General features: G+C 41.7%; 2 protein-coding genes across 5 annotated transcripts in view; both read left to right on the forward strand.

Annotated features, from left to right (window-relative positions):
* The first annotated feature begins 21,691 nt into the window (after positions 1-21,691).
* Ssxb9 (synovial sarcoma, X member B9) lies at positions 21,692-30,102 on the forward strand. Of its 3 annotated transcripts, NM_199066.2 has the most exons (8): positions 21,692-21,815; positions 24,256-24,382; positions 24,836-24,950; positions 25,250-25,339; positions 25,815-25,864; positions 26,477-26,552; positions 29,404-29,520; positions 29,925-30,102. In NM_199066.2, the coding sequence occupies exons 2-7, from the start codon at positions 24,269-24,271 to the stop codon at positions 29,514-29,516; spliced, it is 558 nt and encodes a 185-aa protein (NP_951021.2). In that variant the 5' UTR covers positions 21,692-21,815; positions 24,256-24,268; the 3' UTR covers positions 29,517-29,520; positions 29,925-30,102. The 3 variants fall into 3 exon arrangements, with proteins under 3 accessions (NP_951021.2, XP_011245781.1, XP_011245780.1); XM_011247479.1 differs by lacking the exons at positions 21,692-21,815; positions 29,925-30,102 and having other exon boundaries at positions 29,404-29,547; XM_011247478.1 differs by lacking the exons at positions 21,692-21,815; positions 25,815-25,864; positions 26,477-26,552; positions 29,925-30,102 and having other exon boundaries at positions 29,404-29,547.
* Positions 30,103-68,018: 37,916 nt separating this feature from the next.
* Ssxb1 (synovial sarcoma, X member B1) overlaps positions 68,019-72,089 on the forward strand; it is an 8,855-nt gene continuing 4,784 nt past the window's right edge. The window contains exons 1-4 of one of the 2 annotated variants that reach the window (NM_026492.3): positions 68,019-68,141; positions 70,586-70,712; positions 71,168-71,282; positions 71,586-71,675. In NM_026492.3, coding sequence (NP_080768.1) covers positions 70,644-70,712; positions 71,168-71,282; positions 71,586-71,675 — 274 coding nt within the window. In that variant the 5' untranslated portion in view covers positions 68,019-68,141; positions 70,586-70,643. Of the gene's footprint in view, positions 68,142-70,577; positions 70,713-71,167; positions 71,283-71,585; positions 71,676-72,089 lie in introns of those variants that run through there. The other variant, XM_030251492.1, reaches the window with a different exon arrangement.

Here is a 72,089-nt window from a genome sequence, read left to right on the forward strand (position 1 = left end):
ATGGATTACATTGATGAATTTCTGTATATTAAACCATCCCTGCAAACCTGGAATGAAATGTACTTGGTCAGGATAGATGATTGTTTTGATGTGTTTTTGGATTCGGTTAGCAAGAATTTTATTGAGTTTTTTGCATAGATATTCATAAGGGAAATTGGTCTGAAGTTCTCTATCGTTGTTGGGTCTTTCTGTGGTTTAGGTATTGGAGTAATTGTGGCTTCATAGAATTAATTGGGTAGGTTAGCTTCTGCTTCTATTTGTGAAATAGTTTGTGCAGACCTGGAATTAGATCTTCTTTGAAAGTCTGATAGAACTCTGCACTAAACCCATCTGATCCTGGGCTTTTTTGGTTGGGAGACTATTAATGACTGCTTCTATTTCTTTAGGGGATATAGGACTGTTTAGATCATTAACATGATCCTGATTTATCTTTGATACCTGGTATCTGTGTAGAAATTTGTCCATTTCATCCAGGTGCTCCAGTTTTGTTGATTATAGCCTTTTGTAGAAGGATCTGATGGTGTTTTGGATTTCTTCAGGATCTGTTGTTATGTCTCACTTTTCATTTCTGATTTTGTTAATTAGGATGCTTTCCCTGTGCCCTCTAGTGAGTCTGGCTAAGGGCTTATCTATCTTGTTGATTTTCTCAAAGAACCAGATCCTCTTTGGTTGATTCTTTGAATAGTTCTTTTTCTTTCCACTTAGTTGAGTTTACTATTGAGTTTGATTATTTCCTGCCATCTACTCCTCTTTGGTGAATTTGCTTCCTTTTGTTCTAGAGCTTTTAGGTGTTTGGTCAAACTGCTAGTGTCTGCTCTCTCTAGTTTCAATTTGGAGGCACTCAGAGCTATGAGTTTTCCTCTTAGAAATGCTTTCATTTTTCTCTGAGATGAGTTTCCTGTAAGCAGCAAAATGTTGGGTCTTGTTTGTGTAGCCAGTTTGTTAATCTATGTCTTTTTATTGGGGAGTTGAGACCATTGATGTTAAGAGATATTAAGGAAAAATAATTGTTGCTTCCTCTTATTTTTGTTGTGAAAGTTGGCATTCTGTTCTTGTGGCTGTCTTGTTTTAGGTTTGTTGAGGGATTACCTTCTTGTTTTTTCTAGGGCGTTGTTCCCGTTCTTGTATTGGTTTTTTTCTGTTATTATCCTTTGAAGGGCTGGATTCGTGGAGAGATAATGTGTGAATTTGGTTTTGTCGTGGAATACTTTGGCTGTTATCATGTAGAAGATTTCAAATTGATCCAGTTCTATCTCCTTGTACTAAGGTCAAATCTAAGTGAATTAAGGATCTCCACATAAAACCAGAGACACTGAAACTTATAGAGGAGAAAGTAGGGAAAAGCCTCGAAGATATGGGTACAGGGGAAAAATTCCTGAATAGAACAGCAATGGCTTGTGCTGTAAGATCGAGAATCGATAAATGGGACCTCATAAAATTGCAAAGCTTCTGCAAGGCAAAAAACACCGTCAATAAGACAAAAAGACCACCAACAGATTGGGAAAGGATCTTTACCTATCCCAAATGGGACAGGGGACTAATATCCAATATATATAAAGAACTCAAGAAGGTAGACTCCATAAAATCAAATAACCCCATTAAAAAATGGGGCTCAGAACTGAACAAAGATTTCTCACCCGAGGAATACCGAATGGCAGAGAAGCACCTGAAAAAATGTTCAACATCTTTAATCATCAGGGAAATGCAAATCAAAACAACCCTGAGATTCCACCTCACACCAGTCAGAATGGCTAATATGAAAAATTCAGGTGACAGCAGATGCTGGCGTGGATGTGGAGAAAGGGGAACACTCCTCCATTGTTGGTGGGATTGCAAGCTTGTACAACCACTCTGGAAATCAGTCTGGTGGTTCCTCAGAAAATTGGACATAGTACTACCGGAGGATCCCACAATACCTCTCCTGGGCATATATCCAGAAGATGTCCCAACCGGTAAGAAGGACACATGCTCCACTATGTTCATAGCAGCCTTATTTATAATAGCCAGAAGCTGGAAAGAACCCAGATGCCCCTCAACAGAGGAATGGATACAGAAAATGTGGCACATTTACACAGTGGAGTACTACTCAGCTATTAAAAAGAATGAATTTATGAAATTCCTAGCCAAATGGATGGACCTGGAGGTCATCATCCTGAGTGAGGTAACCCAATCACAAAGGAACTCTCACAATATGTACTCACTGATAAGTGGATATTAGCCCAGAAACTTAGGATACCCAAGATATAAGATATAATTTGCTAAAAACATTAAACTCAAGAGAACGAAGACCAAAGTGTGGACACTTTGCCCCTTCTTAGAATAGGAAACAAAACACCCATGGAAGGAGTTACAGAGACAAAATCTGGAAGTGTGACGAAAGGATGGACCATCTAGTGATTGCCATATCCAGAGATCCATCCCATGATCAGCTTCCAAACGCTGACACCATTGTATACACTAGCAAGATATTGCTGAAAGGACCCAGATATAGCTGTCTCTTGCGAGACTATGCCAGGGCCTAGCAAACACAGAAGTGGATGCTCACAGTCATCTATTGAATGGACCACAGAGCCCCCAATGGAGGAACTAGAGAAAGCACCCAAGGAACTAAAGGGAACTGCAACCCTATAGGTGGAACAACAATATGAACTAAGCAGTACCCCGGAGCTCTTATCTCTAGCTGCATATGTATCAAAAGATGGCCTAGTCGGCCATCACTGCAAAGAGAGGCCCATTGGACTTGCAAACTTTATATGCCCTAGTACAGGGGAATGCCAGGGCCAAAAAGGGGGAGTGGGTGGGCAGGGGAGTAGGGGGGGTATGGGAGACTTTTGGTATAGCATTGGAAATGTAAATGAGCTAAATACCTAATAAAAAATGGAAAAAAAAGAAAAAAAAAGAAATGCTTTCATTGTGTCCCATAAGTTTGTGTATGTTTTGGCTTCATTTTCCTTTCTTTCTTTATTTCTCCCTTGACCAAGGTATCATTGAGAAGAGTGTTGGTCAGTTTCCACATGAATGTTTGCTATTATTTATGCTGTTATTGAAGATCAGCCTTAGTCCATGGTGATCTGATAGGATGCATGGGACAATTTCAATATTTTTGTATCTGTTGAGGCCTGTTTTGTGTCCAATTATATGGTCAATTTTGGAGAAGGTACCATCAGATGCTGAGAAGAAGGTATATTCTTTTGTTTTAGGATAAAATGTTCTGTAGATATCTGTTAAATCCATTTGTTTCATAACTTCTGCTAGTTTCACTGTGTCCCTGTTTAGTTTCTGTTTCCACGATCTGTCCATTGATGAAAGTGGGGTGTTGAAGTTTCCCAGTATCATTGTGTGAGGTACAATGTGTGCTTTGAGCTTTACTAACGTTTCTTTAATGAATGTGGCTGCCCTTGCATTTGGAGCATAGATATTCAGAATTGAGAGTTCCTCTTGGAAGATTTTACCTTTGATGAGTGTGAAATGCCTCTCCTTGTCTTTTTTGATAACTTTGGTTTGGAAGTCGATTTTATTCGATATTAAAATGGCTACTCCAGCTTGTTTCTTCAGACCATTTGCTTGCAAAATTATTTTTCAGCCTTTCACTCTGAGGTAGTGTCTGTTTTTTTCCCTGAGATGGGTTTCCTGTAAGCAGCAAAATGTTGGGTCCTGTGTGTGTAGCCAGTCTGTTAGTCTATGTCTTTTTATTTGGAGTTGAGTCCATTGATATTAAGAGATATTAAGGAACACTAATTGTTGCTTCCTATTATTTTTGTTGTTAGAGTGGGCATTCTGTTCCTGTGGCTGTCTTCTTTTAGGTTTGTTGAAGGATTACTGTCTTGCTTTTTCAAGGACGTGCTTTCTGTCCTTGTATTGGTTTTTTTTTTCTTTTTGTATCCTTTGAAGGGCACTATTCATGGAAAGATAATGTGTCAATTTGATTTTGTCGTGTCATACTTTGATTTCTCCATCTATGGTAATTTGAAAGTTTTGGGTATAGTACCCTGGGCTGGCATTTGTGTTCTCTTAGTGTCTGTATAACATCTGTCCAGGCTCTTCTGGCTTTCATAGTCTCTGGTGTAAAGTCTGGTGTAAATCTGATATGCCTGCTTTTATATGTTACTTTACCTTTTTCCCTTACTGCTTTTAATAATCTATCTTTATTTAGTGTATTTCTTGTTCTGATTTTTATGTGTCAGGAGGAATTTCTTTTCTGGTCCAGTCTATTTGGAGTTCTGAGGGCTTCTTGTACGTTCAAGGGCATGTCTTTCTTTAGATTTGGGAAGTTTTCTTCTATAATTTTGTTGAACATATTTGCTGGCCGTTTAAGTTGAAAATCTTCATTCTCATCTACTCCTGTTATCCATAGGATCCATTGTGTCCTGGATTTCCTGGATGTTTTGAGTTAGGATCGTTTTGCATTTTCTTTGATTGTTGTGCCAATGTTCTCTATGGAATCTTCTGCACCTGAGATTCTCTCTTCCATCTCTTGAATTCTGTTGCTGATGCTTGTGGGGAGCCGCCCTCACATTCGCCGTTACAAGATGGCGCTGACATCCTGTGTTCTAAGTGGTAAACAAATAATCTGTGCATGTGCCAAGGGTAGTTCTCCACCCCATGTGCTCTGCCTTCCCCGTGACGACAACTCGGCCGATGGGCTGCAGCCAATCAGGGAGTGACACGTCCTAGGCGGAGGATAATTCTCCTTAAAAGGGATGGGGTTTCGCCATTCTCTCTCTTGCTTGCTCTCTTGCTCTAGCTCTTGCTCTCTTGCTCTCTGGCTCCTAAAGATGTAAGCAATAGAGCTCTTGCTCTCTTGCTCTCTGGCTACTGAAGATGTAAGCAATAAAGCTTTTGCCGCAGAAGATTCCGGTTTGTTGCGTTCTTCCTGGCCGGTCGAGAACGCGTGTAAGAGATGCTCTCATCTATGGTTGTAGATTTCTTTCCTAGGTTTTCTATCTCCAGCATTGCCTCAGTTTGGGATTTCTTTATTGTGTCTACTTCTCTTGTTTTGTCTAGTATGGTTTTGTTCATTTCCTTCACCTGTTTGGATGTGTTTTCCTGTTTTTCTTTAGGGACTTCTACATATTTGGTTGTGTTTTCCTGTTTTTCTTTAAGGACTTGTAACTCTTTAGCTGTGTTCTCCTGTATTTCTTTAAATGAGTTATTAAAGTCCTTCTTAATGTCCTCTACCATCATCATGAGATATGCTTTTAAATCCGGGTCTAGATTTTCGGGTGTGTTGGGGTACCCAGGACTGGCTGAGGTGGTAGTGCTGGTTTCTGATGATGGTGAGTGGTCTTGTTTTCTGTTAGTAAGATTCTTATGATGGCTTTTGCCATCTGGTAATCTCTGGAGTTAGTTGTTATAGTTGTCTCTGGTTAGAGCGTGTTCCTCTCGAGATTCTGTTAGCCTCTATCAGCAGGCCTGGGAGACTAGCTCTCTCCTGAGTTTCAGTGGTTAGAGCACTCTCTGCAGGCAAGCTCTCCTCTTGTAGGAAGGGTGCACAGATATCTGCCATTTTGACCTTCCTCCCAGCAGAAGATGAAGGCCTGAAACAGGGCCTGTCCCAGAAGCTGTTAGCTTCTGTAGTCCACACTCTCACCTCTGCAGACTAGTCTCAGAGGTATCCGGGAACCAAGATGGCTCCCCCTGGTGCTCCAGCAAGCCCTCCCGGAAGGGGCAAACGCCTCTCCTCTGGCAGGGAAGGTGCCCGGATGTCTGGAGCCGGAAACAAGGTCTGCCTCAGAAACTCTATGGCTTCAGTCTGTCCTAGAATCTGTGAGCTTCTGTAGTCCTCACTCTCACTTGTGCAAATTAGTCTCAGCAGGATCCGGTAACCAATACCATGCTGTTTTAATTACTCTACCTCTATAGTACACATTGAAGTTGGGAATAATGAGACCACTGACAGTTCTTTTATTCTTCAGGACTGTTTTAAGTATCCTGTGGGTTTTGTGTTTCCATATGAACCTGAACATTGTCCATTTAATGTCTCTAAAGAATTGTGTTACAGTTTTGATGGGTATTGCATTGAATCTGTAGATTGCTTTCAATAGGAAGGTCATTTTTACCAGTTAATGACCATGGGATCGCTTTCCATGTTCTGATAAAGAAGACTTTAATTTCTTTCCTCAATGACTTGATGTTTTATTGTCCAAGTCTTTCCCTTGCTTGGTTAGTGTTACCCAACAATATATTATTTGATGTTATTGCAAATGGCTTTGTTTCTCTGATATCTTGCTTAGTCCATTTGTCATTTGTATATAGGAGGGCTACTGATTTTTTGGGGGTCGTTTTTGGATTTAGATACTTTGCTGAAAAGGTTTATGTGCTATAGAAGTTTCCTGGTAGAATTTTTAGGGTCACTTATATATACTATTATATATCTGCAAATGCAGATACTTTGACATTTTCCTTTCCAATTTTTTCCCATTGATCTCTTTCACTTGTCTTTTTATTGATGTAGCTAAGTCTTTAAGCTATTGAACAAGTATGGAGAGAGTGGACAACCTTGTCTTATTCCTTATTTTAGTGGAATTCCTCTGAGTTTAAACTGCTTTTTTATGTTGAGGTATGCACCTTGTATCCCTAATCTCTCCAGAACTTTTATGAAGTGGTGTTGGATTTTGTCAGAGGTCTTTTCTGCATCTAATGTAGCTTTTACTCTTTTAGGTTGCTCATATGGTGTATTAAATTTATCTATTCATGTATGTTTAACCATGCTTACATCTCTGGAATGAAGCCTGCCTGATCATGGTGCTTGATCTTTGTGATGTGTTCTTGGATTTGGTTTGCAAATATCTTAATGAATATTTTTGCCTATATGTTTTTATAATGTGAAATTAGTCTGAAATCCTCTTTTGTTTTTAGTTTTTATGTGGTTTGGGTATCAGAGTAATTGTGGCCTCATAAAATGAATTGGGCAGTGTTCCTTTTGTTTCTGTTTTGTGGAATACTCTGAAGAGTACTGGCATGAACACTTCTTTAAAAGTCTGGAGAAGGGCTGGAGAGATGGCTCAGCAGTTAAGAGCACTTACTGCTCTTCCAAAGGTCCTCAGTTCAATTCCCAGCAACCACATGGTGGCTCACAACAAACTGCAATGGGATGCCCTCTTCTGGTGTGTCTGAAAAAAGCTACAGTGTACTTTCATATAAAAAGTAATAAATCTAAAAAAAAAAGGCTGGAGAAATGGCTCAGTAGTTACTGCTTTTTCAGAGGACCAGGCTCAATTCCCAACATCCAATTTCTTTTGGATTTTCCAATTTGGTGAAGTACAGATTTTAAACTATGTCTTTATGATTCTGTGGATTTCCATGGTTCTGTTGTCATATCTCTCTTTCACTTCTAATTTTTTTCATTTGAACATTCTTTCCTCACGTTTGAATTAATTTTGTATAAGGGCTTTTCCGTCTATAACCTTCCAAAGAACTTTGTTTCATGGATTCTTGTCTTGCTTTGTTTTGTTTTTTATTATCTATTTCTGCCCTTAATTCAATTATTTCTTGCCATCTATGTCATTGCATGTGATCTTCTCTTTTTGTTCTAGAGTTTTCAGTTGTGTGTTTTTTATATAAGCACTTAATGCTACGAATATCCCTTTTAGAACTACCTTCATTGTATTTCATAAGTGTGTGAATGTTGTTTATGAGTTTTCAATCAGTTCTGCAAAGTATTTAATTTTTTGATTTCTCTTCTGACTCAAGTAGTGGTTTGAATGACAATACCTCTGCCCCACAGACCCTTAGATTTGAATACAGATCACCAGGGAGTGGCACTATATGAGATCGATTAGGAGATGTGACCTTACTGAAGAAAGTTTGCCACTGGAGCTAGGCTTTGAGAGTTCAAATGTCCACACCAGACCCAGTGTCTTGCTCTGTCTATCTCTATCTGTCTCCCTCCCCCCCACTCTCTTTCTGCTGCTGCCCGTGGGTCAGGATGTAACACTCTCAGCCAATTCTCTACCAATGTGCCTGTAGGCTTCGCACTGTGACGGTAATGGACTGACCCTCTGAATTAGCCCCTAATTAAATGTTGACTTTTATAAGTGTCGTCTTGGTCATGGTGTTTGTCATAGTAATAGAAAAACAACTAAGACAAAGACACGGAAATTTTTGTGTTTGAGTAAAGTTGAATTAATTATGAAAAAATCTTTAAAAAATAAGAAAAAGCTTGAATTTTGTGCTGGATACTCCAATTTGGATAGTCTGGAGTCTAGCTCTCCTTCCCAGCCAACATTGTTCCTGGAGAACATCCAAGTACACTGTGCCCCAAGCAGGACACATTCTTATCTAGAGTCTCCTCACAAACAGCACAGAAAGACTAGGACAATACAGAGAGCAAGTTAGGGGACTCATGTCTGCCCTCTAGAGGTTGAAAGAAACAGGCTGACCCTCCAGAGAAGCCCCTGAGACAAACTGCACCCAGCTATTTGGAACCACTTGGCACCTGCTCTTTAGCCTCCAGAGACACCATCACACATACATCTCAGTTGTCAGAATCATCACCATCTTCTGAAACAGTGAAACTGTTCCTGGAGGATAGAGAGTCCAAGGATCACCCACAACAGCCTTGCTGAGAGCCCTGAATCTCCTGTGCTCTCTGCCTGCTGTGGCTCCCATAGCTGCATCTGCTGCCAAGATAAATTAGCAAACTGTTTACTAAGGTGATCAGACTGGAGAATCTGGGAGGGGAGGCTGGACAGAGGAAATGAGAAGAGGAGGAGGAGAGAAGAGTGGAGTGATCCAACTTGATTTACTCAAAAACCAGAGGGAAAATCAGAAGAATATCTGAGGTAGCTCCAGGAAAAGGTGAGCCAAGCCAGACACTATATTGTTAGGAGTCAGTGGAAAGATAACTGTGCTAACAGAGTGAGAAGATAGTTTGTGACAAGTGAGCCAGCAGAAGCTGAACTTAGCAGATAGACTATAACCCTGGTAGGCGTTTGGAGCTGCTAGTTTTGGGGAAAGTGGGAGAAGGGGCTGTTTGAGCTCACTGTTGGGGAACTGTGGGAGGAGCAGTGAAGACACACTTTGGAAGGGACTGGCCTGGAAACTGAGAGGAGGGCTGATGTTTGCAAGAAAAGGGGACAGAAGAACCTACAAATTAGCAAGAGAGAAAAGCTACAAACAAGGATGGGGAATAATTGTTTCTTCTTCTGCAAAAGCTCCAGTCTACTTCTCTTCTTACTTCACATCTCTGAGGCTCATGGCAGTACATGGGTTCTCTACCAATTGCCTTAAGGAAGGTTGCCTTGCAGTTTGGCTAGAATCATGCAACTGCTCCCATGTGACCAAGTTGCCTTCCTTAGCTTACTCTGGGCTGTTTGCTTAGCCACCATGCTGGTTTGGATGGGAATGGTCCCTCTAGGCTCATAGATTTGGATGCTCAGTGACTACTTGAGAGGGATTGAGTGGTTTGACCTTGTTAGAGTTGATGTGTCACTGGGGGCTTAGGGCTTCAAAGGTTCAAGGCAGTTCAGTGTCCAGCAGTCTCTCTCTCTCTCTCCCTCTCCCTCCCTCCCTCTCTCTCTCTCTCTCTCTCTCTCTCTCTCTCTCTCTCTCTCTCTCTCTCTCTCTCTTTCTCTCTTTCTCTCTTTCTCCCCTCTACTTCTCCCTCTTCCTCCCAACCTCCCTCTCCCTCTCCTTCTACCACTCTGCCTATGGATCAAGATGTAGAAGTTCCAGATCCTCCTCTAGTTGTTATATCTCCCTGTGTCCTACCATGTTTCCTGCTGTGATGACAATGAACTAAAGTTCTGAAACTGTAAGCCAGCCCTGATTCAGTTTTTGCCTTTACAAGAGTTGCCTTGGTCATGATGTCTCTTCACAATGACAGAAACTAATACAGTCACCAAAAGATACTTTTGTTTTTGAGCTTTGTACACGTAAATGCATCTGACCTAAAAAGAGTTTTGTTTCATCTCAGACATATATTCAATTTTAAGAAGATGTGACATTATGTCTTTGTGTAGTGGGTTGGTCTGCTGCTGCTTGTATGCAAATGCTAAATTCTGTACCCCAAGATCTGGCTTCTGCAAGACAAGGAAATCCTTATGTACACCAGCTTTTGTTATATAAACATTACCCCACCAATTATCCCTGTTTGCTTAATAAAGATGCCTGAGGCCTGGGCTGGACAGGTGAGAGGAGGAGGAGCAGAGTTCCTGAACTTGAAGTCTCAGTTGGAGACCGTTAGCAGAGAAGCAAGAAGAACATGGGGGAGGGGGTGTGAGCCACCATAGAGAAAGTATATCATGAGTGTATGGACATGAGGTTGGCCACTAGGAATAGGAGAGGCCCATGTCAAACATGGCTAATGTCTTAGGGTTTTCCGGCTGTGAACAGACACCATGACCAAGGCAACTCTTATAATGGGCAACATTTAATTGGGGCTGTCTTACACGTTTAGAGGTTCAGTCCATTATCATCAAGGTGGGTACAGGGCAGCATCCAGGCAGGCATAGTGCAGGAACAGCTGAGGATTCTACATCTCCATCTGGAAGCTGCTAGTGGAAGACTCACCTCCAAGCAGCTAGGATGAGGGTCTTATCTTTCTCATCACCTGCTTCTCTGCTTAAGTGCGGCTATTCTAGAGATTGATCTTGAGTTCAGAGATCTGAATTCCTGTGTCCAGGGATTGAATGTGTGTACAACCATGCCTGGATCTAATATAGCTGGGTAGGATCTTGTCACCAAGTCCCACTCCTTAATCTGGTCTCTTCCAGAACACAGGATTCAGCTCTATTCTAATCCCTGGTGCCCTTTAATTGGACTCTTGAACCACATGTTTTGTTTCTTTCCTTTCTCAACTTGTTCCTTTTCACTAAAATGCTCTTCATAAGAGAGAACTTTAGTAATCACACAACAGAATTTACACCAGGCTATTTTGAGACTTCCTGTGTCAAAGCAATTAATCTAAATTTCTTCACCTTGGTGTCAGGAAAGACTCTTTGGACAAGGGCAAAAAGCAGCCACATTCTTCGTCAAAATACCACAGAAACAGTGTCTGAGACACATACTGAAATTTCTTCTCCACTGAAACCTCTTGGGGCCCGTCCTCACAGTTCAAACCACTCACAGCAGCAAAGTCTTCCATATTCCTTCTAGGATAGCCCATTAAGCCTCACTTAAAGCATTCCATTGCTCTCCAAATCCAAAGTCCCAGAATCTACATTCTTCCAAACAAGCACATGGTCAGGCTTATCACAGCAATACCCAACGCCCAGAACCAACCAATGTCTTAGTTAGGGTTTTACTACTGTAAACAGACATCATGACCAAGGCAGATCTCCCATGCTCATGGATTGGCAGGATCAATATAGTAAAACTGGCTATTTTGCCAAAAGCAATCTACAGATTCAATGCAATCCCCATCAAAATTCCAACTCAATTCCTCAACAATATAAAAAGGGCAATCAGCAGATTCATCTGGAATAACAAACAACCTAGGATAGCAAAAACTCTTCTAAAGGATAAAAGAACCTCTGGTGGAATAACCATGCCTGACCTAAAGCTGTACTATAGAGCAATTGTGATAAAAACTGCAAGGTACTAGTATAGTGACAGACAAGTAGACCAATGGAATAGAATTGAGGACCCGGAGATGAACCCACACACCTATGGTCACTTGATCTTTGACAAGGGAGCTAAAACCATCCAGTGGAAAAAAGACAGTATTTTCAACAAATTGTGCTGGCACAACTGGCGGTTATCATGTAGAAGAATTCGAATTGATCCATTCCTATCTCCTTGTACTAAGGTCAAATCTAAGTGGATTAAGGATCTCCACATAAAACCAGAGACACTGAAACTTATAAAGGAGAAAGTAGGGGAAAAGCCTTGAAGATATGGTTACAGGGGAAAAATTCCTGAATAGAACAGCAATGGCTTGTGCTGTAAAATCGAGAATCAACAAATGGGACCTCATAAATTTGCAAAGCTTCTGCAAGGCAAAAGACACTGTCAATAAGACAAAAAGACCACCAACAGATTGGGAAAGGATCTTTACATATACTAAATCAGATAGCAGACTAATATCCTATATATATAAAGAACTCGAGAAGGTGGACTCAAGAAAGTCAAATAGCCCTATTAAAAATGGGGCTCAAACTAAAATGAATTTTCACCTGAGGAATACCGAATGGCTGAGAAGCACCTGAAAAAATGTTCAGCATCCGTAATGATCAGGGAAATGCAAATCAAAAGAACCCTGTGATTCCACCTCACACCAGTCAGAATGGCTAAGATCAAAAATTCAGGTGACAACAGATGCTGGCGAGGATGTGGAGAAAGAGGAACACTCCTTTATTGTTGATGAGATTGCAAGCTTGTAAAACCACTCTGGAAATCAGTACGTCGGTTCCTCAGAAAATTGGACATAGTACTACTGGAGGATTCCACAATATATCTCCTGACCATATTCCAGAAGATGTTCCAACCAGTAAGAAGGACACATGCTCCACTATATTCATAGCAGCCTTATTTATAATAGCCAGAAGCTGGAAAGAACACAGATGCCCCACAACAGAAGAGTGGATACAGAAAATGTGGTACATTTACACAATGGAATACTACTCAGGTATTAAAAAGAATGAATTTATGAAATTCCTAGGCAAATGGATGGACCTGGGGGGCATCATCCTGAGTGAGGTAACTCAATCACAAAAGAACTCTAATGATATGTACTCACTGATAAGTGGATATTAGCCCTGAAACTTAGAATACCCAAGATACAAGATACAATTTGCAAAATACATGAAACTCAAGAAGAATGAAGACCAAAGTGTGGACACTTTGCTCCTTCTTTGAATTGGGAACAAAACACTCATGGAAGGAGATACACTGACAAAGATTGGAGCTGAGAAGAAAGGATGGACCATCTAGAGACTGCCATACTGGGGATCCATCCCATAATCAGCCTCCAAACGCTAACACCATTGTACACACTAGCAAGATTTTGCTGAAAGGACCCTGATATAGCTGTCTCTTGCAAGGCTATTCTTGGGTCTAGCAAACACAGAAGTGGATGCTCACAGTCAGCTATTGGATGGGACACAGGGCCGCAATGGAGGAGCTAGAGAAAGTATCCAAGGAGCTAAAGAGGTCTCCACCCCTATAGGTGGAACAAAAATATGAACTAACCAGTACCCCCCTGAGCTTGTGTCTCTAGCTGCATATGTATCTGAAGATGACCTAGTTTGCCATCAGTGGAAAGAGAGACCCATTGGCCTTGCAAACTTTATATGCCTCTGTACAGGGGAATGCCAGGGCCAAAAAGTCGGAGTGGGTGGGTAGAGGAGTGGGAGGAGGTGGGAATCGGGGACATTTGTGATGGCATTGGAAATGTAAATGAAGAAAATACGTAATATACAAACAAACAAACAAATAAAAACCCCGTTAAAAAAAACCCCTGCATGGTATTGGTATAAAAACAGGCAGGTTGATTAATGAAATCTAATTGAAGACCTAGACATAAAGCCACACACTCATGGACACCTGTTCTTTTATAAAGAGTCCAAAATTAAACACTGGAAAGATGACAGCATCTTCGATGAATGGTGCTGTCAACCTGCAAACTGGACGTCTGCATACAGAACAATCTACATATACCACACCTATCCCTCTGCACAAAACTCATCCCCAAATGTTCCAAGACCTTAACAGAAAGTCTGATACACTGATAGAAGAGAGTGAGGGAGAGAGTGGGGACCCTTGAACTTTTTGTCACAGGAGACGATTTTCTGAACAGAACACTCCAGGCTCTAAGATCAACAGTCAGTGGGACCTAATAAACTGAGAGGCTTCTGTAAGGCAAAGGACAGTCATTCAGAAAACGTGGCAGCCCACAGAATGGGAAAAGATATTCTCCAACGCTGAATATACAGAGGGCCAATATCCAAAATATATAAAGTGCTCAAGAAATTCAAATTCAGAAAACCAAATAATCCAATTAAAAAGTAGGTACAGATCTAAACAGAATTCTCAGTAGAAAAAACACAAACAGCAGAGAGACACTTAAAGAAATGTTCAGAATCCTTATCCATTAGGAAAATGCAAATCAAAACCATGAGGTTCCATCTTATACTTGTCAGAATGGCTAAGATCAACAAAATAAATGACAGTTCATGGAATAAAAAGAGGAAAACCTATCCATTGCTGGTGGGAGTGCAAACATGTACAGTCACTATAAAATCAGGGTGACAGTTCCTCAGGAAGGTGGGTGTTGACCTAGTTCAAAGTCCAGCTATACTACTCTTGAGTATTTATCTAAAGGATGCTTCATCCTGTCATAAGGACCTTTACTCAACCATGTTAATTGCTGCTGTATTCATAATAGCAAGAACTTGGAAACAAACCAGATGTTGTTCAACAGAAGAATGGATAAAGGAAATATGGTACATTTACACAATGGGGAATTACTCAGCTCTTAAAAATGACATCATAAAATTTGCAGTCAAATGGACAGAACTTAGGAATACATGAGTGAGGCATTGCAGATCCAGAAAGACAAATGTAGTATATATTCACTTGTATGTGTATATTAGCTGTGAAGTTAATGATACCTAAGGAACACAGACTATAGTAGTATTAACAGTATTATAGTAGGTGTACTATAAGTGCTAGAGGAGACAAATGCTTCTCATTAGAAAAGGGAGACAGAATAAATAATTACTGATAGATATGTAGAGCTAGAATGGAAGAATCAAGAGGGAAGGAGAGGGGATAGGAGAGAGTGTGAGGAAATACGGGGAAAGGCACCTAACATTAGGGGGCATTTGAGTGGTAGTCGTATATGTATGTATGTATGTATGTATGTATGTATGTATGTATGTATGTATGCAAATGTAAGCGAAATTGTCATATAATAGGAAAGAGTCCCAACTGGCATCTCTTGCCACCAAATGGACCTTTTGGTACCAGAACTGGGTTACATCTAATTGTGTTGTTGGCCATGGGAATCCCCAAACAACCCGGTTGGTTGCTAAGACTACAGACTGCATTCCAAAATGAGAGCAAGGCTCACTGTTGAAGACACCTGCACGACTCTCCCTCCCTCTCCCCACTGTTATTTCTGTAAAACATGGAAAAGTAAGTGTCTGCATGTGTGTACATAGGATGGCATGTGACTGCATTAGGACGGCATACAGGACAGTGCACATTCAAACTGAATGTGGTATATGTTGGCCATCCACTCATTATCTATAATAATATGCATTCTTTATTCTTGTTGTAGAATTTTATGTGATATGCCTTCTAGATACTCCTCCGAATGAAATCCTGCCCACCTGGCCATGGCGTCAAGAAGGAGAAAGGAGCTGATTGTAACCTTCTCAGGCATCTTGACTGAAAAACATATCCTTTTTAGTGACGAGGGTTCAGATGTTTGTTGGATACAGCAGGCACAGGAAGGCAGAAATCACAATGTTCGAATCCATATGTGGAAAGTGAAAACTTTCCTTCTATAGAAGACAAGCATCTTATCTTCCCTCATCCAATACCTGATCAGGTTCCCCTCTGCCCCCCCCACTCCCCTCTTCCATCAACTTTTCCTCCCAGGTCCCTCCCCCCCAATTGTAATTGCTTTCTGACAGCCAGCAGAAAGAATGGAAATAGGGAGATAGGAGGTTGGGGGGCCCCTCCAGAATGCACCAGAGATCTTGGAGGTGAGAGACTCTCAGGATCCAAAGCAAGGGACCTTAGATGCTGTGCCCAACAGTAGGGAGAGGGAACTTATAGAGCCCACCTCCAGCAGGAAGACAGGGCATCAAGTGTGGGATGGGGTTGCCATCCAACAGTGATACCTCTGTCCCATAGTTGTTTCTGTCTGAAATAATTACAGGGATGGAAATGGAGAGGAGCCTGAGGAAAAGAAGGTCCATTGATAGGCCTAAAGTGGGATCCAGCTCAAGGGGAGACCCCAAGGCCTGACACTATTACTGAGGCTATGGAGTGCTTACAAAAATGGATCTAGCATGACTGCTCTCTGAAAGACCCAATAAGCAGCTGAAAAAAATCAGAGACAGATATTTGCACAAAACAAATGAATAGAAGCAGCTAACCACTTTTGTTGAATTAGGGAAAGCTTGGAGAAGCTGAGGAGAAGGGTGATCCTGTAGGAGGATCAGCAGTCTCAATTAATCTGGACCCCTGGGATCTCTCAAACAATGGATAATCAAACAGACAGGATACACCAGCTGATATGAGGCCCCCAACACAATACAGTAGAGGAATCCTGGGACTCTGTTCAATCAGAGATGATGCACTTAATCCTCAAGAGACTGGAGGTCCCAGGGAATTTAGAGGTCAGGTGTGGTGGTGGAGTGGGGACATCCACGTGGAGACAGGGGGATGAGGAGGTGGTGTAGGATTGGCAGCAGTGAGGGAATATTATATGGAGTGTAAAATATTAATTAATTAAAAAAGAAAAAATAATAATCTTATGTAGTGGCATTAGTCACTAGACACTTACCATAACTGCTTCTAAATTGCAGACACTCAAATTGTACTTCAGAATATTTTTGCTTTGGGACAGAGAGAGAGGGCTCAGCCAAAAGACTCTTACAGAGCAAGCCTGACCATCTGAGTTGGGTCCTTTTAACCCATATAAAAATGGAAGGAGAGAGTCCATCAGAAGTAGGTAGGATGATGATAAGTACCAAATACCGTTGTAGAAGGGGCTGAAGTTCTAGTGGGTCTTAAAGTCATTTACATTTATTACATACTACTACCTCTACATGCATTTCTGATGTGCTTATGTGTGTGTACATGCCACTATGCGCATGCTAAACAATACATTTGTCTAGCTGGTTATCTCCTAATAAGTGGATATTAGCCCAAATGTACAGAACCCCTAGGATAAAACACATAGACTATAAGAAGTTTAACAAGAAAGAAGGCCCAAGTAATGATGCTTCAATCCCACTTAGAAGGGGGAAGAAAATAATCACTGGAGGCAGAGGGAGAGAGGGATCTGAGTGAAAGAGGGTCAGGGGAGAAGAAAAATGGGGGGCAGTGCCCCAGACCCTCTGGGCCCCTTTGTCTGTGTGGATCGGGTTTCTAGTCGCAGGTGTGCAAAGCATTGGATGGAATGACAGACAGATGCACACAGGAGACGTTGTGTAGAGTCTGTATGTAATTTGTCAAATTGAGCATCAAACTTTTTATACAGAAGAAAATAGGGAAGTTAGGTGACATATTAGCAAGGTACAAATGAGGTTACCGGATGCTTAATGACTCTTACACAAAACAGAGGAATGTAAACACAAAGACTTTCAAGAACTGGGCAACAAAATAACTCAGACAAAGTCAGCCCTATCTAAGGTCAGCTATAGTCTTAGAAGCCAGGTGTGAGGTCTTTACACTCCTAGGGCAAGGGCTTTCACACCTAACACATGCTTCTAATTAGGGAGTTCCGTTCTAGCTAACCATCTCATGAATAATGCAATACTCTAAAACCACAGGCCGATCTACTTCATAAAACATTGTAAATTCCTGTATATGGGAGCAAATTGGCTTTTATTCTAAATGATAGTCTAATACCAGTGGCAATTCTGAATATCACTGAATAGGCAACATTCTTACTTAATTCTAAGCCCATGGTCAGCTCAAGGACTTTCTAGGACGTTGGAACATTGGTGAAGGCTTAGCTATGTCAGAATTCAATCTTAAAAGGAACTTATAATAAGATAATACTAAAAGAGAGCACATGGATCCATACACCAGACTAACTCAGGAAGAAGGTATGAGTATATGGGTTAATGAAAATGCCAGAACACCAGGAGGTGAGCTTCCGTGAAACTCTTTGCCTCGTGAGTGCTTCCAGGCCTATTGGCTTGCCAAGAAGATTTCATGGGAGTGTGCGTGGCAGGGCAGGATCAGGTATTGGGGAGACAGGAGACAGGTCCAGAAAGCCAGGAGAATGGAAATATGCTACTGCTGGGGTGGAAATGGAGGGGGGAACCTCTAGAATGTCCAAGAGCCACGGGATGTGAGTCTCCCAGGACTCAATACTGATGACTTTAGCTGAAATGCCCAACACTAGGGAGATAGAACCTAAAGTGACCACCTCCATTAGATAGATATTGTCTGCCTTGGAGAGGTAGGGTGCCCAAACCACTTTTAAAAGTTTTGATCCAGAATTGGTCCCATCTAAAAGAAATGCAGGAACAAAAGTGGAGCAGGAACTGAAGGAAAGGTTGTTCAGTTACCAGCCCAATTGGGGTCCATCCCATGGTGGGCACCCACCCCTGACATTATTGCTGATGCCATGTTATGCTTGTAGACAGGAGCCTGGCATGGCTGTCCTGTGAGAGGCTCTACCAGCAGCTGACTGAGACAGTTGCAGATACTTACAGCCAAGTATTGGACTGAGCTTGCGGACCCCAATGGAAGAGTTAGGGAAAGGAATGAAGATAATGAAGGGGATGGGAACCCCATAGAAATACTAACAGTGTCAACTAACCTGAATCCCTCAGAGCTCCCAGAGACCAAGCTACCAACCAAAGAGCATACACAGGTTGGTCCAAGGCCCCTGGAATATATGTAGCATAGGACTGCCTTGTCTGGTCTCAGTGAGAAAGGCCATACCTAATCCTGTAGAGAATTGATGCCCCAGGGAGGGGGGAATGCCTAGGGGGAGTGGGGAGGGAAGGGTACTGTGAGGCAGGCAACATTTGGGATGCAATTATATAATTAAAAATATCACCCTGATGGGGGCATCTCTAGGACCTTCCATATACGCAGGATGGTGGAGGCTCCCAGGAGTCTCTACGGGGGCAATATTAGTTGAGACTCCTAGCAGTGGGACTATGGAACCTGAAGTGGTCACCTCCTGTAGCCAGACAGGATCCTTGGTGGTGGAATAAGGACACTGGTCCACCTACAAAACTTTCAACCCCAAATTTGTCCTGTCTATAAGAAATGCAGGGACAAAAGATGGAGCAGAGACTGAAGGAATGGCCAAGCAATAAAAAGGCCAACTTGATACACATCCAGTGGACAAACACCAATCCTTGAAACTATAATGATACTCTGTTATGCTTGCAGACAGGAGCATAGCATTACTGTCCTCTGAGAGACTCTATCCAGCAGCTGACTGAAACAGATGCAGAAACCTATGGCCAAACACTGAATGGTGGTCGGGATCTCTTACAGAAGAGGTAGGGAAGGATTGAAGGTCCTGAAGGGGATAGGAACTTCGCAGGAAGAGCAATAGAGTCAACTAATCTTTGGCAGTTCCCGGAAAATCAACTACCAACCAAAGAACACACATGACTGGACCTAGGCCTCTGTGATCATATGTAGCAGATATGCAGCTTCATGCTGGTCCACCAACAACTGGAGGAGGGCCTTTCCATAATCTATTGCCTGTCTGTGAAATCTGTTCCACAACAGGCCTGCCTTGTCTGGCCTCAGAGAGACAGCATGCACCTAGCTATGCAGAGACCTGATGTATAAGGACTTGGGGCTACTGAGGGGGGCTCCACCCTCTCAAATGAGCACGGGAGGGGATTGGGATGAAGAACTGTGTGAGGGAGAGGCCTGGGAGGACACAGGGCAGAATCTGGATGTAAACTGAATATATAAACTACCAAAAATATAATTAGGTTTTATGCTGACTTAATAAAGTTTTCGTATAGGTTCTTCTCAGATCCATGACCTCACTAGGCCTGGATAGTTGGCTTCCTTTGTCACCTGATTTGTTAAAATAAATTACATATTTTATGTTCATTAGTGCTCTGTTTTCAGACACACCAGAAGAGTGCATCAGATCCCATTATAGATGGTTGTGAGTCACCATGTGAGTGGTGGGACTTGAACACAGGACCTCTGGATGATCAGACAGTGCTCTTCACCACTGAACCATCTGTCCAACACTTTTACCTGATTTTTACTAGTAGACTATTTCTTACTATCTACTGAGTTTGACTTTGGTTTGTTTTTACAAATTCCTGTGTTGCATAATAAGTCATTTGTTTGCACTCTTTTCTTTGTTAAATATTGACTATATGTAACTGTAGGCTATAAAGTTTCCCCTTAAAAGTGCTTTTACTGTTTCTTAAAGGGTTTGCCGTGTTGTGATTCTGGTTTTCTCAGTTCTAAGAATACTTAAATTTCTTGTTTGACCCACTTATCATTCAGTAATGAACTGTTAATCTCCATGAGTGTATATACTTAGTAGAGTTTTGTTTACTGTTGATCTTAAGGATATTGCACAATGGCTGGGCAGGATATGTGGAATGGCAGGATATGTGGAATTATTTCAAGTTTTCTGCATTTATTAAGGTTTGTGTTGCATTAGGTGCTCCACTGTGGAGAAGGTCCATTGTGCTGCGTTGTAGCATGCATATTTGTGTATTCTTGGTGTTTGAGTTGAATACTATGTAGATATCTCTTAGGTCCATTTGATAAAGAGGGCATTGAAGTCTGTTTTTTTTTTTTTGTTTTTTGTTTTGTTTTTTGGTTTTTCGAGACAGGGTTTCTCTGTATAGCCCTGGCTGTCCTGGAACTAACTTGGTAGACCAGGCTGGCCTCGAACTCAGAAATCTGCCTGCCTCTGCCACCCGAGTGCTGGGATTAAAGGCATGCGCCACCACGCCAGCTTGGGCATTGAATTCTGAAGTATCTGTTTGTATATTTTTGGTCCAGATGTCCCGTCTATAGGAGAAACTGGAGTGCTGAAATTGCCTCCTATTATACAGTTTGTGTTTATCTGGAGTTTTTATTCCATTAATATGCTTTTATGAAATTGGGTGCACCAGAGTTTTGTGCATATTTGCTTAGTACTATAGTATTTTATTAATTGATTGATCCCTTGATTAAAATGAAGTAACTTTGTCTACAGTTACTGCTTCAGGCACTATATGGAAAAGGAGTGGGCACAGTGGACAGCCCTGACTTGTTTATGTTTTTAGAGGGACTGCTTCACAGTGTTCTCCATTTGGGATAATGCTGACTGTGGGCTGTGGGGAAAGCCATTCCTTTGTAATATGACTTAAAATTAATTTTTATAAATGATTAAGAAGAAAACATAAGGAGAATATGCAGTGAAAATCTTAATTCTGGTCCCAAGGTCCATTGAACATTGCCTTGCCCCAAGAAATGTGTCAGTCATTGTGAGCAGGGCATTATTGACAGAGCAGTCCTCAGAATGCAAAGTCTACATAGCATTAAGGGGCCAGTGGAGGCATAAAATATTTGAGTAGAGAAGCCTTCCTAAAAGAAGCACTTGGGATCCATTTAAAGAGCACCATAAACTCTAATCACATGCAGACTGTTTTGCTATTATTCATAAGAATATTGGTGGAAAACAAGCTCTTGGGTCTTTGGAGAAAGAGCACATATAGGAAGAGTTTCAACTCTAATGCTTTCCTTTAATAAATAATTGAAATGTTATGGGTTTATTGTAAAGAGATCCCAGGTTAGAATGACTAAGGAAGACAGAGGAGAAAATTTTGAAGTGGTTTGCCATATTTTTTTTGTAGAGAAACAACTGCCTAGTAGAGGTGTGTCTAGATATAATTGAAAGCCCAGGTATCCAGAGAAATGCACGTTTCAAGAGTCAAACATATCCAGGAGTAAGCAATGCCAGGGGGTGGGGATCATCATACTTTAGTGGGGATATTTAGTACATCCCTTTGGTGATGTACTTCCTGCCTTGAACACTGGGCTCCAACATTCTGTTCTTACCTCACTTCCCCCTCAGTTTCCTGAGGAATTCAAAGGGTTTGGCTGCCCTGGTTGCTGAGTCTCTAGCAACAGCTGAATCAAGGTGCATATTTGGGTCTCTTCTTGGATAAACACTTCTTTGTCCCTTCCTGTCTGAGGTAGGTTCTTCCTTAGGGATGTCCCAGAAAACTAAACCTTAAATGATAGAAAAGTTAGCCTGTATAGACCAACCTGTGCCTTTCTTGTGTCTCCAGCATTCCTCAGAATTCCTCCTTGGAAGTGTTCTTTGAGCTAAACCGTCACTGGGCAATTACTTATGAAACCAAGAAATTATAACCCTTTTATGTCTGACAGACTGTATGTCACTCTTTGTGAGGGAAGTAGTATACCTCTTAGCTTCACAAACTTTGAAACTTCCTATTTGCCTTGAGATTTCCTCCATCCTCAGTGACACCAAATGATCTCTGTCCGAGGGGCTACTTTAAAACTTCCTCTTGGATGAAGACACAGTCTTCAAGGTCCCAGAGACACCTTAATGTCTACTCACTAAAAGGTTTCTGAAGGATTTAGCTTGAGGATCCTGGTTAGTGTATCTTGAGATGTGCCAAGGTCTTTGACCTTCTGTGACAGTAGGTCCTGTAGATGTGGAGATTCTAGGTCTTTTATCTAAACTACCCTAGAAATAGCCCAGCAGGTCATACTCTACTTAACATGTACACCCCCTTTCAGCACAGCATAGCCATATAGCCATTTCCTAGGTCCCTGGAAACCATCAGTTGGGACAGGGGGACTATTAAATCTGTGGCAATCCTCTCACCAAGTATATATTGGACACACCACATCAAAATCTACACATGATGCAGTGCACTGTACTACAAAATGGTGATCTAAATTCCTTAAAAGGCAGGTACAGGAGAAGTGTTTGGGTTCATGGTTTCTCTGTTAACCTTAGCAACCTAGCTATATTCTGTCTTCAGGGGAAAAACGTAAGAGTAGGTAATGAAGTAGACACATGTATTTAAGTTTCAGCAGTTGCCCAGAACTGTCTTTTATTAAAAAGTTTATAGTGTCTATTACGTTTTACATCTATTTATTTACTCGTTTACTTACTCTAAGAATCCCTCCAATTGCAGTCTCCCTCTGTTCTCTTCCAAGTCCTCCCCCCACCTCCCTTCTTCCCCCATCCACTCCTCCTCTGTTTCTCTTCAGAAAAGGGCAGCCCTCCCATGGATATCAACCAGTCTTACCATATCAAGTTGCAGTAAGACTAGGCATATCCTCTGTTAAGGCTAGAGGTAACTCAGGAGGAAAGAGTCCCAAAGGCAGGTAACAGAATCACAGACAGCCCCTGCTCCTGCTGTTAGGAGTCCTACATGAAGTTCAAGCTCAACTGTTATATTTGCACAGGGCTTGACTCAATTCCAAGCACAGTCCCTGGATGGTGGTTCAGTCTCCATGAACCCCTATGGACCAAAGTTATTTGATTCTTAAGGTTTCTTCTAGTGTCCTTGAACCTTCTGGCTCCTACAGCCCTTCCTCCCCCTCTTTTCAGGATTCCCTAAGCTATGCCTAATGTTTGGCTGTGGGTCTGTGCATCTGTTTCCATTAGTGCTGGGTGAAGCCTCTCTGTGCCTATTATTTTTGTAATAAAATAAAAAGTCAAAGCATTTATTTACTAGGGAAGGTTAAATTCTGGAAATGTTAAGCAATCACCCAGAGCTGGAAGAGACTTCAGGAAAGGATCATGGGAGGCAACATATAGTAAAAGTATGATGGTTTAAGTCACACGTGTGTCTGCTTATCAAATATGGTTAATTCATCATATTTCTCTGTTTTCCTATTCATTTCCACATGAGTGAAGCTTTATGACGTCTCTCTTCTACTATTTTCTTTTTTGGCAAAACTAGGGAATTAATGTAAGGGCCACTCACATGTTACATAAGAATCCTACTACTAAGCTACAATTTAAATCCTGATTGAGTCTTTGAGACAGGATTTAATTATATATTACCCAGACTGGCCTAGATCATTCTTTATAGTTACTCAGACAGGCATTGAACATATGACCCTTCTACCTCAGCCTCCCAACTACCCTGTGTTACAGGCATAAGAAGGGAACTCTGGCTTTTCTTCCAAAAACAAATTCACTCTAGGTAACAACAAACTAGTCACTAATGGGTCTTGTAAAACACTAGGAGCTATTCCTAATCTCTGCTTGTATTTGGTGCTTGGTGTACCTTCTTCTTCTGAACTCCTCACCACCCATCTTCTAGGGACAACTGCTGCTTTCATATCTTCTATGAAATCAGTTTTCACTTTCCTTGCCTGAGTGAGAATATGTGCTTGCCCCATTCAATAAGTTTCTATTTCCTTTAATCTCAATGAACACTTCAGGGCAACTAATCAGGACAGACTCTCACTCTCAAAGACTCAGGATACCTTCATACATGTTTATGCATGTTCATAGAATCTAATTGATTCCTAACCACCAACTCTCCCATAGACCTAGTCAAGGATAGATGATCTCAGGGTGAAACGGTGTACAAGAAATATCAGCTACTGACTCTTACTGTGTATGTGCAACCCCTTCGTTCACAGGACATTTGGTTTTATGCTTGAAGAAGATAAGATTGTGTCTTTTCAAAATCACACTGACATGGAAACAGTGAGTTCCTGTGAAAAGGTCCCCATGGAAGTGCTTTATGAACCAAAGAATATCTGCAAGGTGAGGGGGCCATAGTGGGGTGGACAGAAGCAGCTGAGTGACCAAGGGCCACTGTAGAATGACTTACCAGAAGGTGGAAATCAGAGGCACTTGGGACAAGGACTACAGTCTCCACTGGTCCTCCATAAGTCTCAGGATGTCTCTCCATGCACAAATGGTCCATGAGTCCTTCTACAGCCTTCATTAGGACTTCAGATTAGTGACGTAGTACTACATTCATTTGGTGACACTCAGTCCCTTGTAAGTGGGGGAGGAGAACACATGAGCAGCATTGAGAATTTCTAGTGGCTGTGGAAAAGGCTGTCTCTCCCTTAACCCTCTTATTTCCCAGGACTGATTGTGTTGATTCTCTGGTGGATCACAAAGGTCCTCCACCACAGAGGGCATTCTGGGATGAATGGTACACACATCCAGCAGAACAGTTTCCAGAGTTTTCATTCCCTTCTTTTCCAGGCCTTCCAGGATATTTCTACATACTTCTCTGATGAAGAGTGGGGAAAGCTGACTCAATGGCAGAAAAGTGCCTACGTGTACATGAAAAGAAACTACATCAGAATGACTGACCTAGGTAAGATGAAATCTGGGTTCAGACCAGTCTGGTGGTTCCCAGTTTGTTTGCTATGCCACATCTTCTCAAACTGTAGCAGGGCCCTCTCCCATGATACCTTTCTTTCCTGAGAAATGTCAAGGTGCTTGTCGAGCCTGCAGCTGCTCTTTTCCACCCTTTGCAGAGCTGACAGCATAGATCATAGGCAATAGAGTGCTGGCCTCTTATGGGCCTTAAGATCTGGGCTGTAGCCCAGTTTCTAGCACCATTTCCCCTCGTTGTGCTGCCTGTTAAAGAACAAACACTCTGCTTCCTCTTAGGGGTCACCGTGAACCAACCAGTTTTCATGCGTGGCAAGGAGCAGGACAAGCAATCCCTGGTCGAAGGCATTGAAGATCATGACAGTGATGGTGAGTGATCAGGGAGGGGCTATGAAAGTTCACCTTCTCAGTCAGGATGCATGCTAAAGTGATAGGCAGCTCTTTTCTTGTTCAGATCAGGGTTGTGTGGAACAGAGCTCACTCTGAGGATTATGTAGAAGATCCTGTCATGCACAATTCTAAAACATTATTGTGTACATTATACTGGATAATAAGTAAATGGCCAATGTGTAACACCTTCAAAGAGAGTCAGAATATCCTGTGTCCTACCATCTTGTGAGGGGATGAGGCAGTGATGAGGCTTAGCTGACACTTCCTATCCAATCAGAAGGAGACTTCTAAAAGGGCACCTGTCATTGGTCAGATGAAAGAGAGCCAGGCTCCACTAGCTCCTCCTCCAAAAATGGGCCCACTCTCCACTCTAGCCTTCCCTAAATCAGCAAGATTCTGAGCCTTTGGAATATTTACTAACAAACAAAACCTTCTGACTTGTTACTATCTGTAGATGAATGCTTTGAAGGATCTTTTGGTGTGACACCGAGAAAACGAATGAAGGCAAGTATCACCTCTTTCCTTAGGAATGCACCCTGTTTGTCCCTCAGTTCATGTCCACATTGGTTTTTTTTTAAAAGACCTATTTATTATTATATGTAAGCACACTGTAACTGTCTTCAGACAGCCCAGAAGAGGGCATCAGATCTCATTACAGATGGTTGTGAGCCACCATTTGGTTGCTGGGATTTGAACTCAGGACCTCCGGAAGAGCAGCCAGTGCCCTTTACCACTGAGCTATCTCGCCAGCCAACTCTTTTTTTTTCCTTTTTTCCTTTCCACATTGTTGAGGACACAGTTTTCTTCTTGGTGGTGGATAAGTGTATAAATATATGTTTGATACTTAAAGTGTAAATTTTAATGTGTTGCTTCACATGCTGTTTCAAATGCCAATTTTTACTGTATCTTTCATAGAGTTATATATAGTTAATCTATATATTTAGAGTCATTGAATCTTCAGGTCTGGTTAATTTTGACATGTGATGATTTTATTTATTTGCCAGGCCCTGTTCTAAATATTATCCAGGAAATTAGAACACCCTTTATCAAGTAGCAGAAACACTCCCTATAGATTACTATTTGACAAAATGTCTTTACTCTGATTCTCTTTTATAGCTGACATCAGTGACAATAAGTATTCATAATGTAGAAGGAAGCCTTGCCTCTGTAAAGAATGATTCCAACTTGGCAGGTTGGCTGCAATCTATTTCCTATCCTTAACATATTATATTGTTTGTCAATTTGGTATTTATTTAATTCTTTGAGGATTTTATATCATTTATTTTAATCATATTCACACATACCCCACCCTTTCATCCAATGAATATAAAACATCTTTCCCAGCTGTTTTTCACCCAACATCCATACCGTTTTTATTTTAATTTTTTTATAAATAAAAAACTCAAGGCCAATTTGTGCTATCTACATACTGTGGGATGTAGAACCATCTAGTGGAGTATGGTTGCCCTACCAGGGGCCATTCATTTATCATAATCACAGTAACAGGTTTCCCAGGGGTCCTGTATAACTACAGGTTCTTGGTCAGAGTTACAATACAGGACCCGTGTTTCTTCAATTAGAGTATTTTAGTACTTAGAGAACTGATAATGAGGATTGCCTCAACTGTGCTAGATTATTGACCCAAAGAGCAGGTCCACTAGCTTGCTAATCTGTAGCCCAACTCACTGAAGTATAGTCCAGTCTTCCTTAGTTTCTGAAGCCTAGGTGATGCTCCTGTCAGTATTCTCTCACAGAGCTTGCACATTCTTTCATCCTGACACTCACTTTCCACATAGGGATCTCCAGCTGGCCTAGGCTCTGTGAAGGGCCCATACACTCTTCTGGCTACAAATGACAGGGCTTTCATAGTAGACCCCTTCCACTGTGATCAAGTTCAGGACATGTATATACCTGAAAACTTTCTGCCCCACAGTCCCAAGTTAGAGGACCCCAGGAGGCACCTGACTATGGAATGGGGGTTTCGACAGCTGCAGGGTCCAGTGTAGTGTAGAGAGAATTCTGGGAGCTGAGGTTAGTGACCAGTGAGGCCCCAGGAAAGGACTGACTGTGTGAAGGGAGGAATCCTGATAGTGCATATGTAGGTGCTTACTATTATCTGAAACTCTAGTTCCAGATTATCTGACACAGTGTTTCCTCCACAGGTATACCCACATACATCTTCCACATACACAGAGACATACAGAGAAATACAAATGTAAACATACAATAAAAGGCTTTACATTCAGTTTCTGACTTCTTTTGGTTGTACATATACTCCCTCATACATGACTCAGGAAGGTGAATGAAAGGTAGCTGAGGATTAGTGACTAATGGCACATCTTGGCATATCAACAGAAAAGGTGTAGGCACCAGCTTGCCCAGTTCCACCTGAAGTGCTCTCACCAGCATCACATGAGATACTACCTCTGGCACGAGGTTCTTTAATACCTACATCACTGTCTCCTTTCTTTCTATCCTGTCCACTGCTGCATTCACCTGCACACGTCACCACGGGGCATTTACATGCACAAACCACCACAGTGCATTCACCTGGACATGCCAGCATGGTGCGTTCACCTGCACAAGCCACCACGGTGCATTCATTTGCACTCACTACCATTGTGTGTTCATTACCTCATGCCACCATGGTGCGTTCATCTGGACGTGGCACCAAGGTGCATGCAGTGCTATCTCCTTCATTCTGTTCACGCTTTACATACTGTGCACGCAGTATACCACCAGCTTCTGTGTGCAGCCATGTATTTCATATTCCTGCCTCTCCCAGAGCCTGTGGCTTCTTCCAGCGCTTTTCTTCGCCTAATATTTGTTCCTTACTCTTAATTATATCTCTTCTGGTTGTGCAAATGACAGTGTTTTAACAATATAAAGGCAAACATTGTAGCTCTGGAACTAGGTTTACTTAGGACATTTCTTTGCCATTTGAACACATGTGTTCTTTTTTTATTTAGTTACAAAAAGTGAAATACTTTTTCAAGTGTGATTAATGCATTAAGAAAAATTCTTTAAAATCACCTGCAAAAGATCAAGCCAATAACATTCTGCCATGGAAGGAGGGGCTCACCAGCTTCTGCCCCTCTCAGAGGATATGATGGCAGTTGCCAGGTGCTAGGAAAAAGGCCAATGAGGCCCAATGCACATATAAGTAAGCCGAACTCAACTCACTGGGTCTCACTGATACCAACCAAGAGGCAATAAAAGGGAATCTAGAGGTAGGGAGGAAGGGTGTCAGTGTGACTCAAGCGAGGAATTAGGCACACACATGATTAAAATACATTATATATGCATATAAAATATAATAATGAAGTGGAACAACATATATAACTAATATATGTTAATAGAACCTTTAGAAAAATACAAGAAAAGACACTTAACCTCTAATACAATACAAACATACTACTGACTACCTGAATAAGTGCTTCAGTGTTTAAAAAACGCTGAAGAAGGTAGCACGGGAGGAATAACCCAACATGTGTTCCAGGAACAGCAGGCTCAGAGACACCAGCACAACAAAGAGAAATCCCATGCTTTGGGGACAGACAACAGGGTGGCGTTGGATGAGAAAAAAGCACAGGGGAAACAATACTCTGGTTTCCCTAGATTGTTCGAGGTGTTTGGTCTTTCTGGGTGAGGCACTCCCCCCAGCACCAGTTCAGATGTTACAATGGGCCTCTATAATCATAATTTGACTTGTCCTTCTGAAAGCCGTGTGACACTGGACAAGTTTTCTACATGCTCTGAAGCTAACCCTGAAATCTATACAATATAAGTGAATGGTCACTGGACCCTCCTCCTAATGGAGGATAAAATAGGAATTCTATATCGGGGGTTGGGATCCTGATGGGGACAAGAGAGTACACTGGACGGTATAACCCAAACTAGCCTTTGGTCTGTATTGCTGTAGGGCTGACATCTCAGTCTCATGAGCCAGCAGTAAAGGCCCAGAGGCTCATGGGAGGGCCAAGCCCTGTTCTTTTCTGATGAGAAAAGCCTTGCACTCATGCACTAACCTCTCCACATTTTAGAAACTAGTGGCATTCGGGTCAATGTTTGGAGCCACCGGCTGCGAGAGAGGAAGTATCGAGTGATATATGAAGAGATTAGTGATCCTGAAGAGGAAGAAGATGATGATTACTGAACTGGTAAGTGGTCCTCTGACACATCTCACAACACCCAGAACACACACGTTTCCCATACGGTATTAGACCCTACCCAATCATCCACTTCTAGTCCTTTGGGGTGCAAGACTGAACCAGATGTCATAAGTCATGCTTCCTTTACTGCAGTGCTGGGTAGTTTCGAGACCTTCCCTAGCCAGGATGCTATGGGCTTTTAAATCCCAGGTTATCACTCAAAGTGTAGGCCATTTCTTTCTCTGGTGAGGGAGGCCCATGCTCTAGAAGAGGGTGTGCTTGTGGGGTAGAGCTCTGAAGCTGGGCAGAAGGAGAGCATGCAGGCTCTGAAGGACAGGTGGAAACAGAGCGCTGAGTAGGTGGTGGCAACTCCCTCGCATTTCTCTTCCTTCTCTTTCTTGTCTCATCCACAGACAGTTGAAATAAGGCCACGGTGGAAGAAGGATGGAGTGGCAATTCAACATTACAGCTCCAGCTTTGAAAGACTAAATATCAGCAGTATAGATACATACATTTATTTATATATTTATTGATTATATACATTTATACCTATATTTATTTATTTATAAAAGTCTACTAGAATTCTGAGTTAAGCATGTGTCAAGTGTTTGTTCTCTTAGCAATTTTGTAGGATGTGCCAAACATTGTTAGGAGTCTTTGTCCGTCATGCCAAACATTTCCTATTGTTATTGTCACTGTGTTGAGCCCCATAGAACTGCTTTTTCTGTGCCAGGTACTCTTGAAGCATAGATCTCTGTGTACGGCAAGCATCTGGTCAGCACTGTGGGTAGTACATGCTAAGAACTCTGTTAGTATTGACTTACTGTGTGACAGCCACTCTGGCAGAATACCAATGTTTCAAGCAGGCTAAATGGCTCAGTGATAAAGGATCCTGCTGTCAGACTTGAGTTCAATCTTAAAGACCTACATGGTTGACACAGAGAACTGGCTCCCTCACAGTGTCCATTGCTATTCACAACTGAACGCATTTGTGCGTGTACACACATACACAATATCCAAGCATACAAGCACAAAATAACTCAATAAACAATGGGAAATATAATAAGCCTATCAACATTGCACTTAGCAAGGCATATACCTAATGCATATTGCTGGCTGCCTGCCCTTTACTCCTATGAGGAATCGTGTGTCAGCTATCATTGCACTGAAGCACACTGCCCTCTCCTTCCCTAGGACTGCCAAGCAGCCTTCTATTTGTCTATGATAACATGTTTCTCTGTCTTGCACACACACACATATACAAGTCATTACTAGGGACACCTGTTACCTGCCATGCTACACTAGAAATATTTCTAATTACAACTATCTCGTTTCATTGTTTGGCTAGGATACATTTCCTTCCCTGTTTGCACAAAGGTGACAAATCCAAATTCTGTGATGTGGTAAAATCTGGCTTTGCTTGACCACACTTAGGACCTTCATCTACCAAAGAGCCTGAGGCTCAATGTAGACAGATGCTCATGTCTATGGAGATCAAAAGTTATTTTTTTTAACCCTCTAGTTTTAACTTTTGGGGAGTAAGTGTAGTGTCTGATTCTAGGGATTGAACCCAGACCCTCCTGCATTATTGCGAGGGCTCACCACTGAGCTGCACAGGACTAGTTTTTATTGCTTCATTGTTGACAGAATCCTGAAAGAAAGTCAATGCAGAACGATTTCTCTGGGCTTACACTTTCTGTGGGCTCAGTTGATAGACACTTTTTCCATACATGCAGTGTATGAAGGGAGGCTGTTCTTCCCTTCATCTTGGATTAGGGTGGCCAAAAAGGAATATAGGAAAGGCTCAAGGTAGGAAACAGACTCAAGTACATGGTTCTAATGAGATAATTCCTCAATCATCCTTGTCTCCCATGTAACTACCAAGATCATGTAACATCGCCAATAGATTTGTTGGGAATTAGATGAGAGATCCCAAAACATAATTACTTTCAAAAATGTCTTCACACAGAGGAAAAGTGGAACATTTCCTACTATGTCCTAGACTTCTCTGAAACACCAAGACTATCAAAATTAACACACATACTCAGTTGTTTGTGTCATTTTCTGATGAGGTTTCACTAAATCACCCAGGCTGGCATCAAATTTGCTGTTGTCCTCTGTCAACTTCCAAGTCATCAGGATCAGAGCTCCTCTTGGGCTATAATCAATATCTTTCGCTTTATTTTTGTTCACTGATATATGTTCCATTATGCATCCCAGGCTATACTGGAACTCACTTTATAGCCCAATTGTGGTATTTGTGCCCCACCCACCCTCTTGAGTACTGGGCTTACAAGAGTAGACTACTGCACATAGTGTGATTGAATACATTCCAAGTGAGATTAACATTGACCTAGGTAGGTCCCTAGAACAGGATTTAGGAAGCAACAAGGTAAGGAAGACAGTAGGGTCATCATAAGGAAAGTGTTGTAAGCAGTAATCACCAATCTCACAATAACTAATACTCCTTGGGGGCTGGAGAGATGGCTTAGTGGTTAAAGTGCTGACTGCTCTTCCAGAGGTCCTGAGTTCAAATCCCAGCCACCACATGTTGGCTCACAACCATCTGTAATGGGACCTGATGCCCTCTCCTGGTGTGTATGAAGACAACAACAGTGTCTTCATATACATTGAGATAAATAATAATTGTTTAAAAGATACTTCTCTGTAGCCTAGGATATGGTTTCTAGTGAAGACTGACTAACATATACAACAGGCCTAGGGGACAACGTATCACTCTAGAAAAATAAGTTACACCGGCAGAAATTTAGGATTTTATATGAACAGGAATAGATGATAATGTAGATACTTAACAGAGCCTAAGGGAGTTCTCACATATGTGGAACTAGAGCCAAGTCCAAAGTCAGAGCTGAATGGCAGCAAAGGTAGAAGAGCTTACGGAATAGAAGAATTAAGGCTTATATCTGAAGGACATAGATAGTACAAATGAGACCTAGGGTCCTGGACCACTGCAGGCAAGGGACACATAAACTGTGTTGGTATGATAAATGTTTCAGTCAGGTTTAGAATTATTATTAGTGTTCCATTGTCGATGCTATGATGTAATCTATGTCATATGCCCATTTCACATAGCACTCATATGTAGGAGCCATAATGTCCCATGTAACTCTCCTAGGGATGATGGAGGTAATGTATGTTCCTATGCATATGGCTCTGATGAACAGAACTATAGAGAGGGAAGAGACAAGAGGCCTCTGCTTCACCACTATGTGAGGATGCAGAGAGGTTTCAGAGGCGCTGATAAATGGATGTGTTCAACAAAACAAACCAAATGCAGAAAGAGACGGTTCAAGGTTAACTTCAAATGAGTAACCATGGTTAAATTTGTGTCTTGTGTAATTTTGTATTGGGTGGGGCATGAAATTGGAAAGGGTATCATAAATGGGAGGTGGAATCCTTAAAGAGGTAGAAAGAGTCACTTTGTGTACAGAGACCAGGAAAGTAGTAACAGGGACAATCAGGGAGAAAGAAGGAAACTAGCAAGATGGGGATAGGGGTGAGAATGGGTATGGGAATATGTCATCATGAAACTCATTACGTTATATGCTTCCTTAAAAACATCAAAGAAATAGATTCTTTTTTTTTTTCGAGGCAGGGTTTCTCTGTATAGCTATGGCTGTCCTGGAACTCACTTTGTAGACCAGGCTGGCCTCGAACTCAGAAATCCACCTGCCTCTGCCTCCCAAGTGCTGGGATTAAAGGCGTGCGCCACCACGCCCGGATAAGAAATAGATTCTTTTTTTCCCCATTTTTTATTAGGTATTTAGCTCATTTACATTTCCAATGCTATACCAAGAGTCCCCCATACCCACCCACCCCCACTCCCCTACCCACTCACTCAGCCTTTTTGGTCCTGGTGTTCCCCTGTACTGGGACATATAAAGTTTGAGTGTCCAATGGGCCTCTCTTTCCAGTGATGGCCGATTAGGCCATCTTTTGATACATATGCAGCTAGAGTCAAGAGCTCCGGGGTACTGGTTAGTTCATAATGTTGTTCCACTTATAGGGTTGCAGATCCCTTTAGCTCCTTGGGGGGGTTGGGGATTTAGCTCAGTGGTAGAGTGCTTGCCTAGCAAGCACAAGGTCCTGGGTTCGGTCCTCAGCTCTGGAAAAAAAAAAAAAAAAGAATCTTAGTCCTTTAGCTCCTTGGGTACTTTCTCTAGCTCCTCCATTGGGAGCCCTGTGATCCATCCATTAGCTGACTGTGAGCCTCCACTTCTGTGTTTGCTAGGCCCCGGCATAGTCTCACAAGAGACAGCTACATCTGGGTCCTTTCGATAAATCTTGCTAGTGTATGCAATGGTGTCAGCGTTTGGATGCTGATTATGGGGTGGATCCTTGGATATGGCAGTCTCTACATGGTCCATCCTTTCATCTCAGCTCCAAACTTTGTCTCTGTAACTCCTTCCATGGGTGTTTTGTTCCCACTTCTAAGGAGGGGCATAGTGTCCACACTTCAGTCTTCATTTTTCTTGAGTTTAATGTGTTTAGGAAACTGTATCTTACATCTTGGGTATCCTAGGTTTTGGGCTAATATCCACTTATCAGTGAGTACATATTGTGTGAGTTCCTTTGTGAATGTGTTACCTCACTCAGGATGATGCCCTCCAGGTCCATCCATTTGGCTAGGAATTTCATAAATTCATTCTTTTTAATAGCTGAGTAGTACTCCATTGTGTAGATGTACCACATTTTCTGTATCCATTCCTCTGTTGAGGGGCATCTGGGTTCTTTCCAGCTTCTGGCTATTATAAATAAGGCTGCTATGAACATAGTGGAGCATGTGTCCTTCTTACCAGTTGGGGCATCTTCTGGATATATGCCCAGGAGAGGTATTGCTGGATCCTCCGGTAGTACTATGTCCAAATTTCTGAGGAACCGCCAGACTGATTTCCAGAGTGGTTGTACAAGCCTGCATTCCCACCAACAATGGAGGAGTGTTCCTCTTTCTCCACATCCACGCCAGCATCTGCTGTCACCTGAATTTTTGATCTTAGCCATTCTGACTGGTGTGAGGTGGAAACTCAGGGTTGTTTTGATTTGCATTTCCCTGATGATTAAGGATGTTGAACATTTTTTCAGGTGCTTCTCTGCCATTCGGTATTCCTCAGGTGAGAATTCTTTGTTCAGTTCTGAGCCCCATTTTTTAATGGGGTTATTTGATTTTCTGAAGTCCACCTTCTTGAGTTCCTTATATATGTTGGATATTAGTCCCCTATCTGATTTAGGATAGGTAAAGATCCTTTCCCAATCTGTTGGTGGTCTTTTTGTCTTATTGACGGTGTCTTTTGCCTTGCAGAAACTTTGGAGTTTCATTAGGTCCCATTTGTCAATTCTCGATCTTACAGCACAAGCCATTGCTGTTCTTTTTTTTTCCATTTTTTATTAGGTATTTAGCTCATTTACATTTCCAATGCTATACCAAAAGTCCCCCATACCCACCCACCCCCACTCCCCTACCCACCCACTTCCCCTTTTTGACCCTGGCGTTCTCCTGTACTGGGGCATATAAAGTTTGAGTGTCCAATGGGCCTCTCTTTCCAGTGATGGCCGATTAGGCCATCTTTTGATACATATGCAGCTAGAGTCAAGAGCTCCGGGGTACTGGTTAGTTCATAATGTTGTTTCACCTATAGGGTTGCAGATCCCTTTAGCTCCTTGGGTACTTTCTCTAGCTCCTCCATTGGGAGCCCTGTGATCCATCCATTAGCTGACTGTGAGCATCCACTTCTGTGTTTGCTAGGCCCCGGCATAGTCTCACAAGAGACAGCTACATCTGGGTCCTTTCGATAAAATCTTGCTAGTGTATGCAATGGTGTCAGCGTTTGGATGCTGATTATGGGGTGGATCCCTGGATATGGCAGTCTCTACATGGTCCATCCTTTCATCTCAGCTCCAAACTTTGTCTCTGTAACTCCTTCCATGGGTGTTTTGTTCCCACTTCTAAGGAGGGGCATAGTGTCCATACTTCAGTCTTCATTTTTCTTGAGTTTCATGTGTTTAGGAAATTGTATCTTATATCTTGGGTATCCTAGGTTTGGGGCTAATATCCACTTATCAGTGAGTATATATTGTGTGAGTTCCTTTGTGAATGTGTTACCTCATTCAGGATGATGCCCTCCAGGTCCATCCATTTGGCTAGGAATTTCATAAATTCATTCTTTTTAATAGCTGAGTAGTACTCCATTGTGTAGATGTACCACATTTTCTGTATCCATTCCTCTGTTGAGGGGCATTTAGGTTCTTTCCAGCTTCTGGCTATTATAAATAAGGCTGCTATGAACATAGTGGAGCATGTGTCCTTCTTACCAGTTGGGGCATCTTCTGGATATATGCCCAGGAGAGGTATTGCTGGATCCTCCGGTAGTACTATGTCCAATTTTCTGAGGAACTGCCAGAATGATTTCCAGAGTGGTTGTACAAGCCTGCATTCCCACCAACAATGGAGGAGTGTTCCTCTTTCTCCACATCCACGCCAGCATCTGCTGTCACCTGAATTTTTCATCTTAGCCATTCTGACTGGTGTGAGGTGGAAACTCAGGGTTGTTTTGATTTGCATTTCCCTGATGATTAAGGATGTTGAACATTTTTTCAGGTGCTTCTCTGCCATTCGGTATTCCTCAGGTGAGAATTCTTTGTTCAGTTCTGAGCCCCATTTTTTAATGGGGTTATTTGATTTTCTGAAGTCCACCTTCTTGAGTTCTTTATATATGTTGGATATTAGTCCCCTATCTGATTTAGGATAGGTAAAGATCCTTTCCCCATCTGTTGGTGGTCTTTTTGTCTTATTGACGGTGTCTTTTGCCTTGCAGAAACTTTGGAGTTTCATTAGGTCCCATTTGTCAATTCTTGATCTTACAGCACAAGCCATTGCTGTTCTGTTCAGGAATTTTTCCCCTGTGCCCATATCTTCAAGGCTTTTCCCCACTTTCTCCTCTATAAGTTTCAGTGTCTCTGGTTTCATGTGAAATACCTCGGTCCACTTAGATTTGACGTTAGTACAAGGAGATAAGTATGGATCAATCCGCCTTCTTCTACATCATAACAACCAGTTGTGCCAGCACCAATTGTTGAAAATGCTGTCTTTCTTCCACTGGATGGTTTTAGCTCCCTTGTCGAAGATCAAGTGACCATAGGTGTGTGGGTTCATTTCTGGGTCTTCAATTCTGTTCCATTGGTCTACTTGTCTGTCTCTATACCAGTACCATGCAGTTTTTATCACAATTGCTCTGTAGTAAAGCTTTAGATCAGGCATGGTGATTCCACCAGAGGTTCTGTTATCCTTGAGAAGACTTTTTGCTATCCTAGGTTTTTTGTTATTCTAGATGAATTTGCAAATTGCTCCTTCTAATTCGTTGAAGAATTGAGTTGGAATTTTGATGGGGATTGCATTGAATCTGTAGATTGCTTTTGGCAAGATAGCCATTTTTACAATGTTGATCCTGCCAATCCATGAGCATGGGAGATCTTTCCATCTTCTGAGATCTTCTTTAATTTCTTTCTTCAGAGACTTGAAGTTTTTAATCATACAGATCTTTCACCTCCTTAGTTAGAGTCTATTTTATATTATTTGTGACTATTGAGAAGGGTGTTGTTTCCCTAATTTCTCTCTCAGCCTGTTAATTCTTTGTGTAGAGAAAGGCAATTGACTTGTTTGAGTTAATTTTATATCCAGCTACTTCACCGAAGCTGTTTATCAGGTTTAGGAGTTCTCTGGTGGAATTTTTAGGGTCACATATATATACTATCATATCATCTGCAAAAAGTGATATTTTGACTTCCTCTTTTCCAATTTGTATCCCCTTGATCTCCTTTTGTTGTCGAATTGCTCTGGCTAATACTTCAAGTACTATGTTGAAAAGGTAGGGAGGCCCTTCCGCTCGACTCGAGACTCGAGCCCCGGGCTACCTTGCCAGCAGAGTCTTGCCCAACACCCACAAGGGCCCACACGGGACTCCCCACGGGATCCTAAGACCTCTGGTGAGTGGAACACAGCGCCTGCCCCAATCTAATCGCGCTGAACCTGAGACTGTGGTACATAGGGAAGCAGGCTACCCAGGCCTGATCTGGGGCACAAGTCCCTTCCGCTCTACTCGAGCCCCAGGCTACCTTGCCAGCAGAGTCTTGCCCAACAGCCGCAAGGGCCCACATGGGACTCCCCAAGGGATCCTAAGACCTCTGGTGAGTGGAACACAGCGCCTGCCCCAATCCAATCGCGCGGAACCTGAGACTGCAGTACATAGGGAAGCAGGCTACCCGGGCTTGATCTGGGGCACAAACCCCTTCCACTCCACTCGAGCCCCGGGCTACCTTGCCAGCTGAGTCGCCTGACACCCACAAGGGCCCACACAGGATTCCACACGAGATCCTAAGACCTCTAGTGAGTGGAACACAACTTCTGCCAGGAGTCTGGTTCGAACACCAGATATCTGGGTACCTGCCTTGCAAGAAGAGAGCTTGCCTGCAGAGAATACTCTGCCCACTGAAACTAAGGAGAGTGCTACCCTCCAGGTCTGCTTATAGAGGCTAACAGAGTCACCTGAAGAACAAGCTCTTAACAGTGACAACTAAAACAGCTAGCTTCAGAGATTACCAGATGGCGAAAGGCAAACGTAAGAATCCTACTAACAGAAATCAAGACCACTCACCATCATCAGAACGCAGCACTCCCACCCCACCTAGTCCTGGGCACCCCAACACAACCGAAAATCTAGACCCAGGTTTAAAAACATTTCTCATGATGATGATAGAGGACATCAAGAAGGACTTTCATAAGTCACTTAAAGAACTACAGGAGAGCACTGCTAAAGAGTTACAGGCCCTTAAAGAAAAGCAGGAAAACACAGCCAAACAGGTAGAAATCATTAAAGAAAAACAGGAAAACACATCCAAACAGGTGATGGAAATGAACAAAACCATACTAGAACTAAAAGGGGAAGTAGACACAATAAAGAAAACCCAAAGCGAGGCAACGCTGGAGATAGAAACCCTAGGAAAGAGATCTGGAACCATAGATGCGAGCATCAGCAACAGAATACAAGAAATGGAAGAGAGAATCTCAGGTGCAGAAGATTCCATAGAGAACATCGACACAACAGTCAAAGAAAATACAAAATGCAAAAGGATCCTAACTCAAAACATCCAGGTAATCCAGGACACAATGAGAAGACCAAACCTACGGATAATAGGAATTGATGAGAATGAAGATTTTCAACTTAAAGGGCAAGCTAATATCTTCAACAAAATAATAGAAGAAAACTTCCCAAACATAAAAAAAGAGATGCCCATGATCATACAAGAAGCCTACAGAACTCCAAATAGACTGGACCAGAAAAGAAATTCCTCCCAACACATAATAATCAGAACAACAAATGCACTAAATAAAGATAGAATATTAAAAGCAGTAAGGGAGAAAGGTCAAGTAACATATAAAGGAAGGCCTATCAGAATTACACCAGACTTTTCACCGGAGACTATGAAAGCCAGAAGAGCCTGGACAGATGTTATACAGACACTAAGAGAACACAAATGCCAGCCCAGGCTACTATACCCGGCCAAACTCTCAATTACCATAGATGGAGAAACCAAAGTATTCCATGACAAAACCAAATTCACACAATATCTTTCCACGAATCCAGCCCTTCAAAGGATAATAACAGAAAAGAAGCAATACAAGGACGGAAATCACGCCCTAGAACAACCAAGAAAGTAATCATTCAACAAACCAAAAAGAAGACAGCCACAAGAACAGAATGCCAACTCTAACAACAAAAATAAAAGGGAGCAACAATTACTTTTCCTTAATATCTCTTAATATCAATGGACTCAATTCCCCAATAAAAAGACATAGACTAACAGACTGGCTACACAAACAGGACCCAACATTCTGCTGCTTACAGGAAACCCATCTCAGGGAAAAAGACAGACACTATCTCAGAGTGAAAGGCTGGAAAACAATTTTCCAAGCAAATGGACTGAAGAAACAAGCTGGAGTAGCCATTTTAATATCGGATAAAATCGACTTCCAACCCAAAGTTATCAAAAAAGACAAGGAGGGACACTTCATACTCATCAAAGGTAAAATCCTCCAAGAGGAACTCTCAATTCTGAATATCTACGCACCAAATGCAAGGGCAGCCACATTCATTAGAGACACTTTAGTAAAGCTCAAAGCATACATTGCACCTCACACAATAATAGTGGGAGACTTCAACACACCACTTACTTCAAAGGACAGATCGTGGAAACAGAAACTAAACAGGGACACAGTGAAACTAACAGAAGTTATGAAACAAATGGACCTGACAGATATCTACAGAACATTTTATCCTAAAACAAAAGGATATACCTTCTTCTCAGCACCTCACGGGACCTTTTCCAAAATTGACCATATAATTGGTCACAAAGCAGGCCTCAACAGATACAAAAATATTGAAATTGTCCCATGTATCCTATCAGACCACCATGGCCTAAGACTGATCTTCAATAACAACATAAATAATGGAAAGCCAACATTCACGTGGAAACTGAATAACACTCTTCTCAATGATACCTTGGTCAAGGAAGGAATAAAGAAGGAAATTAAAGACTTTTTAGAGTTTAATGAAAATGAAGCCACAACGTACCCAAACCTATGGGACACAATGAAAGCATTTCTAAGAGGGAAACTCATAGCTCTGAGTGCCTCCAAGAAGAAACGGGAGACAGCACATACTAGCAGCTTGACAACACATCTAAAAGCCCTAGAAAAAAAAGGAAGCAAATTCACCCAAGAGGAGTAGACGGCAGGAAATAATCAAACTCAGGGGTGAAATCAACCAAGTGGAAACAAGAAGAACTATTCAAAGAATTAACCAAACGAGGAGCTGGTTCTTTGAGAAAATCAACAAGATAGATAAACCCTTAGCTAGACTCACTAAAGGGCACAGGGACAAAATCCTAATTTACAAAATCAGAAATGAAAAGGGAGACATAACAACAGATCCTGAAGAAATCCAAAACACCATCAGATCCTTCTACAAAAGGCTATACTCAACAAAACTGGAAAACCTGGACGAAATGGACAAATTTCTGGACAGATACCAGGTACCAAAGTTGAATCAGGATCAAGTTGACCATCTAAACAGTCCCATATCACCTAAAGAAATAGAAGCAGTTATTAATAGTCTCCCAACCAAAAAAAGCCCAGGACCAGATGGGTTTAGTGCAGAGTTCTATCAGACCTTCAAAGAAGATCTAATTCCAATTCTGCACAAACTATTTCACAAAATAGAAGTAGAAGGTACTCTACCCAACTCATTTTATGAAGCCACTATTACTCTGATACCTAAACCACAGAAAGATCCAACAAAGATAGAGAACTTCAGACCAATTTCTCTTATGAATATCGATGCAAAAATCCTCAATAAAATTCTCGCTAACCGAATCCAAGAACACATTAAAGCAATCATCCATCCTGACCAAGTAGGTTTTATTCCAGGGATGCAGGGATGGTTTAATATACGAAAATCCATCAATGTAATCCATTATATAAACAAACTCAAAGACAAAAACCACATGATCATCTCGTTAGATGCAGAAAAAGCATTTGACAAGATTCAACACCCATTCATGATAAAAGTGTTGGAAAGATCAGGAATTCAAGGCCCATACCTAAACATGATAAAAGCAATCTACAGCAAACCAGTAGCCAACATCAAAGTAAATGGAGAGAAGCTGGAAGCAATCCCACTAAAATCAGGGACTAGACAAGGCTGCCCACTTGCTCCTTACCTTTTCAACATAGTACTTGAAGTATTAGCCAGAGCAATTCGACAACAAAAGGAGATCAAGGGGATACAAATTGGAAAAGAGGAAGTCAAAATATCACTTTTTGCAGATGATATGATAGTATATATAAGTGACCCTAAAAATTCTACCAGAGAACTCCTAAACCTGATAAACAGCTTCGGTGAAGTAGCTGGATATAAAATTAACTCAAACAAGTCAATGGCCTTTCTCTATACAAAGAATAAACAGGCTGAGAAAGAAATTAGGGAAACAACACCCTTCTCAATAGTCACAAATAATATAAAATATCTTGGCGTGACTCTAACTAAGGAAGTGAAAGATCTGTATGATAAAAACTTCAAATCTCTGAAGAAAGAAATTAAGGAAGATCTCAGAAGATGGAAAGATCTCCCATGCTCATGGATTGGCAGGATCAACATTGTAAAAATGGCTATCTTGCCAAAAGCAATCTACAGATTCAATGCAATCCCCATCAAAATTCCAACTCAATTCTTCAACGAATTGGAAGGAGCAATTTGCAAATTTGTCTGGAATAAGAAAAAACCTAGGATAGCAAAAAGTCTTCTCAAGGATAAAAGAACTTCTGGTGGAATCACCATGCCAGACCTAAAGCTTTACTACAGAGCAATTGTGATAAAAACTGCATGGTACTGGTATAGAGACAGACAAGTAGACCAATGGAATAGAATTGAAGACCCAGAAATGAACCCACACACCTATGGTCACTTGATCTTCAACAAGGGAGCTAAAACCATCCAGTGGAAGAAAGACAGCATTTTCAACAATTGGTGCTGGCACAACTGGTTGTTATCGTGTAGAAGAATGCGAATCGATCCATACTTATCTCCTTGTACTAAGGTCAAATCTAAGTGGATCAAGGAACTTCACATAAAACCAGAGACACTGAAACTTATAGAGGAGAAAGTGGGGAAAAGCCTTGAAGATATGGGCACAGGGGAAAAATTCCTGAACAGAACAGCAATGGCTTGTGCTGTAAGATCGAGAATTGACAAATGGGACCTAATGAAACTCCAAAGTTTCTGCAAGGCAAAAGACACCGTCAATAAGACAAAAAGACCACCAACAGATTGGGAAAGGATCTTTACCTATCCTAAATCAGATAGGGGACTAATATCCAACATATATAAAGAACTCAAGAAGGTGGACTTCAGAAAATCAAATAACCCCATTAAAAAATGGGGCTCAGAACTGAACAAAGAATTCTCACCTGAGGAATACCGAATGGCAGAGAAGCACTTGAAAAAATGTTCAACATCCTTAATCATCAGGGAAATGCAAATCAAAACAACCCTGAGATTCCACCTCACACCAGTCAGAATGGCTAAGATGAAAAATTCAGGTGACAGCAGATGCTGGCGTGGATGTGGAGAAAGAGGAACACTCCTCCATTGTTGGTGGGAGTGCAGGCTTGTACAACCACTCTGGAAATCAGTCTGGCGGTTCCTCAGAAAACTGGACATAGTACTACCAGAGGATCCAGCAATACCTCTCCTGGGCATATATCCAGAAGATGCCCCAACTGGTAAGAAGGACACATGCTCCACTATGTTCATAGCAGCCTTATTTATAATAGCCAGAAGCTGGAAAGAACCTAGATGCCCCTCAACAGAGGAATGGATACAGAAAATGTGGTACATCTACACAATGGAGTACTACTCAGCTATTAAAAAGAATGAATTTATGAAATTCCTAGCCAAATGGATGGACCTGGAGGGCATCATCCTGAGTGAGGTAACACATTCACAAAGAAACTCACACAATATGTACTCACTGATAAGTGGATATTAGCCCCAAACCTAGGATACCCAAGATATAAGATATAATTTGCTAAACACATGAAACTCAAGAAGAATGAAGACTGAAGTGTGGACACTATGCCCCTCCTTAGATTTGGGAACAAAACACCCATGGAAGGAGTCACAGAGACAAAGTTTGGAGCTGAGATGAAAGGATGGACCATGTAGAGACTGCCATATCCAGGGATCCACCCCATAATCAGCATCCAAACGCTGACATCATTGCATACACTAGCAAGATTTTATTGAAAGGACCCAGATGTAGCTGTCTCTTGTGAGACTATGCCGGGGCCTAGCAAACACAGAAGTGGATGCTCACAGTCAGCTAATGGATGGATCATATGGCTCCCAATGGAGGAGCTAGAGAAAGTAGCCAAGGAGCTAAAGGGATCTGCAACCCTATAGGTGGAACAACATTATGAACTAACCAGTACCCCGGAGCTCTTGACTCTAGCTGCATATATATCAAAAGATGGCCTAGTCGGCCATCACTGGAAAGAGAGGCCCATTTGACTTGCAAACTTTATATGCCCCAGTACAGGGGAACACCAGGGCCAAAAAGGGGGAGTGGGTTGGCAGGGGAGTGGGGGTGGGTGGATATGGGGGACTTTTGGTATAGCATTGGAAATGTAAATGAGTTAAATACCTAATAAAAAATGGAAAAAAAAAAAAGAAAAGGTAGGGAGAATGTGGGCAGCCTTGTTTAGTCCCTGATTTTAGTGGGATTGCTTCCAGCTTCTCTCCATTTACTTTGATGTTGGCTACTGGTTTGCTGTAGATTGCTTTTATCATGTTAAGTATGGGTCTTGAATTCCTGATCTTTCCAACACTTTTATCATGAATGGGTGTTGGATCTTGTCAAATGCTTTTTCTGCATCTAACGAGATGATCATGTGGTTTTTGACTTTGAGTTTGTTTATATAATGGATTACATTGATGGATTTTCGTATACTAAACCATCCCTGCATCCCTGGAATAAAACCTACTTGGTCAGGATGGATGATTGCTTTAATGTGTTCTTGGATTCCGTTAGCAAGAATTTTATTGAGGATTTTTGCATCGATATTCATAAGAGAAATTGGTCTGAAGTTCTCTATCTTTGTTGGATCTTTCTGTTGGTAGGTATCAGAGTAATAGTGGCTTCATAAAATGAGTTGGGTAGAGTACCTTCTACTTCTATTTTGTGAAATAGTTTGTGCAGAACTGGAATGAGATCTTTTTTGAAGGTCTGATAGAACTCTGCACTAAACCTGTCTGGTCCTGGGCTTTTTTTGGCTGGGAGACTATTAATAACTGCTTCTATTTCTTTAAGGGATATGGGACTGTTTAGATGGTCAACTTGATCCTGATTCAAATTTGGTACCTGGTATCTGTCCAGAAATTTGTCCATTTCGTCCAGGTTTTCCAGTTTTATTGAGTATAGCCTTTTGTAGAAGGAGCTGATGGTGTTTTGGATTTCTTCAGGATCTGTTGTTATGTCCCCCTTTTCATTTCTGATTTTGTTAATTAGGATTTTGTCCCTGTGCCCTCTAGTGAGTCTAGCTAAGGGTTTATCTATCTTGTTGATTTTCTCAAAGAACCAACTCCTTGTTTGGTTAATTCTTTGAATAGTTCTTCTTGTTTACACTTGGTCGATTTCACCCCTGAGTTTGATTATTTCCTCCCGTCTACTCCTCTTGGGGGTGAATTTGCTTCCTTTTTTTCTAGAGCTTTTAGATGTGTTGTCAAGGTGCTAGTATGTGCTCTCTCCCGTTTCTTCTTGGAGGCACTCAGAGCTATGAGTTTTCCTCTTATAAATGCTTTCATTGTGTCCCATAGGTTTGGGTATGTTGTGGCTTCATTTTCATTAAACTCTAAAAAGTCTTTTATTTCTTTCTTTATTCCTTCCTTGACCAAGGTATCATTGAGAAGAGTGTTGTTCAGTTTCCACGTGAATGTTGGCTTTCCATTATTTATGTTGTTATTGAAGATCAGTCTTAGGCTATGGTAGTCTGATAGGATACATGGGACAATTTCAATATTTTTGTATCTGTTGAGGCCTGTTTTGTGACCAATTATATGGTCAATTTTGGAAAAGGTCCCGTGAGGTGCTGAGAAGAAGGTATATCCTTTTGTTTTAGGATAAAATGTTCTGTAGATATCTGTCAGGTCCATTTGTTTCATAACTTCTGTTAGTTTCACTGTGTCCCTGTTTAGTTTCTGTTTCCACGATCTGTCCATTGATGAAAGTGGTGTGTTGAAGTCTCCCACTATTATTGTGTGAGGTGCAATGTGTGCTTTGAGCTTTCCTAAAGTGTCTATAATGAATGTGGCTGCCCTTTCATTTGGAGCGTAGATATTTAGAATTGAGAGTTCCTCTTGGAGGATTTTACCTTTGATGAGTATGAAGTGTCCCTCCTTGTCTTTTTTGATAACTTTGGGTTGGAAGTTGATTTTATCCGATATTAGAATGGCTACTCCAGCTTGTTTCTTCAGACCATTTGCTTGGAAAATTGTTTTCCAGCCTTTCACTCTGAGGTAGTGTCTGTGTTTTTCCCTGAGATGGGTTTCCTGTAAGCCGCAGAATTTTGGGTCCTGTTTGTGTAGCCAGTCCGTTAGTCTATGCCTTTTTATTGGGGAATTGAGTCCATTGATATTCAATGATATTAAGGAAAAGTAATTGTTCCTTCTTTTTATTTATGTTGTTACGGTTGGCATTCTGTTCTTGTGGCTGTCTTCTTTTTGGTTTGTTGAGGGGTTACTTTCTTCCTTGTTCTAGGGCATGATTTCTGTCCTTGTATTGCTTCTTTTCTGTTATTATCCTTTGAAGGGCTGGATTTGTGGAAAGATATTGTGTGAATTTGGTTTTGTCATGGAATATTTTGGTTTCTCCATCTATGGTAATTGAGAGTTTGGCCGGGTATAGTAGCCTGGGCTGGCATTTGTGTTCTCTTAGTGTCTGTATAACATCTGTCCAGGCTCTTCTGGCTTTCATAGTCTCTGGTGAAAAGTCTGGTGTAATTCTGATAGGCCTTCCTTTATATGTTACTTGACCTTTCTCCCTTACTGCTTTTAATATTCTATCTTTATTTAGTGCATTTGTTGTTCTGATTATTATGTGTTGGGAGGAATTTCTTTTCTGGTCCTGTTTATTTGGAGTTCTGTAAGCTTCTTGTATGATCATGGGCATTTCTTTTTTTATGTTTGGGAAGTTTTCTTCTATTATTTTGTTGAAGATATTAGCTGGCCCTTTAAGTTGAAAATCTTCATTCTCATCAATTCCTATTATCCGTAGGTTTGGTCTTCTCATTGTGTCCTGGATTACCTGGATGTTTTGAGTTAGGATCCTTTTGCATTTTGTATTTTCTTTGACTGTTGTGTCGATGTTCTCTATGGAATCTTCTGCACCTGAGATTCTCTCTTCCATTTCTTGTATTCTGTTGCTGATGCTCGCATCTATGGTTCCAGATCTCTTTCCTAGGGTTTCTATCTCCAGCGTTGCCTAGCTTTGGGTTTTCTTTATTGTGTCTACTTCCCCTTTAGTTCTAGTATGGTTTTTTTCATTTCCATCACCTGTTTGGATGTGTTTTCCTGTTTTTCTTTAAGGACTTCTACCTGTTTGGTTGTGTTTTCCTGCTTTTCTTTAAGGGCCTGTAACTCTTTAGCAGTGCTCTCCTGTAGTTCTTTAAGTGACTTATGAAAGTCCTTCTTGATGTCCTCTATCATCATCATGAGAAATGTTTTTAAATCTGGGTCTAGATTTTCGGTTGTGTTGGGGTGCCAAGGACTAGGTGGGGTGGGAGTGCTGCGTTCTGACGATGGTGAGTGGTCTTGATTTCTATTAGTAGGATTCTTACGTTTGCCTTTCGCCATCTGGTAATCTCTGAAGCTAACTGTTATAGTTGTCACTGTTAAGAGCTTGCTCTTCAGGTGACTCTGTTAGCCTCTATAAGCAGACCTGGGAGGGTAGATCTCTCCTTAGTTTCAGTGGGCAGTGTATTCTCTGCAGGCAAGCTCTCTTCTTGCAGGGAATGTACCCAGATATCTGGTGTTCGAACCAGACTCCTGGCAGAAGTTGTGTTCCACTCACTAGTGGTTTTAGGATCCCGTGTGTCATCCTGTGTTGGCCCTTGAGGGTGTCAGGCGACTCCGCTGGCAAGGTACCCCGGTACTCGAGTGGAGTGGGAGGGACTTGTGCCCCAGGTCAGGCCCGGGTAGTCTGCTTTCCTATTTACCTCAGTCTCAGGTTCCGCGAGATTGGATTGGGGCAGGCGCTGTGTTCCACTCACCAGAGGTCTTAGGATACCGTGGGGAATCCTGTGTGGGCCCTTGCGGGTGTCGGGCGACTCTGCTGGCAAGGTACCCTGGGGCTCGAGTGGAGCAGAAGGGGCTTGTACCCCAGGTCAGGCCCGGGTAGTCTGCTTCCCTATTTCCCGCAGTCTCAGGTTCCGCACGAATGGATTATGGCAGGCGCTGTGTTCCACTCACCAGAGGTCTTAGGATCCCGTGAGGAATCCTGTGTGGGCCCGTGCGGGTGTCGGGCGAGTCCGCTGGCTAGGTCAAGAAATAGATTCTTGAGGACGGAATCGGAAGAGAAAATAGTCTACTTTTGAAGCAGAATCAGTGGTCTCCCATTGGAGGAAGAAAATCTTACATTTAAGGAAAACTGGGAGTCATGAATGGAAGTTGGAAGCTGGCTGCCCTTGTCACTCTCTAGAAGTGTCCTTACCATGTCATCTGTCTCACTAACACTCACTGAATGGCCATCAGAACAATAATGCATGTCTCATACTGAAGATCAAGCCCAAGGCAAATGCTAATACTGGCAGACTAATGCTTTCCAGATGCAGTAGCATGCTCAGAGGAATGTGGGATGGACCTTGTGGTGCAGGGTTCTGAAAATATGCCCTAAACCATTTAAATTTACAGTCATGGTGAATGGAAGGCTACCACCCATAGCTCATTTCATTTATGCATATTTCAGGGTTCTTCATATGTTCCTATAGGAATTAAAATAATTATGATTTGTTATTAACATACTCGGAATCCCAAATTAATACCTATTTGTGAAAATATCAAATACACAATGTATACAACTGATATGGTCCAAGTGCCAACTGAGACATTTGGAAGTTCTGTATGCAAGTTATTCAGATTTCAAGCTGTGTTTGCACCTGAATTTCGCTTCCTAGAGGATACTCAGTAGGTACACATCCACCCAGAAAAGACACTGAATCTGGGTGTGGATGCCAGCCTTAAAGGGTTCTGTGCTTGCTGAACTGGAGGGCATGGGCAGCTCTTGTAAGGTCCAAAGTCACTCAGACTCTTTAACACATTTTAAGGCCCTGGTGCTGAGCTCTCACCTCAGCTTATGGCTCCTTGTACTGTCAGTACAAGAAGATGAAAAGCACAGCTACTGCATGCTGAGTTATTTAAAGTGGTAAATTGGGCTCTTCGTTCCTCTCATCTTCAGATGCTTCACCCAGACGCTCTTCACTTTTCACTCTTAGAGTGTCTGGACCAGCCCCGTTCCACAGAAACTCCTTGAGAGTCTCCTAGCATGGAGAATCTGGTTCTAAGTCACCACTTTTACCCAGCTCAATGAGCAAAATAGCTTTAGGAAGCAGCTGGTAGTCTGACAATGACACAAAGTTTAGTGTCTCTTGGAATGAGAGAGACTGAACATAATGAATAGAGTGCAAATATTTCAAGCAACAAAGGAATTATTAGAGGTATTACAGGGGATGTTAACAGGTGAGATTAATAAGTTCCCTGCTCTGCTACATCATCCTAAATAGTTCAGCTTGTATAAATCCACGTATTATTGGAGTGCATATGTGGATGTACCTACTTTTAAGACAGAATTTCTGAAGCTCTGGGTTATTGCTGGCGTGGCCTTTTATTGAGAAGCTATTTGTGCATTTTAGCATTGTCCCTGAGACTCAGCAGGTTTAGCAGTGTCCATTAGTTATCAGCAAATAGACAGCATCCTAATTGTGGCATGAAGGGCCAAATGTCAAGAGGAGATGGTGGTAGCAGTAAATATTCACTATTGATGATGACAATCAGGAAAAGGTACCACTTTTGTGTATTTTAGCACAGTACAATGACATTTTTTTTCTTTTTTCCATTCTTTATGATATATTTTAAATATTCATTGTAAAACATTAAAACTGATTTAAAAAGTAGCTGTTCCTAGATTCATGCTTTGGGCAAATAATGTTAGGTACTTATGCTTGTATATGAAAGCTGCCTTCAGGGGACAGGTATCTGCCTGGCTCGTGAGGCTTCTGCCTCAGTTTCCGCGGGAGCCACCTTGGTTCCACGACTCCATGGCAGGCAGTCTGCAGGTGAGAGTGTGGACTACAGAGGCTAGCAGCTCCTGGGACAGGCGAGAGCCACAGAGCTCCTGAGGTGGCGCCATTTTTGACTCCAGACAACCGGCCACCTTCAGGGCCAGAGGACAGGTGTCCGCCCAACTCGTGAGGCTTCTGCCTCAGGTTTCACGGGAGCCACCTTGGTTCTGGGACTCTGCAGCGGGCAGTCTGCAGGTGAGAGTGTGGACTACAGAGGCTAGCAACTTCTGGGACAGGCGAGAGCCACAGAGCTCCTGAGGTGGCGCCATTTTCCGCTCCAGACAACCAGCCACCTTCCTGGCCAGAGGACAGGTGTCCACCCAGCCTGGAAGGCCTTTGCCTCAGGATCCGCAGGAGCCATCTTAGTTTCAGGACTCCTCAGAAAGTAGTCTACACACGTGAGAGTGTGGACTACTTAAACAACGGCTTCTGTGACAGGCCAAAGCAACACAGCTTCTCAGAAAGATCCTGTTTTGGGCCTTCATCTTCGGCCAGGAGGAAGTCCAAACGCCAGATATCTGTGCACCTTCCCTGAAAGAGGAGATCTTGCCTCCAGAGACTGCTCTGACCACTGAAACTCAGAGGAGAGAGCTAGTCTCCCAGGTCTGCTGATAGAGGGTAACAAAATCATCAGAGGAACAATCTCAAAACAGAGACAACTATAACAACTAACGCCAGAGATTACCAGATGGCAAAAGTTAAAGGTAAGAATCTTACTAACAGAAACTTGGACCACTCACCATCATCAGAACCCAGCACTCCCACTTTGCCCAGTCCAGGGCAACTCAACACACCCGAAAAGCTAGATCTGGATTTAAAAGCATATCTCATGATGATGGTAGAGTACATCAAGAAGGACTTTAATAACTCACTTAAAGAAATACAGGAGAACACTGCTAAAGAGTTACAAGTCCTTAAAGAAAAACAGGAAAACACAACCAAACAGGTGATGGAAATGAACAAAACCATACTAGAACTAAAAAGGGAAGTAGACACAATAAAGAAAACCCAAAGTGAGGCAACGCTGGAGATAGAAACCCTAGGAAAGAAATCTGGAACCATAGACGCGAGCATCAGCAACAGGATACAAGAGATGGAAGAGAGAATCTCAGGTGCAGAAGATTCCATAAAGAACATCAGCACAACAATCAAAGACAATAGAAAATGCACAAAGATCCTAACTCAAAACATCCAGGAAATCCAGGACACAATGAGAAGACCAAACCTACGAATAATAGGAGTGGATGAGAATGAAGATTTTCAACTCAGAGGACCAGCAAATATCTTCAACAAAATTATAGAAGAAAACTTCCCAAATCTAAAGAAAGAGATGCCCATGAACATACAAGAAGCCTACAGAACCCCAAATAGACTGGATCAGAAAAGAAATTCTTCCCGACACAAAATAATCAGAACAACAAATGCACTAAATAAAGATAGAATACTAAAAGCAGTAAGAGAAAAAGGTCAAGTAACATATACAGGCAAGCCTATCAGAATTACACCAGATTTTCCACCAGAGACTATGAAAGCCAGAAGAGCCTGGACAGATGTTATACAGACACTAAGAGAACACAAATGTCAGCCCAGGCTACTATACCCAGCCAAACTCTCAATTACCATAGATGGAGAAACCAAAGTATTCTATGCCAAAACCAAATTCACACATTATCTTTCCACGAATCCAGCCCTTCAAAGGATAATAACAGAAAAGAAGCAATAGAAGGACAGAAATCATGCCCTAGAACAAGCAAGAAAGTAACCCCTCAACAAACCTAAAAGAAGACAGCCACAAGAACAGAATGCCAACTTTCACAACAAAAATAATAGGAAGCAACAATTACTTTTTCTTAATGTCTCTGAATATCAATGGACTCACCTCCCCAATAAAAAGATATAGACTAACAAACTGGCTACACAAACAAGACCCAACATTTTCCTGCCTACAGGAAACTCATCTCAGGGAAAAAGACAGATACTACCTCAGAGTAAAAGACTGGAAAACAATTTTCCAAGCAAATGGTGTGAAGAAACAAGCTGAAGTAGCCATTTTAATATCTAACAAAATCTACTTCCAACCCAAAGTAATCAAAAAAGACAAGGAGGGGCACTTCATAGTCATCAAAGTTAAAATCCTCCAAGAGGAACTATCAATTCTGAATATCTATGCTCCATATACAAAGGCAGCCACATTCATTAAAGAAACTTTAGTAAAGCTCAAAGCACACATTGCACCTCACACAATAATAGTGGGAGACTTCAACACACCACTTTCTCCAATGGACAGATCATGGAAACAGAAATTAAACAGGGACACAGTGAAAATAACAGAAGTGATGAAACAAATGGACTTAACAGATATCTACAGAACATTTTATCCTAAAACAAAGGAATATACCTTCTTCTCAGCACCTCATGGTACTTTCTCCAAAATTGACCACATAACTGGTCACAAAACAAGCCTCAACATATACAAAAATATTGAAATAGTCCCATGCATCCTATCAGACCACCATGGACTAAGGCCGATCTTCAATAACAAAATAAATAACAGAAAGCCAAAACTTACGTGGAAACTGAACAACACTCTTCTCAATGATACCTTGGTCAAGGAAGGAATAAAGAAAGAAATTAAGGACTTTTTGGAGTTTAATGAAAATGAAGCCACAACATACCCAAAGTTATGGGACACAATGAAAGCATTTCTAAGAGGAAAACTCATAGCTCAGAGTGCCTCCAAAAAGAAACTAGAGAGAGCACACATTAGCAGCTTGACAACACACCTAAAAGCTCTAGAAAAAAGGAAGCAAATTCACCCAAGAGGAGTAGAAGGCAGGAAATAATCAAACTCAGGGGTGAAATCAACCAAGTGGAAACAAGAAGAACTATTCAAAGAATCAACCAATCGAGGAGCTGGTTCTTTGAGAAAATCAACAAGATAGATAAACCCTTAGCCAGACTCACTAGAAGACACAGGGAAAGCATCTTAATTAACAAAATCAGAAATGAAAAGGGAAACATAACAACAGTTCCTTAAGAAATCCAAACCACCATCAGATCCTTCTACAAAAGGCTATACTCAACAACTGGAAAACATGGATGAAATGGACAAGTTTCTAGAGAGATACCAGGGACCAAAGTTAAATCAAGATTAGGTTAATGATCTAAACAGCCCTATATCCCCCAAAGAAATAGAAGCAGTCATTAATAGTCTCCCAACCAAAAAAAGCCCAGGACCAGATGGGTTTAGTGCAGAGGTCCATCAGACCTTCAAAGATCTAATCCAAGTTCTTCACAAACTATTACACAAAATAGAAACAGAAGGTACTCTACCCAACTCATTCTATGAAGCCCCAATTACTCTGACACCTAAACCACAAAAAGACCCAACAAAGATAGAGAACTTCAGACCAATTTCCCTTATCAATATCGATGCAAAAATCCTCAATAAAGTTCTTGCTAACCGAAACCAGGAGCATATCAAAACAATCATCCATCCTGACCAAGTAGGTTTCATCCCAGGGATGCAGGGATGGTTCAATATATGGAAATCCATCAACGTAATCCAGTATATAAACAAACTCAAAGAAAAAAACCACATGATCATCTCGTTAGATGCAGAAAAAGCATTTGACAAAATCCAACATCCATTCATGATAAAAGTCTTGGAAAGATCAGGAATTCAAGGCCCATACCTAAACATGATAAAAGCAATCTACAGCAAACCAGTAGCCAACATCAAAGTAAATGGAGAGAAGCTGGAAGCAATCCCACTAAAATCAGGGACTAGACTAGGCTGTCCACACTTTCCCTACCTATTCAACATTGTACTTGAAGTCCTAGCCAGAGCAATTCGACAACAAACGGAGATCAAGGAGATACAAATTGGAAAGGAAGAAGTCAAAATATCACTTTTTGGAGATGATATGATAGTATATATAAGTGACCCTAAAAATTATACCAGAGAACTCCTAAGCCTGATAAACAGCTTCAATGAAGTAGCTGGATATAAAATTAACTCAAAGAAGTCAATGGCATTTCTGTACACAAAGGATAAACTGGCTGAGAAAGAAATTAGGGAAACAACACCCTTCTCAATATCACAAATAATATAAAATACCTTGGCATGACTCTAACTAAGGAAGTGAAAGATCTGTATGGTAAGAACTTCATGTCTCTGAAGAAAGAAATTAAAGATCTCAGAAGATGGAAAGATCTCCCATGCTCATGGATTGGCAGGATCAATATAGTAAAAATGGCTATCTTGCCAAAAGCCATCTACAGATTCAATGCAATCCCCATCAAATTTCGAACTCAATTCTTCAACGAATTAGAAAGGGTAATCGGTAGATTCATCTGGAATAAGAAAAAACCTAGGATAGCAAAAACTCTTCTGAAGAATAAAAGAACCTCTGGTGGAATCACCATGCCTGATGTAAAGCTGTACTACAGAGCAATTGTGATAAAAACTGCATGGTACTGGTATAGTGACAGAAAAGTAGACCAATGGAACAGAATTGAAGACCCAGAGATGAACCCACACACCTATGGTCACTTGATCTTTGACAAGGGAGCTAAAACCATCAAGTGGAAAAATGACAGCATTTTCAACAAACGGTGCTGGCACAACTGGTGGTTATCATGCAGAAGAATGCGAATTGATCCATTCTTATATTTTTGTACTAAGTTCAAATCTAAGTGGATCAAGGAACTCCACATAAAACCAGAGGCACTGAAACTTATAGAGGAGACAGTGGGAAAAAGCCTCGAAGACTTGTGTACAGGGGAAAAATTCCTGAATAGAACAGCAATGGCTTGTGCAGTAAGATTGAGAATTGACAAATGGGACCTCATAAAACTGCAAAGCTTCTGCAAGGCAAAAGACACCGTCAATAAGACAAAAAGACCACCAACAGATTGGGAAAGGATCTTTACCTATCCCAAATCGGATAGGGGACTAATATCCAATATATATAAAGATCTGAAGAAGGTGGACTCCAGAAAAACGAATAACCCCATTAATAAATGGGGCTCAGAACTGAACAAAGAATTCTCACCTGAGGAATACCGAATGGCAGAGAAGCACCTGAAAAAATGTTCAACATCCTTAATCATCAGGGAAATGCAAATCAAAACAACCCTGAGATTCCACCTCACACCAGTCAGAATGGCTAAGATCAAAAATTCAGGTGACAGCAGATGCTGGCGTGGATGTGGAGAAAGAGGAACACCCCTCCATTGTTGGTGGGATTGCAGGCTTGTACAACCACTCTGGAAATCATTCTGGCGGTTCCTCAGAAAATTGGACATAGTACTACCAGAGGATCCAGCAATACCTCTCCTGGGCATATATCCAGAAGATGCCCCAACTGGTAAGAAGGACACATGCTCCACTATGTTCATAGCAGCCTTATTTATAATAGCCAGAAGCTGGAAAGAACCCAGATGCCCCTCAACAGAGGAATGGATACAGAAAATGTGGTACATCTACACAATGGAGTACTACTCAGCTATTAAAAAGAATGAATTTATGAAATTCCTAGCCAAATGGATGGACCTGGAAGGCATCATCCTGAGTGAAGTAACCCAATCACAAAGGAACTCACAAAATATGTACTCAATGATAAGTGGATATTAGCCCAGAAACTTAAAATACACAAGATATAAGATACAATTTGCTAAACGCATGAAACTCAAGAAGAACGAAGACCAAAGTGTGGACACTTTGCTCCATTTTAGAATTGGGAACAAAACACCCATGGAAGGAATTACAGAGACAAAATTTGGAGCTGTGACGAAAGGATGGACCATCTAGTGATTGCCATATCCAGGATCCATCCCATAATCAGCTTCCAAACGCTGACACCATTGCATACACTAGCAATATTTTGCTGAAAGGACCCTGATATAGCTTTCTATTGTGAGACTATGCCTGGGCCTAGCAAACACATAAGTGGATGCTCACAGTCATCTATTGAATGGATCACAGGGCCCCCAATGGAGGAGCTAGAGAAAGCACCCAAGGAACTAAAGGGAACTGCAATCCTATAGGTGGAACAACAATATGAACTAACCAGTACCCCAGAGCTCTTGACACTAGCTGCATATTTATCAAAAGATGGCCTAGTCGGCTATCACTGGAAAGAGAGGCCCATTGGAATTGTAAACTTTATATGCCCCTGTACAGGGCAATGCCAGGGCTAAAAAGGGGGAGTGGGTGGTTCAGGGAGTGGGGGGGGGGTGGGTATGGGAACTTTTGGGATAGCATTGGAAATGTTCAACAGTTTCAACACTAGTTCACTAGTTCAACACTAGTTTCACTGTGTCCCTGTTTATTTTCTGTTTCAACAATCTGTCCATTGATGAAATTGTTGTCTTGAAGTCTCGCGCTATTATTGTGTGAGGTGCAATGTGTGCTTTGAGCTTTACTAATGTTTCTTTAATGAATGTGGCTGCCCTTGCTTTTGGAGCGTATATATTCTGAATTGAGAGTTCCTCTTGGAGGATTTTACCTTTGATGTGTATGAAGTGTCCCTCCTTGTCTTTTTTGATAACTTTGGGTTGGAAGTCGACTTTATTAGATATTAGAATGGCTACTCCAGCTTGTTTCTTCAGAACTTTTTTTTTACAGTGTAGGAGTAAACATTTATTAAATAACTGCAAGCACCATGGTCCATTATCATACAACTAACCCCTCAGATCTTACAAATATAGATGGAATACATATGAATATCAGAAAAATCATCTTCAGTATTTAAAAGGTTAAAGAATGCTGCCCAAGGGAATGAATAGAATTGATGGAGCAAAACATGAGATAACCTTTATTTCTGGTTCCCTTCCTTTTTCCAAGGTTTGTGATGGGGGGGGGGGGAATTACTACACAGAAGTCGCCTAACCTGCCATCCACATAGACCCTCATTAACCTGATCTTGATTCAACTTTGGTATCTGGTATCTGTCTAGAAACTTCTCCATTTCATCCAGGTTCTCCAGTTTTGTTGAGTATAGACTTTTGTAGAAGGATCTGATGGTGGTTTGGATTTCTTCAGGATCTGTTGTTATGTCTCCCTTTTCATTTCTGATTTTGTTAATTAGAATACGTTCCCTGTGCCCTCTAGTGAGTCTGTCTAAGGGTTTGTCTATCTTGTTGATTTTCTCAAAGAGCCAGCTCCTCCTTTGGTCGATTCTTTGAATAGTTCTTCTTGTTTCCATTTGGTTGATTTCACACATGAGTTTGATTATTTCCTGCCATCCACTCCTCTTGGGTGAATTTGTTTCCTTTTGTTCTAGAGCTTTTAGGTGTGTTGTCAAGCTGCTAATGTGTGCTCTCTCTAGTTTCTTTTTGGAGGCACTCAGAGCTATGAGTTTTCCTCTTAGGAATGCTTTCATTGTTTCCATAAGTTTGGGTAACTTGTGGCTTCATTTTCATTAAACTCTAAAAAGTCCTTAATTTCTTTCTTTATTCCTTCCTTGACCAAGGTATCATTGAGAAGAGTGTTGTTCAATTTCCACATGAATGTTGGCTTTCTATTATTTATTTTGTTATTGAAGATCAGTCTTAGACCATGGTTATCTGATAGGATGCATGGGACAATTTCAATATTTTTGTATCTGTTGAGGTTTGTTTTGTGAACAATCATATGGTCAATTTTGGAGAAGGTACCATGAGGTGCTGAGAAGAAGGTATATTCTTTTGTTTTAGCATAAAATGTTCCGTAGATATCTGTCAGATCCATTGTTTCATAACTTCTGTTAGTTTCACTGTGTCCCTGTTTATTTTCTGTTTCCATGATCTGTCCATTGGTGAAAGTGGTGTCTTGAAGTCTCCCACTATTATTGTGTGAGGTGCAATGTGTGCTTTGAGCTTTCCTAAAGTGTCTATAATGAATGTGGCTGCCCTTGCATTTGGAGCATAGATATTCAGAATTGATAGTTCCTCTTGGAGATTTTACCTTTGATGAGCATGAAGTGCCCCTCCTTGTCTTTTTTGATGACTTTTGGTTGGAATTCAATTTTATTAGATATTAGAATGGCTACTCCAGCTTGTTTCTTCATATGTGAAACACATGAATCTCAAGAAGAATGAAGACCAAAGTTTGGACACTTTGCTCCTTCTTAATATTGGGAACAAAACTCCCATGGAAGAAGTTACACTGACAAAGATTGGGGCTGAGACAAAAGGATGGACCATCTAGAGTTTGCCATATCTGGGGCTCCATCCCATAATCAGCCTCCAAACGCTGACACCATTGCATACACTAGCAAGATTTTATCGAAAGGACCCAGATGTAGCTGTCTCTTGTGAGTCTATGCCGGGGCCTAGCAAACACAGAAGTGGATGCTCACAGTCAGCTATTGGATGGATCACAGGGCCCCCATTGGAGGAGCTAGAGAAAGTACCCAAGGAGCTAAAGGGATCTGCAACCCTATAGGTGGAACAACAATATGAAATAACCAGTACCCCCCTGAGCTTGTGTCTCTAGCTGCATATGTATCAGAAGATGACCTAGTTGGCCATCAGTGAAAAGAGAGGCCCATTGGTCTTGCAAACTTTATATGCCTCAGAACAGGGGATGCCAGGGCCAAAAAGTGGGAGTGGGTGGGTAGGGGATTTGGAGGAGGAGAATATGGGGGACATTTGGGATAGAATTGGAAATGTAAATGAAGAAAATAGGTAATAAACCAACAAACAAACAAAAAGCAAATAAAAACTCGAAAAAAAAACCCAGCATGGTATTGGCATAAAAACAGACAAGTTGATTAATGAAATCTAATTGAAGACCTAGAAATATAGCCACACTCATGGACACCTGTTCTTTGATAAAGAGTACAAAATTAAACACTGGAAAGATGACAGCATATTCAATGAATGGTGCTGTCAACCTCCAAACTGGACGTCTGCATGCAGAAAAATCCATATATACCACATCATCACTCTGCACCAATCTCAACCCCAAATATTCCAAGACCTCAAGAGAAAGCCAGATACACTGATAGAAGAGAGAGAGAGAGAGAGAGAGAGAGAGAGAGAGAGAGAGAGAGAGAGAGAGAGAGAGAGAGTGGGTACCCTTGAACTTATTGTCACAGGAGACGATTTTCTGAACAGAACACTCCAGGCTCTAAGATCAACAGTCAGTGGGACCTAATAAACTGAGAGGCTTCTGTAAGGCAAAGGACAGTCATTCAGACAATGTGGTAGCCCACAGAATGGGAAAAGATATTCACCAACGCTGAATATACAGAGGGTCAATATTCAAAATATATAAAGTACTCAAGAAATTCAAATTCAGAAAACCAAATAATCCAATTAAAAAGGGGTACAGATCTAAACAGAATTCTCTGTAGAAAAAACACAAACAGCAGAGAAACACTTAAAGAAATGTTCAACATCCTTATCCATTAGGGAAATGTAAATCAAAATCATGAGGTTCCATCTTACACTTGTCAGAATGGCTAAGATCAACAAAATAAGTGACAGTTCATGGAATAAGAAGAGGAAAACTTTAGTACCTGTTATCTGTCCAGAAATTTGTCCATTCGTCCAGGTTTTCCAGTTTTGTTGAGTATAGCCTTTTGTAGAAGGATCTGATGGTGGTTTGGATTTCTTCAGGATCTGTTGTTATGTCTCCCTTTTCATTTCTGATTTTGTTAATTAGGATTTTGTCCCTGTGCCCTCTAGTGTGTCTAGCTAAGGGTTTATCTATCTTGTTGATTTTCTCAAAGAACCAACTCCTCATTTGTTTAATTCTTTGAATAGTTCTTCTTGTTTCCACTTGGTTGATTTCACCCCTGAGTTTGATTATTTCCTGCCTTCTACTCCTCTTGGGTGAATTTGCTTCCTTTTCTTCTAGACCTTTTATGTGTGTTGTCAAGCTGCTAATGTGTGCTCTATCTTGTTTCTTTTTGGAGGCACTCAGAGCTATGAGTTTTCCTCTTAGGAATGCTTTCATTGTGTCCCATAAGTTTGGGTATGTTGTGGCTTCATTTTCATTAAACTCCAAAAAGTCCTTAATTTCTTTCTTTATTCCTTCCTTGACCAAGGTATCATTGAGAAGAGTGTTGTTAAGTTTCCACGTGAATGTTGGCTTTCCATTATTTATGTTGTTATTGAAGATCAGCCTTAGGTCATGGTGGTCTGATAGGATACATGGGGCAATTTCAACATTATTGTATCTGTTGAGGCCTGTTTTGTGGCCAATTATATGGTCAATTTTGGAGAAGGTACCATGAGGTGCTGAAAAGAAGGTATATCCTTTTGTTTTAGGATAAAATGTTCTGTAGATATCTGTCAGATCCATTTGTTTCATAACTTCTTTTAGTTTCACTGTGTCCCTGTTTAGTTTCTGTTTCCACGATCTGTCCATTGATGAAAGTGGTGTGTTGAAGTCTCCCACTATTATTGTGTGAGGTGCAATGTGTGCTTTGAGCTTTCCTAAAGTGTCTATAATGAATGTGGCTGCCCTTGCATTTGGAGCATAGATATTTAGAATTGAGATTTCCTCTTGGAGGATTTTACCTTTGATGAGTATAAAGTGTCCCTCCTTGTCTTTTTTGATAATTTTGGGTTGGAAGTCGATTTTATTTGATATTAGAATGACTACTCCAACTTGTTTCTTCAGACCATTTGCTTGGAAAATTGTTTTTCAGCCGTTCACACTGAGGTAGTGTCTATCTTTTTCTCTGAGATGAGCTTCCTGTAAGCAGCAGAATATTGGGTCCTGTTTGTGTAGCCAGTCTGTTAGTCAATGTCTTTTTATTGGGGAATTGAATCCATTGATATTAAGAGATATTAAGGAAAAGTGGGAACAAAACACCCATGGAAGGAGTTACAGAGACAAAGTTTGGAGCTGAGATGAAAGGATGGACCATGTAGAGACTGCCATATCCAGGGATCCACCCCATAATCAGCATCCAAACGCTGACACCATTACATACACTAGCGAGATTTTATTGAAAGGACCCAGATGTAGCTGTCTCTTGTGAGACTATGCTGGGGCCTAGCAAACACAGAAGTGGATGCTCACAGTCAGCTAATGGATGGATCACAGGGCTCCCAATGGAGGAGCTAGAGAAAGTACCCAAGGAGCTAAAGGGATCTGCAACCCTATAGGTGGAACAACATTATGAACTAACCAGTACCCCGGAGCTCTTGACTCTAGCTGCATATGTATCAAAAGATGGCCTAGTCGGCCATCACTGGAAAGAGAGGCCCATTGGACTTTCAAACTTTATATGCCCCAGTACAGGGGAACACCGGGGCCAAAAAGGGGGAGTGGGTGGGTAGGGGAGTGGGGGTGGGTGGGTATGGGGGACTTTTGGTATAGCATTGGAAATGTAAATGAGCTAAATACCTAATAAAAAATTGAAAAAAAAAGAAGAGCAAAACTTATCCATTGCTGGTGGGAGTGCAAACACGTACAGTCATTATGGAAATCAGGGTGACAGTTCCTCAGGAAGGTGGGTTTTGATCTACTTCAAAATCTAGCTATACTACTCTTGAGTATAAACCTAAAGGATGCTCCATCCTATCATAAGGACCTTTACTCAACCATGTTAATGGCTGCTATATTCATAATAGCAAGAACTTGGAAACAAACCAAATGTCCTTCAACCGAAGAATGGATATAGGAAATATGGTACATTTACACAATGGGGAATTACTCAGCTCTTAAAAATGATATCATAAAATTTGCAGTCAAATGGATAGAACTTAGGAATACATGAGTGAGGCATTCCAGATCCAGAAAGACAAATATGGTATATATTCATTGTATGTGTATATTAGCTGTGAAGTTAATGATACTTAAGAACACAGACTATAGTAGTATTAACAGTATTATAGTAGGTGTAGTATAAGTGACTAGAGGCGACAAATGCTTCTCATTATTAAAGCGAGACAGAATAAATGATTACTGATAGATATGTAGAGCTAGAATGGAAGGATCAAGAGGGAGGGAGAGGGGATAAGGGAGAGTGTGGGAAATATGGGGAAAGGCACCTAACTTTAGGGGCATTTGATTGGTAGTCATATATGTTTGTATTATGGAAATCTAAGCGAAATTGCCATATAATAGGAAAGAGTCCCAACTGGCATCTCTTGCCACCAAATGGACCTTCTGGTACCAGAACCGGTTTATATCTAATTGTGTTGTTGACCATGGGAATCCCCAAACAACCTGGTTGGTTGCTAAGACTACAGACTGCATTTCACAATTAGAGCAAGGCTCACTGCTGAAGACACCTGAATGACTCTCCTCCCTCTTCCCACTGTTATCTCTGTAAAACATGGAAAAACAAGTGTCTGCATGTGTGTACATAGGATGGCATGTGACTGCATTAGGATGGGATACAGGACAGTGTGCATTCAAATAAATGTGGTATATGTTTGCCATTCACTCATTATCTATAATAATATGCATTCTTTATTCTTGTTGTAGAATTTTATGTGATATGCCTTCCAGATATTCCTGCAAATGAAATCCTTTCCACCTGGCCATGGCACGAAGAAGAAGAAAGGAGCTGCTTGTAACCTTCTCAGGCATCTTGAGTGAAAAACATATCCTTTTTAGTGATGAGGGTTCAGATATTGGATACAGCAGACAAAGGAAGGCAAAAATCACAATGTTCAAATCCATATATGGAATGTGAAAACTTTCCTTCTATAGAAGTCAAGCATCTTATCTTCCCTCACCCAATACCAGATCAGGTTCCCCTCTGCCCCCCACTTCCCTCTTCCATCAACTTTTCCTCCCAGGTCCTCCCTCCCCAATTGTAATAGCTTTCTGGCCAGCAGAAAGAATGGAAATAGGGAGATAGGAGGTTGGGGGGCCCCTCCAGAATGCACCAGAGATCTGGGAGGTGAGAGACTCTCAGGACCCAAAGGGAGGAACCTTAGATGCGGTGCCCAACAGTAGGGAGAGCGAACTTATAAAGCCTACCTGCAGCAGGAAGACAGGGCATCAAGTGAGGGATGAGGTTGCCATCCCACAGTGATACCTCTGTCCCATAGTTGTTTCTGTCTGTAATAATTACAGGGATGGAAATGGAGAGGAGCCTGAGGAAAAGAAGGTCCAGTGATAGGCCTAAAGTGGGATCCAGCTCAAGGGGAGGCCCCAAGGCTTGACACTATTACTGAGGCTATGGAGTGCTCACAAAATGAACCTAGCATGACTGCTTTCTGAAAGACCCAACAAGCACCTAAAAAAACCAGAGACAGATATTTTCACAAAACAAATGTATAGAAGCAGTTAACCACTGTTGTTGGTTTAGGGAGGGCTGAGAGAAGCTGAGGAGAAGGGCGATCCTGTAGGAGGATCAGCAGTGTCAATTAATCTGGACCCCTGGGATCTCTCAAACAATGGATAATCAAACACACAGGATACACCAGCTGATATGAGGCCCCCAACCCACATACAGTAGAGGACTTCCAGGACTGTGTTCAATCAGAGATGATGCACTTAACCCTCAGGAGACTGGAGGACCCAGGGAGTTTAGAGGTCAGGTGTGGTGGTGGAGTGGGGACATTCATATGGAGAACGGGGGTTGAGGAGGGTGTGTGGGATTGGGAGCAGTGAGGGAATATTATATGGTGTGTAAAACAAGTAATTAATTAATTAAAAAAAGAAAAAGAAAAAAAAGAATCATATGTAGTGGCATTACCCACATATGCTTACCATAACTGCTTATAATTTGCTGGCATTCAAATTGTACTGCAGAAAATTGTTGCCTTGGGACAGAGAGAGTGGGCTCAGCCAAAAAGACTCTTACAGAGCCAGCCTGACCATCTGAATTGGGTCCTTTGAACCCATATAAAGATGGAAGGAGAGAGTCCATCAGAAGTAGTCAGGATGATGATAAGTACCAAATAGAGTTGGAGAAGGGGCTGAAGTTCTAGTGGGTCTTAAAATCATTTACTGTTATTAAATACTACTACCACTACTTGCATTTCTGATGTGCATATGTGTGTGTACATGCCACTATGCGCATCCTAAACAATACATTTGTCTAGCTGTTTCTCTCCTAATAAGCGGATATTAGCCCAAAAGTACAGAACCCCTAGGATAAAACACATAGACTATAAGAAGTTTAACAAGAAAGAAGGCCCAAGCAATGATGTTTCAATCCCACTTAGAAGGGGGAAGAAAATTATCACTGGAGGCAAAGGGAGAGAGGGACCTGGGTGGAAGAGGGTCAGGGGAGAAGAAAAATGGGGGGCAGGATCAGGTATTGGGGGAGACAGGAGACATGTCCAGAAAGCCAGGAGAATGGAAATATGCTACTGCTGGGGTGTAAATGGGGGGGACCTCTAGAATGTCCAAGATCCCTGGGATGTGAGTCTCCCAGGACTCAATTGTGATGACTTTAGCTGAAATGCCCAACACTAGGGAGATAGAACCTAAAGTGACCACCTCCAGTAGATAGACATGGTCTGTCTTGGAGGTGGAGGGTCACCAACACACTTTCAAAAGTTTTGATCCAGAATTGGTCCCATCTAAAAGAAATGCAGGAACAAAAGTGGAGCAGAAACTGAAGATAAGGTTGTTCAGTGACCAGCCCAAGTTGGGGTCCATCCCATGGTGGGCACCAATCCCTGACATTATTACTGATGCCATGTTATGCTTGCAGACAGGAGCCTGGCATGGCTGTCCTGTGAGAGGCTCTACCAGCAGCTGACTGAGACAGATGCAGATACTTACAGCCAAGCATTGGACTGAGTTGGTGGACCCCTATAGAAGAGTTAGGAAAGGAGTGAATGTAATGAAGTGGATGGGAACCCCATAGAAATACTAACAGTGTCAACTAACCTGAATCCCTCAGAGCTTCCTGAGACCAAGCTACCAACCAAAGAGCATACACAGGTTGGTCCAAGGCCCCTGGTATATATGTAGCAAAGGACTGCCTTGTCTGGTCTCAGTGAGAAAGTCCATACCTTATCCTGTAGAGACTTGATGCCCCAGGGAAGGTGCATGTCTAGGGTGAGGGGGGAGGGAAGGGGATTTTGAAGCAGGCAACATTTGGGATGCAAATATATAATTAAAAATATCACCTTGATGGGGGCATCTCTAGGACCTACTATAGACGCAGGATGGGGGAGGCTCCCAGGAGTCTCTATGGGGGCAATTTTTGTTGAGACTCCTAGGAGTGGGACTATGGAACCTGAAGTGGTCACCTCCTGTAGTCAGACAGGACCCTTGGTTAAGGGATAAGGACAGTGGTCCACCCACAAAACTTTCAACTCTAAGTTTGTCCTGTCTACAAGAAACGCAGGGACAAAAGATGGAGCAGAGACTGAAGGAATGGCCAAGCAATAAAAAGGCCAACTTGAGACTCATCCACTGGACAAGCACCAATCTTTGAAACTATAATGATACTCTGTTATGCTCGCAGACAGGAGCATAGCATTACTGTCCTCTGAGAGACTCTATCCAGCAGCTGACTGAAACAGATACAGAAACCTATGGTCAAACACTGGATGGTGGTCGGGATCTCTTACAGAAGAGGTAGGGAAGGATTGAAGGCCCTGAAGGGGATAGGAACTTCGCAGGAAGAGCAATAGAGTCAACTAATCTTTGGCAGTTCCCGGAAATTCAACTACCAACCAAAGAACACATGATTGGACCTAGGCCTCTGTGATCATATGTAGCAGATGTGCAGCTTCATGCTGGTCCACTAACAACTGGAGAGGGGATTTCCATAATCTATTGCCTGTCTGTGAAATCTGTTCCACAACAGGCCTGCCTTGTCTGGCCTCAGAGAGACAGCATGCACCTAGCTATGCAGAGAACTAATGTGTAAGGATTTGGGGATACTGAGGTGGGGCTCCACCATCTCAAAGGAGAAGGGGAGGCGATTGGGAGGAAACAGTGTGAGGGAGAGGACTGGTAGGACAGAGGGCAGAATCTGGATGTAAAGTGAATACAAAAACCACGAAAAATATAGTTAGGTTTTATGCTGACTTAATAAAGTTTTAGTATAGGTTCTTCTCAGGTACATGACCTCACTAGGCCTGGATAGTTGGCTTCCTTTGACAGCTGATTTTTTTTAAAAAATTATATATTTTATATTCATTAGTGCTCTGCTTTCAGACACACCAGAAGAGAGCATCAGATCTCATTATACATGGTTGTGAGCCACCATGTGAGTGGTGGGACTTGAACTCAGGACCTCTGGAAGAGCAGACACTGCTCTTCACCACTGAACCATCTGTCCAACACTTATACCTGATTTTCACAAGTAGACTATTTCTTACTATCTACTGAGTTTGACTTTGGTTTGTTTTTACAAATTCTTGTGTTATGTAATAAGTCATTTGTTTGCACTCATTTCTTTGTTAGATGTAGACTATATGTAACTGTAGTCTATAAACTTTCCCCTTAAAAGTGCTTTTACTGTTTCCCAAAGGGTTTGCCCTGTTGTGATTCTGTTTTTCTTAGTTCCAAGAATACTTATATTTCTTGTTTGACCCACTTATCATTCAGTAATGAGCTTTTAATCTCCATGAGAGTATATACTTAGAGTTTTTTTTTAACTGTTGATCTTAAGGATATTGCACAATGGCTGGGCAAGATATGTGGAATTATTTCAATTTTTCTGCATTTATTAAGGTTTGTGTTGCAATAGGTGCTCCAGTGTGGAGAAGGTCCATTATTCTGCGGAGCAGTATGTGTATTTGTGTATTCTTGGTGTTTGAGTTGAATAATCTGTAGATATCTCTTTGGTCCATTTCATAAAAGTGGTCAGTAAATTCTGATATATTTTTCTTTCTTTATTTTTGGTCCAGACGTCCCATCTATAGAAGAAACTGGAGTGCTGACATTGCCTCATATATGAAGTTTGTGTTAATCTGGGGTTTTAATTCCATTAATATGTATTAATTTAATTCCATTAATGTGCACCAGATTTTGTGCATATTTGCTTAGTACTATAGTATTTTATTAATTGATTGATCCCTTGATTAAAAAGAAAGTAACTTTGTCTACAGTTACTGCTTCAGGGACTATATGGAAAAGGAGTGGGGACAGTGGACAGCTCTGACTTGTTTATGTTTTTAGAGGGATTGCTTCACAGTGTTCTCCATTTGGGATAATGCTGACTGTGGGCTGTGGGGGAAGCCATTCCTTTGTTTTTTTTTGTTTATTTTTTTGTTTTTTTTTATTAGGTATTTTCCTCGTTTACATTTTCAATGCTATCCCAAAGGTCCCCCATACACACACCCCCAATCCCCTAACCACCCAATGCCCCTTTTTGGCCCTGGTGTTCCCCTGTACTGGGGCATATAAAGTTTGCAAGTCCAATGGGCCTCTCTTTGCAGTGATGACTGACTAGGCCATCTTTTGATACATATGCAGCTAAAGACAAGAGCTCCCGGGTACTGGTTAGTTCATATTGTTGTTCCACCTATAGGGTTGCAGTTCCCTTTAGCTCCTTGGGTAATATCTTTAGCTCCTCCATAAGGGGCCGTGTGACCCATCCAATAGCTGACTGTGATCATCCACTTCTGTGTTTGCTAGGCCCCGGCATAGTCTCACAAGAGAGAGCTATATCTGGGTCCTTTCAGCAAAATCTTGCTAGTGTATGCAATGGTGTCAGCATTTGGAAGCTGATTATGGGATGAATCCCTGCATATGGCAATCACTAGATGGTCCATCCTTTCGTCACAGCTCCAAATTTTGTCTCTGTAACTCCTTCTATGGGTGTTTTGTTCCCATTTCTAAGGAAGGGTAGAGTGTCCACACTTTGGTATTCGTTCTTCTTGAATTTCATGCGTTTGGCAAGTTGTATCTTATATCTTGGGTATCCTAAGTTTCTGGGCTAATATCCTTTGTAATATGACTTAAAATTAATTTTTATGAATGATTAAGAAGAAAACATAAGGAGAATATGCAGTGAAAGTCTTAATGTTGGTCCCCAGGTCCATGGAACATTGCCTTGCCATAAGAAATGTCTCAGTCATTCTGAGCAGGTTATTATTGACAGAACAGTTGAGAACAGAACAGAATGCAAAGTTAGAAAGGGGCCAGTGGAGGCACAAACTAATTGAGTAATAAAGCCTTCTTAACAGAAGCACTTGGGAACCCTTTAAATAGCAAAATCAACTCTAATCGCATGCAGATTGTTTTGCTATTATTCATAAGAATATTGTTGGAAAACAAGCTCTTGGGTCTTTGGAGAAAGAGCACATATAGGAATAGTTTCAACTCTAATGCTTTCCTTTAATAAATAATTGAAATGTTATGGGTTTATTGTAAAGAGGTCCCATATTAGAATGACTAAGCTAGACAGAGGAGAAATATTTGAAGTGGTTAGCCTTTTTTTTTTTTTTAAGAGAAACAACTGCCCAGTAGAGTGTTGTATAGATATAAGTGAAAGCCCAGGTATCCAGAGAAATGCACGTTTCAACAGTCAAACAGATCCATGAGTAAGCAATGCTAGGGGGTGGGGATCATCATACTTTAGTGGGGATATTTAGAACATCCCTTTGGTGATGTACTTCCTGCCTGGAACCCTGGGCTCCAACATTCTGTTCTTACCTCACTTCCCCCCTCAGTTACCTGAGGAATTCAAAGGGTTTGGCTGCCCTGGTTGCTGAGTCTCTAGCAACAGCTGAATCAAGGTGCATATTTGGGTCTCTTCTTGGATAAACACTCCTTTGTCCCTTCCTGTCTGAGGTAGGTTCTTCCTTGGGGATATCCCAGAAAACTAAACCTTAAAAGATAGAAAAGTTAGCCCGTATAGACCAACCTGTGCCTTTCTTGTGTCTCCAGCATTCCTCAGAATTCCTCCTTGGAAGTGTTCTTTGAGCTAAACCGTCACTGGGCAATTACTTATGAAACCAAGAACTTATAATCCTTTTATGTCTGACAGACTGTATATCATTCCTTGTGAGGGAAGTAGTATACCTCTTAGCTTCACAAACTTTGAAACTTCCTATTTGCCTTGAGATTTCCTCCATCCTCAGTGACACCAAATGATCTCTGTCTGAGGGGCTACTTTCAAACTTCCTCTTGGATGAAGACACAGTCTTCAAGGTCCCAGAGACACCTCAATGTCTACTCACTAAAAGGTTTCTGGGGGATTTAGTTTGAGAATCCTTGGTTAGTGTATCTTGAGATGTGCCAAGGTCTTTGACCTTCTGTGACAGTTGATCCTGTAGATGTGGAGATTCTAGGGCTTTATCTAAGCTACTCTAGTAACAGCCCAGCAGGTCATACTCTACTTAACATGTACACCCCCTTTTAGCACAGCATAGCAATATAGCCATTTCCTAGGTCCCTGGAAACCATCAGTTGGGACAGGGGGACTATTAAATCTGTGGCAATCCTCTCACCAAGTATATATTGGACACACCACAAAAAATCTACACATGACGCAGTGCACTGTACCACAAAATGGTGATCTAAATTCCTTAAAAGGCAGGTACAGGAGAAGTGCTTGGGTTCATGGTTTCTCTGTTAACCTTAGCAACCTAGCCACATTCTGTCTCCAGGGGAAACACTTAAGAGTAGGTAATAAAGTAGACACATGTAGTTAAGTTTCAGCAGGCGCCCAGAACTGTCCTTTATTAAAAAGTTTATAGTGTTTATTACTTTTACATCTATTTATTTACTCATTTACTTACTCTAAGCATCCCCTCCAATTGCAGTCCCCCTCCCTTCTCTCTTCCAAGTCCTGCCCGCACCTCCCTTCTACCCCCCTATTCACTCCTCCTCTGTTCCTCTTCAGAAAAGGGCAGCCCTCCCATGGATATCAACCAGTCTTAGCATATCAAGTTGCAGTAATACTAGGTCATCCTCTGTTAAGGCTAGTGGTAACCCAGGAAGAAAGAGTCCCAAAGGCAGGTAACAGAATCACAGACATCCCCTGCCCCTGCTGTTAGGAGTCCTACATGAAGCCCAAGCTGAACTGTTATATGTGTAGAGGGATTAACTCAATTCCATGCACACTCCCTGGATGGCTGTTCAGTCTCCATGAGCCCCTATGGACCAAAGTTATTTGATTCTTAAGTTTTCTACTAGTGTCCTTGATCCTTCTGGCTCCTACAGCCCTTGCTACCCCTCTTCTCAGGATTCCCTAATCTCTGCCTAATGTTTGGCTGTGGGTCAGTGTATCTTTTTCCATCAGGTGCTGGGTGAAGCCTCTCTGTGCCTATTAAATTTGTAATAAAATAAAAAGTCAAAGCATTTATTTACTCATGAAGGGAAAATTCTGGAAATGTTAAGCAATCACCCAGAGCTGGAAGAGACTACAGGAAAGTAGCATGGGAGGCAACATATAGGAAAAGTGTGATGGTTCAAGACACAGATGTGTCTGCTTATCAAAAATGGCTAATTCATCATATTTCTCTGATTTTTCCCTATTCATTTCAAGATTAGTGAAACTTTATGACTTCTCTCTTGTAGTATTTTCTTTTTTTGCAAAACTAGGGAATTAACGCAAAGGCTACTCACATGTTACATAAGAATCCTACTACTAAGCTACAACTTAAACCCTGATTGAGTCTTTGAGACAGGATTCAATTATATATTACACAGACTGGTCTAGAACTCACTTTATAGTTGACTCAGACAGGCATTGAACATATGACCCTTCTACCTCAGCCTCCCAACTACCCTGTGTTACAGGCATAAGAAGGGAACTCTGGCTTCTCTTCATCCCTTACAAACTCACCATAGGTAGCTACAATCTAGTCACTAAAGGGTCTTGCAAAACACTAGCAGCTATTTTCCCCTCTGTTTGTATTTGGTACTTGGTGTACCTTCTTCTACTGAACTCCTCACCACCCATCTTCTAGTGACAACTGCTGCATTCTTCTATGAAATCAGTTTTCACTTTCCTCACCTGAGTGAGAAGGTATGCATGCCCAATTCAATAACTTTCTGTTTCCTTTAATCTCAATGAACCCTTCACGGCAACTAAACAGGACAGACACTTGACCCACTCTCAGAGACTCAGGATACCTTCATATATGTTTATGCATGTTCATAGAATCTAATTGATTCCTAACCACCAACTCTCCCATAGACCTAATCAAGGATAGATGATCTCGGGGTGAAGAGGAGTACAAGAAATGTCAGCTACCAACTCTGTCTATCTGCAACCCCTTCCTTCACAGGGCATTTGGTTTTGTGCTTGAAGAAGACAAGATTGTGTCTTTTCAAAATCACACTGACATGGAAACAGTGAGTTCCTGTGAAAAGGTCCCCATGGAAGTGCTTTATGAACCAAAGAATATCTGCAAGGTGAGTGGGCCAGGTAGTGGGGTGGACAGATGCAGCTGAGTGACCAAGGGCCACTGTAGAATGACTTACCAGAAGGTGGAAATCAGACGCAATTGGGACAAGGGCTACAGTCTCCACTGGACCTCCATAAGTCTCAGGTTTTCTCTCCATGCACAAATGCTACATGAGTCCTTCTACAGCCTCCATGAGGACTTCAGAATAGTGACCTAGTACTCCATTTATTTGGTGACACTCAGTCCCTTGTAAGTGGTGGAAGAGAACACATAAGCAGCATTGAGCATTTCTAGTGGCTGGGGAAAAGGCTGTCTCTCGCTCAACCCTCATATTTCCCAGGATCGATTGTGTTGATTCTCTGGTGGACCACAAACGTCCTCCACCACAGAGGGCATTCTGGGATGTATGGTACACACATCCAGGGGAGCCGTTGCCAGAGTTTTCATCCCCTTCTTTTCTAGGCATTCCAGGATATTTCTACATACTTCTCTGATGAAGAGTGGGGAAAGCTGACTCAATGGCAGAAAAGTGCCTACGTGTACATGAAAAGAAACTACATCAGAATGACTGACCTAGGTAAGATGAAATCTGTGTTCAGACCAGTCTGGTGGATTCCAGTTTGTTTGCTATGCCACATCTTCTCAACCTGTATACAGCAGGGCCCTCTCTCTCAATACCTTTCTTTCCTGAGAAATGTCAAGGTGCTTGTCGAGCCTGCAGCTGCTCTTTTCAAACCTTTGCAGAGCTGACAGCATAGATCATAGGCAATAGAGTGCCAGCCTCTTATGGGCCTTAAGATCTGGGCTGTTGCCCAGTTTCTAGCAGCATTTCCCCTCGTTGTGCTGCCTGTTAAAGAACAAGCACTCTGCTTCCTCTTAGGGGTCACCGTGAACCAACCAGTTTTCATGCGCGGCAAGGAGCAGGCCAAGCAATCCCTGGTCGAAGGCATTGAAGTTCATGACAGTGAAGGTGAGTGATCAGGGAGGGGCTGTGAAAGTTCACCTTCTCAATCAGGATGCATGCTAAGGTGATAGGCAGCTCTTTTCTTGTTCAGATCAGGGTTGTGTGGAACAGAGCTCACTCTGAGGATTATGTAGAAGATCCTGTCATGCACAATTCTAAAACATTATTGTGTACATTATACTGGATAATAAGTAAATGGCCAATGTGTAACACCTTCAAAGAGAGTCAGAATGTCCTGTGTCCTACCAGCTTGTGAGGGGATGAGGCAGTGATGAGGCTTAGCTGACACTTCCTATCCAATCAGAAGGAGACTTCTAAAAGGACACCTGTCATTGGTCAGATGAAAGAGAGCCAGGCTCCACTAGTTCCTCCTCCATGAATGGGCCCACTCTCCACTCTAGCCTTCCCTAAATCAGCAAG

Source organism: Mus musculus, chromosome X (assembly GCF_000001635.26).
Source record: "Mus musculus strain C57BL/6J chromosome X, GRCm38.p6 C57BL/6J".
Classification (NCBI taxonomy): domain Eukaryota; kingdom Metazoa; phylum Chordata; class Mammalia; order Rodentia; family Muridae; genus Mus; species Mus musculus.

Bases quoted from the DNA above. Each gene is read 5' to 3' on its own strand.
- Ssxb9 (NM_199066.2), top strand. From the start codon at position 24,269: ATGCTTGAAGAAGATAAGATTGTGTCTTTTCAAAATCACACTGACATG. The intron at 25,340-25,814 runs GTGAGTGATCAG...TACTATCTGTAG, and splicing joins TGAAGATCATGACAGTGATG to ATGAATGCTTTGAAGGATCT. The intron at 25,865-26,476 runs GCAAGTATCACC...TCTCTTTTATAG, and splicing joins CACCGAGAAAACGAATGAAG to CTGACATCAGTGACAATAAG.